This window comes from Manihot esculenta, chromosome 15, assembly GCF_001659605.2.
Source record: "Manihot esculenta cultivar AM560-2 chromosome 15, M.esculenta_v8, whole genome shotgun sequence".
NCBI lineage: Eukaryota > Viridiplantae > Streptophyta > Magnoliopsida > Malpighiales > Euphorbiaceae > Manihot > Manihot esculenta.
The window spans coordinates 22,933,545-23,005,360 of record NC_035175.2 but is presented as its reverse complement, the minus strand read 5'-3'; the positions used below and the strand labels follow the sequence as shown (position 1 = coordinate 23,005,360).

Here is a 71,816-nt window from a genome sequence, read left to right as displayed (position 1 = left end):
CTCATTTAGTTTCATACTTAAAACCATTAAAACATGAAAACATTTTTATAAAACATGGTTCTACCCTTCTAGAGGTCTCCGACATCCGAGATTCCACCGGACGGTAGGAATTTCGATACCGGAGTCTAGCCGGGTATTACATTCTCCCCCCCTTAAGAACATTCGTCCCCGAATGTTCCTCAACTAGCACATGTATAGCAATCAACATAACATACATACATAAACACATAAAGATCTAACCTTAAAAGAGATGGGGATACTGTTGGAGCATGGACTCCCGTGTCTCCCAAGTACATTCTTCCATATTGTGGTGGTTCCACAGGACTTTCACCATCGGGATTTCCTTATTTCTTAACTTTCTGATCTGGGTGTCTAGGATCCGTACCGGTTGCTCAACATAGGTGAGATCCTCTTGGATCTCCACATCAGGTTCACTAAGAACCTTGCCCGGATCTGACACGAATTTTCTCAACATAGAAACATGGAAAACCGGATGGATTCTCTCCATTGAAGCAGGTAAATCCAGCTTGTACGATACATTCCCAATCTTTTGCAAGACTTCAAAGGGTCCGATGTACCGCGGAGCCAGCTTACCCTTCTTCCCGAACCGAACCACTCCTTTCATTGGAGACACCTTAAGCAATACTAGATCCCCCTCCTGAAACTCTACTAGTCTTCTGCGGATGTCTGCATAACTCTTCTGTCTGCTTGTAGCCGTTTTGATTCTCTCTCTGATCATGGGCACCACCCTGCTGGTGATCTCTACTAGTTCAGGCCCTGCCAAGGCCTTTTCTCCAACTTCCTCCCAGCACACAGGTGACCTGCACTTCCTTCCATATAAAGCTTCATATGGAGCCATCCCGATGCTAGCATGATGGCTGTTATTGTAGGCAAACTCCACCAAAGGTAGATGCTGCCGCCAAGAACCGCCAAAGTCCAGCACACACATTCTAAGCATATCCTCGATAGTCTGGATGGTCCTTTCTGACTGTCCATCAGTCTGGGGGTGGAAGGCAGTGCTAAAATCCAATCTAGTACCCATGGCATTCTGCAGACTCCGCCAAAACCTGGAGGTGAACTGGGGCCCTCTATCTGACACTATTGAAACAGGAACCCCATGCAATCTGACAATCTCATCAACGTACACCTGCGCCAACTTGTCCACAGAATAGCCACTCCTGACAGGGATGAAGTGAGCAGATTTGGTGAGTCTGTCCACAATCACCCATATGGAGTCCAATCTGTTAGACGTCGCCGGTAACCCCACTACGAAGTCCATAGCTATATTCTCCCATTTCCACTCTGGAATAGGTAGCGGGTTAAGCATTCCAGCCGGCTTCTGATGTTCCAGCTTCACCCTCTGACATATCTCGCAGGCTGACACAAACTGTGCCACTTCTCTCTTCATAGCTGGCCACCAATAAACCCTTTTTAGATCCTGATACATTTTGGTGGCTCCGGGGTGAATGCTGTATCTTGCATTATGAGCCTCTCTCATAATGTCTCCTTTTAGCCCTATGTCATCTGGTACACACAATCGACTCCCATAGCGGAGGATCCCCTTATTGTCGAATCTGAACTCGCTATCCTTGCCTGACTGAACAGTCCTGGCAATCTTCACTAACTCTGGGTCCTCATGCTGTTTCTGAGCCACTTGCTCCAGAAACACGGGTGTCACTTTCATCTGAGCGACCAAGGCACCTGTACCAGACAACTCCAACTGTAGACCTTCCTCAATGAGCTTGTAAAGCTCCTTCACCACTGGTCTCCTCTCTGCCATGATGTGGGATAGACTGCCTAGTGACTTCCGGCTTAGGGCGTCTGCCACGACATTCGCCTTACCCGGATGATACTGGATCTTGCAATCATAGTCACTTAGCAACTCTACCCATCTCCTCTGTCTCAAATTCAAGTCTCTTTGGCTCATGATGTACTGTAGGCTTTTATGATCTGTGAAGATCTCACATTTTACCCCATAGAGGTAGTGCCTCCACATCTTGAGTGCAAAGATTACTGCTGCCATCTCAAGGTCATGTGTGGGGTAATTCAACTCATGCTTCTTTAGCTACCTAGAAGCATAAGCAATCACCCTCTCATTCTGCATAAGCACACAACCCAGTCCCACACGGGACGCGTCACAAAAGACTGTAAAGTCCTCTCCACTAGATGGCAGAGCTAGAACTGGTGCTGACGTCAATCTCTTCTTAAGCTCTTCAAAACTTTCCTCACACTGGTCGGTCCACAGAAACTTCTGATTCTTCCTAGTCAGTCTGGTCAGAGGAGCTGCAATTTTCGAGAAGTCCTGAACGAACCTCCTGTAGTAACCTGCCAAACCCAAGAAACTCCTGATCTCCGTCACTGAAGTGGGTCTAGGCCAGTTAGCCACAGTTTCTGTCTTCTTGGGGTCTACCTCAATCCCATTCTCTGACACTACATGCCCCAAGAACGAAATGCTCCTTAGCCAGAACTCACACTTGGAGAACTTGGCATACAAGCCATGTTCCCTCAAGGTCTGTAGAACCAACCTCAGATGATGGGCATGCTCCTCTGCATCCCTGGAATACACTAAGATATCATCTATGAAGACAATAACAAAGTGATCCAGGTACTGGCTAAACACTCTGTTCATGAGATCCATGAATGCTGCAGGGGCGTTAGTTAACCCGAACGGCATCACGAGGAACTCAAAATGCCCATATCTGGTCCTGAAAGCTGTCTTTGGTACGTCCTCTTCCCTGATCCTCAACTGATGGTACCCCGATCTCAGATCTATTTTGGAGAAGCAACCCGCTCCTGCTAGCTGGTCGAATAGATCTTCAATCCTTGGCAATGGGTACTTGTTCTTAGTAGTGACTTTGTTCAACTGCCTGTAGTCGATACAAAGTCTAAGGGATCCATCCTTCTTTCTCACAAACAAAACTGGAGCACCCCAGGGTGAGGTACTCGGTCGGATGAAGCCCTTGTCTACCAGCTCCTGTAACTGCTCCTTCAACTCCTTTAATTCTGCTGGCGCCATCCTGTAGGGAGGGATAGAGATCGGTCGGGTTCCAGGCATTAGTTCTATCTCGAACTCTATCTCCCTAGCAGGTGGTAAACCTGGCAGTTCGTCTGGGAACACATCTGCGAACTCTCTCACCACTGGCACTGAGGCGGGATCTCTAACCTGACCACTAAGCTCTCTCACATGAGCCAAATACCCCTGACATCCCTTCCTAAGCAACCTACGAGCCTGAAGAGCTGAGATCATACCTCTAGGTGTACCCCTCCTGTCTCCTCTGAAGACAACCTCTGATCCATCCTGACCTCTGAACCTGACTACCTTGTCCCTGCAGTCCAAGGTAGCACCATGGGTAGATAACCAGTCCATCCCTAGAATGACGTCAAAATCTGTCAAATCTAGAACCACAAGGTCGGCGGACATACATCTCCCCTCAACAAAAACTGGACTACACTGACAGACTGACTCTGCCACTGATGGATCACACTTGGGTCCACTGACCCAGAGAGGACACTCTAACTCAGAGATCATCAATCCCAACCTCTGGACGGCTCTCGGAGCAATAAATGAATGAGATGCACCAGGGTCCATCAATGCATAAACATCCGAACAACCTATGATGAGATTACCTGCCACCACGGTGTTGGATGCGTCTGCCTCCTGCTGTGTCATTGTGAAGATCCGTGCTGGGGCTGACGGACCTTCACCTCTGAAACCCGCTGGAGAAGAGGCTGCTCCTCTCCCTCTGCCTCTGCCACTGGCCTGAGTCATGGCTGGAGCTGCTGGCTGCGCTACACTGCCTGAAGCTGTCTGCTGGGACTGAGCCATCGGGACTGCTCTTGGACAATCTCGAGCCATATGCCCCTCCTGACCACATCTGAAACAGGCGTTCGTCCCCAACCGACATGCTCCCCTGTGTGGCTTACCGCACCTCGCACAAACTGCATTATCCGCACCAGAGCTTGAGCCACTCCCAAATCCCAGACTAGACTTGACCTTGTTCTAGAACTTATTCTTCTTACCCTTGGGCTTACCCCATCTCTTACTGCCTGAAGCTGCTGCACTCAAGGTAGAGGGATCTAACCTTCCCCCACCCGGAGTTTTAGAACCGGAAGACTGTGCCACTGACTGCTTAACTGTCCCCTGAACGATGGCACTAGCCTCCATTCTCCTAGCCATGTCTACTATGGCATGAAAACTCTCTCTATCTGCTGACTGTACCAAGGAGGAATACCTGGGATGGAGCTTCATGATATACCTCCTTGACTTCTTCTGGTCTGTGCTAAGGTCCTGCCCAGCAAATGGCAGCAACTCCATAAACCTGTCAGTATATTCGTCCACACTCATGTCATCAGTTTGCCTCAACTGCTCGAATTCTATCATCTTCAATTCCCTTGAACTATCAGGGAAAGCCCACCCTGCAAATTCATTAGCAAACTCCTCCCAAGTCATGCTGTCCACTCTCGGGTTCACATAATTTTTGAACCACTCCCGTGCCTTCTTGCACTTGAGTGTGAACCCGGCCATTTGAATGGCTCTACTGTCATCAGCCCCAACCTCATCTGTAATTGCCTTGACCCGCTCCAAGTACACGAACGGATCATCACCTGTCTCAAACTGGGGAGCACCCAGCTTCATATAGTCTGTCATCTTGACCTTGCTCCCACTGGCTGAGCTAGATCTAGGAGGTTGAGCAACTGGGGCTGCTGGTTCTGCAGGTGGTGGAGGTGGTGCAATATTTTCTGAGCTAGGGTTTTCTGGATTTGGGTAATAGGGTGGAGGTGGATACATTGGGTACTGAGAGTATGGTGGGTAGTAAGGTGGGTATGGCATGTGTGGAGGATAAGGGCTAAAACTGGGGTAATCCGACGTACCTCCCATCGAATACCCTGGATGGTGAGAATAGGGTGGGTAGTGATGTGGCTGGACATAACTCGAGGCCTGAGCGCCTCCTTCTGATTCTCCCATGCCCTCTTCCGGCATGCTCACACCGAGACTGCCATCCCTCCTCTGATCTACTTCCATATCCTCAGACATTCCTCCCTGCACTGTTCCCCTTACTGATCTGCTTCTACCCAGATCCAAAGACCTTCTAGGGTCTCTTGCCACTCTGTCCCTGTTGGACCTGCTAGACATTGCTGTAATACCCAGCTAGACTCTGGTATCGGAATTCCTACCGTCCGGTGGAATCTCGGATGCCGGAAGTCTCTAGAAGGGGAAAACCATGTTTTATGAAATGTTTTTAATGTATTTTATGTTTTTAAGCAAAAAGGAAATTGAGTTTTGAATGAAATAGACCAAGGAGACTTTGCCAGGTTCGGCCGCCGAAAGTTAAGTTCGGCCGCCGAACATGGTGGGGTTTTGGGAGCGCTTTAGGCCTCCGAAAGCCTTGTTTGAAAGACTCAAGGTTCGGCCGCCGAACCTCATGTTCGGCCGCCGAACATGCATGAGATGTGGGGGCACGTTAGGCCGCCGAAAGGTGGCAGAACCAGCCCTATAAGAGGCCCCGTGACCGAAATGGGCGAGGTTTTCTCTCCCCTTCCGTCCGGCGGTAAGTTCTAGCTCTCCTTTGGTCATTTTAAGTATTTTCCCTCAAATCCTTTAGATCTTAACAAGTTACATCTTGTTTTTGAAGAGTTTTAAAGTTTAAGCAAGTTTTGGAGCTTTGAGGTTCAAGAACTCGAATCTCCCCACCTTCGAGCTAGGATCGTTTCTCTCTCGATCTTCAAGAGGTAAGAGCCGATCTCTAGTTCTATATGTGTTTTAAGTAAGTTTTATGCAAGTTTTTGGGGTAGAAAATGCATGAGTAGGCTTGATGGGTTTTTATGAGAAATCCATGGTTTTAATGTGTGTTTATGTGCAATGTGGCTTGCTTGTGTGTTGTAGTTGGGGTTTAAGCTTGTTGGAGGCCCCTAGGAGCTTGCATGCTTGTGTATGAGTGTTATAGAAGAGTTTTATGCATGATTAGGAAGTTTGGGGAACTTGGAGGCAAGAGGAACCAAGTTTATGCCCTTTGGCAGAAACCAGGTTCGGCAGCCGAAGGGAGTTTCGGCCGCCGAACATGGCTTGTGAGGCAGCTTTAGGCTGCCGAAGCTTGCCCCCGAAAGTTGGAGTTTCGGCTCTGTCCGAGACTTTCGACTGCCGAAGGTGCCGCCGAACATGCATGAGTTTCGTCTCTGTCTGGGAGTTTCGGCCGCCGAAGGTGCCGCCGAACCTGCCTGACTTTCGGCTCTGGAGGGACTTTCGGCCGCCGAAGGTGCCGCCGAAAGTGCCCTTCCCAGCCTTTTCTTGCATGTTTTCTAGGATTGTTTTGAGGTGTTTCTAGGAGGTTTTTGGGGGTATGTTTAGAGTTATGTTCTTGTTGTTTGGTGCCTCATTTGAGTCCACCTGTGTAGGTTCGGACCCGAGGACCCGAGACCCCCGGTTGTGAGATAGTCTTTCAGAGTCCGTCGTTAAAGCCTCGGTCACCAGGTGAGTGGGATTATTCCCTAAGTTTTTAAGTAATGAATAAATGAACAAATGAATGAATCTGATAGCATACTCATGCATCATTAATGCCATGCGATGTTTCAGGATGTTTGCATTAGAAATTCACGAATATGTTGCACTGCATAATTTGATGTTGATGTGGATGGTTATTGGGTGATCCATAGTCCTCTAATGTTATGTTATGATGATATGTTATGGAAGACCAGCGAGGCCCATTCTACGCCCCTGGCACTATGTAAGAGAAAGTCCAGCGAGGCCCATTCTACGCCCCTGGCACTTTGGAATGTTATGTTATGTATGTTATGTAAGAGAAAGACCAGCGAGGCCCATTCTACGCCCCTGGCACTTGGAGATGTGAGGACTAATGGTGACAATACCATCCTTTATGTGATTAAATGTGATGTGTTGCATTTCATGAAAGCATGTAAAGTAAAAGTTATGTTATTTAATGTTATTAATAAAAAGAATAATAATATACCTAAAAAGTGTGGAATTAAAGCAAATGTTAATAATAAAATGAAGAATAAAATACCTAAAAATGGAGGAATTAAAATCATGTTTTTACTTTTTACTCACTGGGCTTTTTTAGCTCACCCCTCTCCCCTAACCCCAGTCTTGCAGGTGCAGAGTAGATAGAGAAGTCAGCAAGAGTAAGAGAAGTCTCTGTAATAGCATAGAAGTGGACATGGATTAGTTGTAATGTAAAAGTATGTTATGTAATGTAATGTAAGTTGTATAGTGTGCTTGACTAGAGTCTGTTGTAATCCCTTAAATACATGAGATAAATGTTTTATGATGTTTATGTAACCCAAGCCTGCTATATGTTATGTACCCCATTGGAGTATTTGTTGAGGACTCCAATGAGGGGTTTATGTTATGTTTATGCATGCACAGGCTAGGCTGGGTAAAGAAATGTTTGAATGAAAGAAAAGTTTTAATTTTTATGTATGTTTTGGTTCATGTATGGGATTGAACAGGTTCACAAGATGTATGTTTGGCTTGCTACGGGCTCTGGCGGCCTTAAGCCGACCTGAATCCTAGCGCCGGTAGCGGTCCGGTTTCCGGGTCGTTACAGAATTGGTATCAGAGCCCTAGGTTCATATGGTCGGACCTAGAGTGTCGGGCTCATAGATGTGATAGAAAGGTCAAGCACAATAGGAACTCATGTCCACTAGGATAGGATGTAGAGTCCTGTCTAGAATGAAAGTATGTATGCCATGAGATATGCTATGAATATGATGTGTATATGATGTGGGTTCATGTGTTTCCACATGAACCGTTTGATGCTAATGTTTTGTTATCTGTGCTGTTTTTCAGTAAACAGAATGCGAGGAACTCGTCGATCAGCTAGATTGACTAGAGTACCACCGGAGGATGAGGGCACGAGCGCCCGTCCTCCAGCATTGCCAAGGGCGATGTCAAGCAGGTCCAACAGGGACAGAGCAGTGAGGGACCCTAGAAGGTCTTTGGATCTGGGTAGAAGCAGATCAGTAAGGGGTACAGTTCAAGAAAGAATGTCAGTTGATGGAGAAGAAGAGATGGATGTGGAGCAGAGGAGGGACGGTAACCTTGGTGTAAACATGCCAGAAGAGGGCATGGGTGAGTCACAGGGAGGCACTCAGGCCTCGGGGTTTGTTCCACCACCCCAGTACCCACCTTTTTCACCATACCCCAGGTATTCGATGGGAAGTACATCGGATTACCCCAGTTTTAATCCTTACCCTTCTCACATGCCATATCCACCTTTCTACCCACAGTATCCACAGTACCCTATGTACCCACCTCCATCCTTCCATCCAGGCACAGCAAACCCTATTCCAGGGGATGCCGCACCTCCACCACCAGCAGAAACCGTAGTGACAGAAACCCAAAGACCTCAACCTACCTCATCTGGAGGGAGCAAGGCCAAGATGACCGACTATATGAAGTTGGGTGCTCCCCAGTTTGATACAGGTGATGATCCGTTTGTGTACCTGGAGAAGGTCAAAACAATTACAGATGAGATAGGTGCTGATGACAGCAGAGCCATTCAGATGGCTGGTTTCACCCTGAAATGCAAAAAGGCCCGTGAGTGGTTCAAGGGCTATGTGAAACCGAGGGTGGACAGTCTTTCATGGGAGGATTTTGCGAATGAGTTCGCAGGATGGGCTTTCCCTGACAGTTCCAGGGAGCTGAAGATGATTGAGTTTGAACAGCTGAAGCAGACAGACGAGATGGGTGTCGATGAGTACACCGATAGATTCTTAGAGTTGTTACCGTTTGCTGGGCAACATCTGGACACAGATCCGAAGAAGTCAAGGAGGTATATCATGAGGCTCCATTCCAGGTATTCCTCCTTGGTTCAGTCAGCTGATAGAGAAAGTTTCCATGCCATTGTAGACATGGCCAGGAGAATGGAGGCTAGTGCAATCATCGAGGGGACTGTTAAACAGTCAGTGACACAGCCTTCAGGTTCTAAGACCCCAGGTGGGGGGAGGATAGACCCTTCATCCTTGAGTTCAGCTAGTAAGAAGTGGGGCAGTACCACTAAGAAACCAAAGAAGAATAAGTTCTGGAGCAAGATCAAGTCAGGTCTGGGACTAGGAAGTGGCTCAAGCTTTGGTGCTGATAATGCAGTGTGTGCAAGGTGTGGTAAGCTACACAGAGGGGTATGCCATTTTGGGACGACAGCCTGCTACAGGTGTGGGCAGGAGGGACACATGTCCATGGAGTGTCCTAGAGTAGTTCCTATGGCACGGCCCCAGCAGACTACTTCAGGTAGTGTGGCACAGCCAGCAGCTTCAGCCGCGACACAGGCCAGTGGCAGAGGCCGAGGGAGAGGGTCAGCCTCTTCTTCATCAGCTTACAGAGGGGAAGGTCCGTCAGCTCCAGCACGGATCTTCACTATGACACAGCAGGAGGCAAACGCATCCAACACCGTGGTGTCAGGTACTATCATCATTGGTTGTTCAGATGCTTATGCCTTAATGGACCCGGGTGCATCCCATTCTTTTGTTTCTCTGAGAGCGGTCGAGAGGTTGGGTTTGATGGTCTCTGGGTTAGAGTGTCCCCTATGGGTCAGTGGACCCAAGTGTGACCCGTCAGTGGCAGAGTCAGTCTGCCAGTACAGTCCAGTTTTCATAGAGGGAAGATGCCTATCCGCCGACCTTGTGGTTCTAGACTTGACAGATTTTGACGTCATTCTAGGGATGGATTGGCTATCTACCCATGGTGCTACCTTGGATTGCAGAGACAAGGTAGTTAAGTTTAGATGTCAGGATGGGTCAGAGGTTGTCTTTAGAGGAGACAGGGGGAGTACACCTAGAGGTTTGATATCAGCCCTACAGGCTCGTAGGCTGCTCAGGAGGGGTTGTCAGGGTTATCTAGCTCATGTGAGAGAGCTAGACAGAGATGTCAGAGGGCCCGCCTCAGTGCCTGTCGTTAGAGAGTTCTTAGATGTTTTCCCAGACGAGCTGCCAGGTTTACCGCCTCCTAGGGAAATAGAGTTCGAGATAGAATTGATGCCAGGAACCAGACCGATCTCTATCCCTCCCTACAGGATGGCGCCAGTAGAGCTGAAGGAGCTTAAAGAACAGTTGCAAGAGCTGGTAGACAAGGGTTTCATCCGACCGAGTACCTCACCTTGGGGTGCTCCAGTGTTGTTTGTGAAAAAGAAGGATGGATCCCTTAGACTTTGTATCGACTACAGACAGTTGAACAAAGTCACTACCAAGAACAAGTACCCGTTGCCTAGGATCGATGATCTATTCGACCAGCTATCAGGAGCAGGTTGTTTTTCCAAAATAGATCTGAGATCTGGGTATCATCAGCTGAGGATCAGAGATGAAGACGTGCCGAAGACAGCTTTCAGAACCAGATATGGGCACTATGAGTTCCTAGTGATGCCGTTCGGGTTAACAAACGCCCCTGCAGCATTCATGGATCTCATGAACAGAGTATTTAGCCAATACCTGGATCACTTCGTTATTGTCTTCATAGATGATATCTTAGTGTATTCCAGGAATGCAGAAGAGCATGCCCATCATCTGCGGCTGGTCTTGCAGACTTTGAGGGAACATGGCTTGTATGCCAAGTTCTCTAAATGTGAGTTCTGGCTGAGGAGCATTTCGTTCTTGGGGCATGTAGTGTCAGAGAATGGTATTGAGGTGGACCCCAAGAAGACAGAAACTGTGGCTAACTGGCCTAGACCCACTTCAGTGACAGAGATTAGAAGTTTCTTGGGTTTGGCTGGTTACTACAGGAGGTTCGTTCAGGACTTCTCAAAGATAGCAGCTCCTCTGACCAGGTTAACTAGGAAGAATCAGAAATTTCTGTGGACCGACCAGTGCGAAGAGAGTTTTGAAGAGCTTAAGAAGAGGTTGACTTCAGCACCAGTTTTAGCTCTGCCATCTAGTGATGAGGACTTTACAGTCTTTTGTGATGCGTCCCGTGTGGGACTGGGTTGTGTACTGATGCAGAATGAGAGGGTGATTGCTTATGCTTCTAGGCAGCTGAAGAAGCATGAGTTGAATTACCCCACACATGACCTTGAGATGGCAGCAGTAATCTTTGCACTCAAGATGTGGAGGCACTACCTCTATGGGGTAAAATGTGAGATCTTCACAGATCATAAGAGCCTGCAGTACATCCTGAGTCAGAGAGATTTAAATTTGAGACAGAGGAGATGGGTAGAACTGCTCAGTGACTACGATTGCAAAATCCAGTATCATCCGGGTAAGGCTAATGTTGTAGCTGATGCCTTAAGCCGGAAATCACTCGGCAGTCTATCCCACATCACAGCAGAACGAAGACCAGTAGTAAAGGAGTTCTACAAGCTTATCGAAGAAGGGCTACAGTTAGAGTTGTCGGGTACAGGTGCCTTGTTGGCTCAGATGAAAGTGACACCCGTGTTTTTTGAGCAAGTTGCTCAGAAACAGCATGAGGACCCCGAGTTAGTGAAGATTGCCAGGATTGTCCAGTCAGGCAATGATAGTGAGTTCAGATTCGACAGTAAGGGGATCCTCCGCTATGGGAGTCGATTATGCGTACCAGATAACATAGGGCTTAAAGGAGACATTATGAGAGAGGCTCATAATGCAAGATACAGCATTCACCCCGGAGCCACCAAGATGTATCAAGATTTGAAGAAAGTTTATTGGTGGCCGGCAATGAAGAAAGAAGTGGCACAGTTCGTGTCAGCCTGCGAAGTGTGTCAGAGGGTGAAGCTGGAACATCAGAAGCCAGCTGGAATGCTTAACCCGCTACCTATTCCAGAATGGAAATGGGAAAATATAGCTATGGACTTTGTAGTAGGGTTACCGGCGGCGTCCAACAGAGTGGACTCCATATGGGTGATTGTGGACAGACTCACCAAATCTGCTCACTTCATTCCTGTCAGGAGTGGCTACTCTGTGGACAAGTTGGCGCAAGTATATGTGGATGAGATTGTCAGGCTGCATGGGGTTCCTGTTTCAATAGTGTCAGATAGAGGGCCCCAGTTCACCTCCAGGTTTTGGCGGAGTCTGCAGAATGCCATGGGTACTAGGTTGGATTTCAGCACTGCCTTCCACCCCCAGACTGATGGACAGTCAGAAAGGACCATCCAGACTATCGAGGATATGCTCAGAATGTGTGTGCTGGACTTTGGCGGTTCTTGGAGGCAGCATCTACCTTTGGTGGAGTTTGCCTACAATAACAGCCATCATGCTAGCATCGGGATGGCTCCATATGAAGCTTTGTACGGAAGGAAGTGCAGATCACCTGTTTACTGGGAGGAAGTTGGAGAGAAGGCCTTGGCAGGGCCTGAGCTAGTGGAGATTACCAGCAGGGTGGTACCCATAATCAGAGAAAGAATCAAGACTACTGCAAGCAGACAGAAGAGTTATGCAGACATCCGCAGAAGGCAGTTAGAGTTTCAGGAGGGGGATCTGGTATTGCTTAAGGTGTCTCCAATGAAGGGAGTGGTTCGCTTCGGGAAGAAAGGTAAACTAGCCCCACGATACATCGGACCCTTTGAAATCTTGCAAAAGATTGGGAATGTGTCGTACAAGCTAGATTTACCTGCTTCAATGGCAAGAATCCATCCGGTTTTCCATGTTTCGATGTTGAGGAAGTTTGTGTCAGATCCGAGCAAGGTTCTTAGTGAGCCTGATGTGGAGGTCCAAGAGGATCTCACCTATGTTGAACAGCCAGTACGGATCATAGACACGCAGATCAGAAAGTTAAGAAACAAGGAAATCCCGATGGTGAAAGTCCTGTGGAACCACCACAACTTGGAAGAGTGCACTTGGGAGACACGGGAGTCTATGCTCCAGCAGTACCCTCAGCTCTTTTAAGGTTAGATCCCTATGTGTTGATGTGCCTTGTATGTATGTTATATGTTTGCTATGTTATGTGTTGTTTGGTGAACATTCGGGGACGAATGTTCTTAAGGGGGGGGAGAATGTAATACCCAGCTAGACTCTGGTATCGGAATTCCTACCGTCCGGTGGAATCTCGGATGCCGGAAGTCTCTAGAAGGGGAAAACCATGTTTTATGAAATGTTTTTAATGTATTTTATGTTTTTAAGCAAAAAGGAAATTGAGTTTTGAATGAAATAGACCAAGGAGACTTTGCCAGGTTCGGCCGCCGAAAGTTAAGTTCGGCCGCCGAACATGGTGGGGTTTTGGGAGCGCTTTAGGCCTCCGAAAGCCTTGTTTGAAAGACTCAAGGTTCGGCCGCCGAACCTCATGTTCGGCCGCCGAACATGCATGAGATGTGGGGGCACGTTAGGCCGCCGAAAGGTGGCAGAACCAGCCCTATAAGAGGCCCCGTGACCGAAATGGGCGAGGTTTTCTCTCCCCTTCCGTCCGGCGGTAAGTTCTAGCTCTCCTTTGGTCATTTTAAGTGTTTTCCCTCAAATCCTTTAGATCTTAACAAGTTACATCTTGTTTTTGAAGAGTTTTAAAGTTTAAGCAAGTTTTGGAGCTTTGAGGTTCAAGAACTCGAATCTCCCCACCTTCGAGCTAGGATCGTTTCTCTCTCGATCTTCAAGAGGTAAGAGCCGATCTCTAGTTCTATATGTGTTTTAAGTAAGTTTTATGCAAGTTTTTGGGGTAGAAAATGCATGAGTAGGCTTGATGGGTTTTTATGAGAAATCCATGGTTTTAATGTGTGTTTATGTGCAATGTGGCTTGCTTGTGTGTTGTAGTTGGGGTTTAAGCTTGTTGGAGGCCCCTAGGAGCTTGCATGCTTGTGTATGAGTGTTATAGAAGAGTTTTATGCATGATTAGGAAGTTTGGGGAACTTGGAGGCAAGAGGAACCAAGTTTCTGCCCTTTGGCAGAAACCAGGTTCGGCAGCCGAAGGGAGTTTCGGCCGCCGAACATGGCTTGTGAGGCAGCTTTAGGCTGCCGAAGCTTGCCCCCGAAAGTTGGAGTTTCGGCTCTGTCCGAGACTTTCGACTGCCGAAGGTGCCGCCGAACATGCATGAGTTTCGTCTCTGTCTGGGAGTTTCGGCCGCCGAAGGTGCCGCCGAACCTGCCTGACTTTCGGCTCTGGAGGGACTTTCGGCCGCCGAAGGTGCCGCCGAAAGTGCCCTTCCCAGCCTTTTCTTGCATGTTTTCTAGGATTGTTTTGAGGTGTTTCTAGGAGGTTTTTGGGGGTATGTTTAGAGTTATGTTCTTGTTGTTTGGTGCCTCATTTGAGTCCACCTGTGTAGGTTCGGACCCGAGGACCCGAGACCCCCGGTTGTGAGATAGTCTTTCAGAGTCCGTCGTTAAAGCCTCGGTCACCAGGTGAGTGGGATTATTCCCTAAGTTTTTAAGTAATGAATAAATGAACAAATGAATGAATCTGATAGCATACTCATGCATCATTAATGCCATGCGATGTTTCAGGATGTTTGCATTAGAAATTCACGAATATGTTGCACTGCATAATTTGATGTTGATGTGGATGGTTATTGGGTGATCCATAGTCCTCTAATGTTATGTTATGATGATATGTTATGGAAGACCAGCGAGGCCCATTCTACGCCCCTGGCACTATGTAAGAGAAAGTCCAGCGAGGCCCATTCTACGCCCCTGGCACTTTGGAATGTTATGTTATGTATGTTATGTAAGAGAAAGACCAGCGAGGCCCATTCTACGCCCCTGGCACTTGGAGATGTGAGGACTAATGGTGACAATACCATCCTTTATGTGATTAAATGTGATGTGTTGCATTTCATGAAAGCATGTAAAGTAAAAGTTATGTTATTTAATGTTATTAATAAAAAGAATAATAATATACCTAAAAAGTGTGGAATTAAAGCAAATGTTAATAATAAAATGAAGAATAAAATACCTAAAAATGGAGGAATTAAAATCATGTTTTTACTTTTTACTCACTGGGCTTTTTTAGCTCACCCCTCTCCCCTAACCCCAGTCTTGCAGGTGCAGAGTAGATAGAGAAGTCAGCAAGAGTAAGAGAAGTCTCTGTAATAGCATAGAAGTGGACATGGATTAGTTGTAATGTAAAAGTATGTTATGTAATGTAATGTAAGTTGTATAGTGTGCTTGACTAGAGTCTGTTGTAATCCCTTAAATACATGAGATAAATGTTTTATGATGTTTATGTAACCCAAGCCTGCTATATGTTATGTACCCCATTGGAGTATTTGTTGAGGACTCCAATGAGGGGTTTATGTTATGTTTATGCATGCACAGGCTAGGCTGGGTAAAGAAATGTTTGAATGAAAGAAAAGTTTTAATTTTTATGTATGTTTTGGTTCATGTATGGGATTGAACAGGTTCACAAGATGTATGTTTGGCTTGCTACGGGCTCTGGCGGCCTTAAGCCGACCTGAATCCTAGCGCCGGTAGCGGTCCGGTTTCCGGGTCGTTACAATTGCCCTAGGCAATGCTGGAGGACGGGCGCTCATGCCCTCATCCTCAGGTGGTACTCCAGTCAATCTTGCTGATCGACGAGTTCCCCTCATCCTGTTTTCTGAAAACAGCACATCACAAGCAACATTAGCATCATATGGTTCATGTGGGCACACATGAACCCACATCACATACATCACATATCATAGCATATCATTAATGCACATGCATATTATCATGGCATTTCACATCATCATGCAAGACAGGACTCCACATCCTATCCTCGTGGACATGATCTTTCCTATTGTGCTTGACCTTCTATAACATCTATGAGCCCGACACTCTAGGTCCGACCATATGAACCTAGGGCTCTGATACCATTCTGTAACGACCCGAAAAATCGGACCGCTACCGGCGCTAGGATCCGGGTCGACTTAAGGCCGCCGGGACCCGTAGCAAGCCTGACATAAAACCTGTGAACCTGTATAATCCCATACATGATCAACAACATACATAAAAATTAAAACTTTTCTTTTCATAAACATCAACCAAACTCAACCTGTGCATACTCTGAACATATACATAACATAGTCCCTCTGTGGGACCTCATCAAGCCTTAAAGGCAAAACAACCTGTGTTGAGCTGGTTTACATAAACATTATAACATAAGATCATGTACATACAAAAGGGATTAACAATATACTATGGTCAAGCACAACTCTAACCTCAATAACCTCATTACATAACCTACTGAATAATTTTACATTTCATCATAATACAATTGTCATGTCCACAATCTAACTACTACATGCATATGACTTTCTTTTTCTCTTCTTGCCTTCTCTATCTATCCCGTACCTGCAAACCTGGGGGTTAGGGGAGAGGGGTGAGCTAGATGCCCAGTGAGTAGAACTATAAAAAAAAATATTTAAAACATGCCATCATGAAATGGATCACTGCACAAACATTTCACATCATGGACGGACTGACCCAAAAATCCCTCAGCTCCATGCCCGGCCCTATTATGGGCACCACAGGACTTCGTAGATCGGAGCTATTGCCCGGCCCTATTATGGGCACCACAGGACTTCGTACAAAGGGCTAGTGAGTCGTGCAATGTCCATCCCCCATCAACATCAAATAATAATGCAATGCAACATAATTCGTGATTCTAATGCAACCAACCTATAATATAATCATGATGCATGAAGCATGATAAAAACATTTAATTCAAAAGGTTAAGTATAGTCCCACTCACCTCTGGCTGACTCTGACAAACTCTGTAGCAGCTGACTCACTGCTGGGATCCTTGGTTCCTCGGGTCCGAACCTACACAGGTGGACTCCAATGAGGGACCAAACATATATAAACATGACTCTAAAATATCCCCCAAAAACCCCCTAAAACATCATGAAAACATCACAGAAAATATGCATGAAATGGCTGAACAGGGCACTTTCGGCGGCACCTTCGGCGGCCGAAAGTCCTGGACAGAGACGAAACTCAGCTAGGTTCGGCGGCACCTTCGGCGGCCGAAAGTGCCAGACAGAGACGAAAGTCTCTCTTCGGGGGCAACTTCGGCAGCCGAAAGGCCTGCCTCCCCAGCCATGTTCGGCGGCCGAAAGTACCTTCGGCTGCCGAACCTGGTTTCTGCCAAAGGGCAGAAACTTGGCTCCCTTTGCACATTTCATCTCCAAACCTTCCAAACATGCATATTTTTCAACCAAAGCATGCATACAAGTTCCTAGGGGCCTCAAACATGCATATACCCCATCTACAACACTTCAAACATACTCAAACAACACACATTGTTCAAAACATCAATATATATATCCATAACTCAACATATACCCTAGCATGCATTTCTACCCTTCAAAACTTCATAAAACTTGTTTAAATCATACATTGAGCTTAAGATCGGCTCTTACCTCTTGAAGATCGAGGGTTGAGGAGATCTAAACTTGGAGATGGGAGAAGTTCCAACTTTTGGTCTCCAAGCTCCAAAACTCGTTCTAAGCTCAAAGATCTTCAAAAACAAAGTTATAAACTTGTAAAGATCATGGAAAAAGGAAGGAAAAACTCAAGATTGGGGAAGGATAGCGGAATACTCACCTTGGCCGAAATAGGGAGAAAAAGCTCGCCCATTTTCGGCTAAGGGACCCTTTTATAGTGGCTGGCCAGGCCACGTTTCGGGGGCCGAATGTGCCTCCGCATCCAAGCAATGATCGGCGGCCGAACTTGACTTTCGGCAGCCGAACCTGAACTTCCCTAACTCATGCTTTCGGGGGCCTAACGTGCCTCCAAAATGCATGCATGTTCGGCGGCCGAACTTGACTTTCGGCGGCCGAACCTGGGTTTTCCTCCAATGCTATTTTCATGCAAAAACTCATTTAGTTTCATACTTAAAACCATTAAAACATGAAAACATTTTTATAAAACATGGTTCTACCCTTCTAGAGGTCTCCGACATCCGAGATTCCACCGGACGGTAGGAATTTCGATACCGGAGTCTAGCCGGGTATTACAGCTTGAGTTTCGTCTCTGGAGAGGACATTCGGCCGTCGAACCTGCCGCCGAAAGTGTCCTGTCCAGTTTTCTTTTGCATGCTTTGCATGGATAGTTGAGTGAGTTTAAGGGGAGTCTTGGGGAGTTTAAGAGAGTTATTTCTACGTTTGTTTGGTCCCTCATTTGAGTCCATTTGTATAGGTACAGACTAGAGGAACCAGAGAGAGCAGCAGTGAGTACTGCTCCAGAGGTTCAGAGCCTGCAGAGTCAGTCAGTCTAGCGAGCCAGAGGTGAGTGGAACTAACTGATGACTTTTAATTGAACCATAAACGGCTTTTAGCATATCTCATGCATCATGTTTATGCCATAGGTTGATTGCATTAGTATTCACGAATATGTTGCATTGCATCGTTATTTGGTGATGTGAGTGAATGCTGAATGATCCCATAGTCTCAGACAGGAAGTCCAGGAGCCTTTGACTACGCCCTGGCAAGTATAGCAAAGTCCAGGAGCCTTTGACTACGCCCTGGCAGGTATAGCAAAGTCCAGGAGCCTTTGACTACGCCCTAGCAATGGTAAGTACAGAGGTGTTATATACACATATACATATATGACAGGAAGACCAGGTGCTCGATTCTACGCCCTGGCACAGAGTTACTGGGACTATGTGGTGACAGGTTTACTCTTGATGTGGCTTGTCTGTGATATGGTGCATTCCATGAGATCATATTTTACTGAGATGTTTTACTGTTCTACTCACTGGGCTATAGAGCTCATCCCACTCCCTTAACCCCAGTTTTGCAGGTTCAGTGTACAGTGTACAGGGACAGTCCAGCAGATTACAGGAAGAGTAAAGAGAGTTGTAATAGTTTAGAGTGGACATGTAATAATAAAGCGATGTAATAGTTGTTGCTTGACCTAGTGAAGTATGTTTTGTACATGATCTGTATATGTATATATGTTTTCTTGTATGTGAAAACCAGGCTTAACAGGTATGAGTTAACCCATCTAGAGCCAGCTCTAGTCAGGGATACAGAGTACAGAGTACATGAGTACAGAGTACAGAGATAGTGCATGCACAGGTTAAGCCTTGGTTCAGAAAAGAGTTTTATTTTCACAGAAAATGTATGATCATGTATGAGGTTTACAGGTACACAGAGAGTATAGCAGGCTTGCTACGGGTTCTGGCGGCCTTAAGCCGACCTGAATCCTAGCGCCGGTGACGGTCCATTTTGGGGTCGTTACAGATTGGTATCAGAGCCCTAGGTTCATATGATCGGACCTATAGAGTCAGTGTTGGGCTCAGACAGGTTAGAAGTGGTCAAGCACAATAGGAAATCATGTCCACTAGGATAGGGTCTTGAGTCCTATCTGTTATGATATGCCATGAGAGGTGTATGTGTATGATTGATATGTGATGTGTATGTGCTAAAGTGGTATGTTATATGTTGTGTTTCCAGAGCAAAGATGCGAGGAACTCGTCGATCAGCTCGATTGACTGGAGTCCCACCAGAGAATGAGCCAGCTGCTCATCCTCCTGCATTGCCAAGGGCAAGGTCTCAGAGATCTAGCAGGGAAGGTACGTCAATAGACCCGAGAAGGTCTGTCGACGAGAGCAGAAGAGGAACAGCTAGGGGAGGAAGATCAGAGGAAAGGAGGGAAGCTATGGAGATAGATGACAGCATGGGTATAGGCAGTTTTGAGGAAGGCATGGGAGAGTCGCAGGGAGGTGCTCAGACCTCAGGTTTTGGCTATCCAGAGTATCCGATGGGAGGTATGTCGGAGTACTCGAGTTTTGTGCCATATCCTCCGTATATGCCTTATATGCCTTATCCTTACTACCCACCATATCCTATGTATCCATCTTCCCCTACCCATCCAAGTGCAGCACACCTAGAGCCAAATGAACCAGTATTACCACCAGAACCAGTAGCCCCTGTTATTGACAGACATGATCCTAGCTCATCTGGAGGTAAAGTCCAAATGACGGAGTACTTGAAATTGGATGCTCCTAAATATAACACAGGAGATGATCCATTTGATTACCTCAGAGCAGTTAGGATGATCACCGGTGAATTGGGAGCAGATGATAGGAGAGCCATTGAGATGGCAGGTTTCACAATAAAATGTAAGAAGGCCAGAGAATGGTTTAAGAATTATGTGGAGCCTAGAATGGACAGCATGTCATGGGGAGAGTTCGCCAATGAGTTTGCAGGGTGGGCTTTTCCTGACAGTTCCAGAGAGATGAAGATAATTGAGTTTGAACAGTTGAGACAAACAGATGAGATGACTGTTGATGAGTTCACAGATAAGTTCCTAGATCTGCTTCAGTACGTGGGTCAGGCCTATGATATTGATCAGAAGAAGGCGAGGAGATATACCATGAGACTTCATCCCAGGTATTCTTCTTTGATCCTTCCAGCAGAAAAGGAGAGTTTTCACTCTATTATAGATGCAGCTAGGAAGATGGAAGCTAGTGCTAATAGTCAGAAACAGTCAAAGGCACAGGCTTCGGGTTCTAAGGCCCCCAGTTCAGGTTCAACAGGCAGTAAAAGATGGGATAGAGCGAGAGGAACAAAGAGTAAGTTCTGGAATAAAGTAAAGACAGGTCTGGGAATAGGTAGTGGCTCAAGCTCTGGCACAACTCCAGTCTGCAGACGATGCGGAAAACCACATGGAGGAGTTTGTCGGTTGGGATCTACAGCTTGTTTTCGATGTGGACAGGAAGGGCATATTGCTCGGGATTGTCCGCAGATGACTTTTGCACCATCCCAGCAGATGAGTTCAGGCAGTGTGGTACAGCCAGTTGTACGGCCAGCAGCTCCAGTCATGCCTCAGACTAGTGGCAGAGGTAGAGGGAGAGGGGTAGCCTCTACTTCAGCAGCAGGTTCCCGAGGTGGAAATCCGGTAGCCCCAGCACGGATTTTCACAGTGACACAGGAGGAGGCTAACACGTCGAACACAGTGGTGTCAGGTAATCTCATCATTGGGTGTTTAGATGTGTATGCTTTGATGGACCCCGGTGCTTCTCATTCCTTTATTGCTTCGAGAGCCATAGAGAGATTGGGTTTGATCAGTTCTGAGTTAGAGTATCCTCTCTGGGTCAGTGGACCTAGATGTGACCCATCAGTGGCAGTGTCAGTCTGTCGTTTCAGTCCAGTGTTTATCGAGGGTAGATACCTTCCAGCTGACCTTGTGGTTCTAGATTTGACGGATTTTGATGTCATTCTAGGGATGGATTGGTTATCTACATATAGTGCTACGTTGGACTGTCGAGAGAAGTTAGTGAGTCTCAGAGACCAGGATGGGTCAGAGTGTGTCTTCAGAGGAGACAGGAGAGGTACACCCAGAGGTATGATTTCAGCCCTTCAGGCTCGTCGTTTGCTTAGGAGGGGTTGTCAGGGGTTTCTAGCTCATGTGAGAGAGCTAGACAGTCAGGTGAGGGAACCAGCCACAGTACCAGTAGTCCGAGAGTTTCTCGATGTCTTCCCAGACGATTTGCCAGGACTACCACCTGATAGGGAGATAGGATTTGAAATTGAATTACTGCCAGGTACTAGACCTATCTCTATTCCTCCCTACAGGATGGCGCCAGCTGAGTTAACAGAGTTGAAAGACCAGTTACAGGACTTGGTAGATAAGGGTTTCATCCGCCCTAGTACCTCACCTTGGGGTGCTCCAGTGCTCTTTGTCAGAAAGAAGGATGGATCCCTCAGACTTTGTATCGACTACAGACAGTTGAACAAGGTCACTATCAAGAATAGGTATCCCTTACCTCGGATTGATGATCTATTTGACCAGCTAGCTGGAGCAGGTTGTTTCTCGAAAATAGATCTGAGATCTGGGTATCATCAGTTGAGAGTCAAAGAGGCAGATGTGCCTAAGACAGCTTTCCGGACCAGATATGGGCATTATGAGTTCTTAGTGATGCCGTTCGGGTTGACTAACGCCCCTGCAGCATTTATGGATCTCATGAACAAGGTATTCAGTGAGTTTCTGGATCACTTTGTCATTGTGTTTATCGATGATATCTTAGTGTATTCCAGAGATGCAGAGGAGCATGCCCAGCATCTGAGGATCGTGTTGCAGACACTGAGAGAGCATGGTTTATATGCCAAGTTCTCGAAGTGTGAGTTTTGGTTACGGAGCATTGCCTTCTTGGGACATGTAGTATCAGCAGAGGGTATTGAGGTAGACCCCAAGAAGATAGAGGCTGTAGCTAACTGGCCCAGACCCACGACAGTGACTGAGATTAAAAGCTTTCTGGGACTGGCAGGTTACTACAGGAGGTTCGTTCAGAACTTCTCAAAGATAGCAGCTCCTATGACCAAATTGACTCAGAAGAACCAGAAGTTTATCTGGTCAGACCAGTGTGAAGAGAGCTTTGAGGAGCTCAAGAGGAGATTGACAACAGCACCAGTGTTAGCTCTGCCTGTCAGTCATGAAAAGTTCACAGTGTTCTGTGATGCATCTCGAGTGGGATTGGGTTGTGTATTGATGCAGAGTGATAGAGTAATAGCTTATGCTTCTAGACAGTTGAAGAAGCACGAGTTGAGTTACCCTACCCATGACCTCGAAATGGCAGCAGTTATCTTTGCACTTAAGATGTGGCGGCATTACCTCTACGGGGTTAAATGCGAGATCTTCACTGATCACAAGAGTTTACAGTACATCTTAAGTCAGAGAGAGCTGAATTTGCGGCAAAGATGGTGGGTCGAATTGCTCAGTGATTATGATTGTAAAATCCAGTATCATCCGGGTAAGGCGAATGTTGTCGCAGACGCCCTAAGCCGGAAGTCATTAGGCAGTTTATCCCATATAGCAGCAGAGCGGAGACCAGTTGTGATGGAGCTTTATAAGCTCTTTGACGAGGGATTACAGCTAGAGTTGTCTGGTACAGGTGCGTTGATAGCACAGATGAGAGTGACACCTGTGTTTCTGGAGCAGATAGCTCAGAGACAGCATGAGGACCCTGAGTTGATGAAAATTGCCAGGACTGTTCAGTCAGGCAATAGTGTAGCGTTCAGATTTGACAGCAAAGGGATCCTTCGCTATGGGAGTCGACTTTGTGTACCAGATCGGGGCAGTGTGAAGGAAGACATTATGAGGGAAGCTCATAATGCGAGGTATAGTGTTCACCCAGGAGCCACCAAGATGTATCAGGATCTGAAAAGGGTCTATTGGTGGCCAGCCATGAAGAAAGAAGTGGCGCAGTTTGTGACAGCCTGTGAGGTGTGTCAGAGGGTGAAATTAGAGCATCAGAAACCAGCCGGAATGCTTAACCCATTACCGATTCCAGAGTGGAAATGGGAGAACATAGCCATGGATTTTGTAGTGGGTTTACCAGTAGCGTCCAACAGGATAGACTCGATATGGGTGATTGTGGACAGACTCACGAAATCTGCTCATTTTCTTCCTGTACGGAGTAACTATTCTGTGGATAAGTTGGCACAGGTCTATCTGGATGGGATAGTGAGATTACATGGAGTTCCAGTGTCTATAGTTTCAGACAGAGGACCTCAGTTTACCTCCCGCTTTTGGCGGAGTCTGCAAAGTGCGATGGGCACGAGATTGGATTTTAGTACTGCTTTCCACCCACAGACTGATGGACAGTCAGAAAGGACCATCCAGACCATAGAGGATATGCTTCGACTATGTGTGTTAGACTTTGGCGGTTCTTGGAGGCAGCATCTACCTTTGGTGGAGTTTGCCTACAATAACAGTCATCATGCTAGCATTGGGATGGCTCCTTATGAAGCATTATATGGGAGGAAGTGCAGATCCCCTGTTTGCTGGGAAGAGGTAGGAGAGAAGGCTCTTGCAGGGCCAAAATTAGTAGACATTACCAGTAGAATGGTGCCCATGATTAGAGAGAGAATCAGAACAGCGCAGAGTAGACAGAAAAGTTATGCAGACGTTCGCAGAAAGCAGTTAGAATTTCAAGAGGGTAATTGGGTATTGCTGAAAGTGTCTCCAATGAAAGGAGTGGTTCGTTTTGGCAAGAAAGGTAAATTGGCTCCACGGTACATTGGACCCTTTGAAGTGTTGCAGAGGATCGGAAATGTGTCGTATAAGCTGGATTTACCTGTTTCTATGGAGAGAATTCACCCGGTATTTCATGTTTCTATGCTACGACAGTTTGTGTCAGATCCAAATCAGGTTCTGAGTGAGCCTGAAGTGGAGATTCATACGGATCTCACCTATATAGAGCAGCCAGTACGGATTCTGGACACGCAGATCAGACAGCTAAGGAACAAGGAGATTCCGATGGTGAAAGTTCTATGGAACCACCATAATCTAGAAGAGTGCACCTGGGAGACGCGGGAGTCTATGCTCCAGCAGTATCCATATTTGTTTTGAGGTTAGTTTTCTCTGTTTCATGTGTTAATTGTGTGTTTTAGGAACATCCGAGGACGAATGTTCTTAAGGAGGGGAGAATGTAATACCCGGCTAGAATCCGGCACCAGAATTCCTATTGTCTGGTGGAATCCGGGGTGCTGGGATTCGAGAAAAGGGTAGGAGTGTTGTTTTCTAAGTGTTATGATGTGTTGTAAGGTGTATAAGTTATATAGTTGTGAGTTTTGAAGAAAAAGTAGTTCATGGAGACTTCAGCCAAGTTCGGCCGCCGAAGGTAAGTTCGGCCGCCGAAAGTGCCCAATGTTCAGCTTTTGAAATTCACGTTCGGCCCCCGAATGTTGCATGGTTTCGCATGCGATTGGGCAGCCGAAGCTGAGTTGGCTAGTGAGCTGAGTCATGTTTGTTTTGACAAGTGTTGGCCTCAGATTCTTGCCATGGAATGACCACGTCTCTTATGACTCATCTGTACATGTTTTTGGTTGGTCTTCCAGCAGTTTGAGGTGCTTGCAAAGGTGTTGAGAGTTGAGAGAAACAAAAGTTACGCTTTTGAGATTTTGAGAGTTGAAGAGAGGTTGATCTGTTTTTCCTTTGTTCAGTGTGTGTATCTTCCTGTTTCCAGAGGTAAGGGCAGTTTTAGACCCTGTTTATATATTTTCTGAAGAGTGAAAGGAAGGAGAAGCATGCTTAGGTTATTCATGGTAGTTTTTGCTGATTTATGTATGTATACATGTTGATGTGTGATGTTTGTTTTGTTGTTTGGGGTTATTAGCTAGTTTTGGACCCCTGTGAACATATACTTGAGTATATGTGTGTTGAATACGTGAAGGATACATGTTAGACCGTGGTGAAGGGAAGGAGGAGATGGTTTGCCGTTGAAGCTGAGTTCTGGAGGAACTCAGGTTCGGCAGCCGAAGGTTCATTCGGCCGCCGAACCTCTTGCATGGTGGCTTTGGCTGCCACAGCTTGTCCCGTGAGTTTTGCATGTTCGGCTCTGTTTGGGGACTTCGGCCGCCGAAGGTGCCGCCGAAGGTGCTTGAGTTTCGTCTCTGGAGAGGACATTCGGCCGCCGAACCTGCCGCCGAAAGTGTCCTGTCCAGTTTTCTTTTGCATGCTTTGCATGGATAGTTGAGTGAGTTTAAGGGGAGTCTTGGGGAGTTTAAGAGAGTTATTTCTACGTTTGTTTGGTCCCTCATTTGAGTCCATTTGTATAGGTACAGACTAGAGGAACCAGAGAGAGCAGCAGTGAGTACTGCTCCAGAGGTTCAGAGCCTGCAGAGTCAGTCAGTCTAGCGAGCCAGAGGTGAGTGGAACTAACTGATGACTTTTAATTGAACCATAAACGGCTTTTAGCATATCTCATGCATCATGTTTATGCCATAGGTTGATTGCATTAGTATTCACGAATATGTTGCATTGCATCGTTATTTGGTGATGTGAGTGAATGCTGAATGATCCCATAGTCTCAGACAGGAAGTCCAAGAGCCTTTGACTACGCCCTGGCAAGTATAGCAAAGTCTAGGAGCCTTTGACTACGCCCTGGCAGGTATAGCAAAGTCCAGGAGCCTTTGACTACGCCCTGGCAATGGTAAGTACAGAGGTGTTATATACACATATACATATATGACAGGAAGACCAGGTGCTCGATTCTACGCCCTGGCACAGAGTTACTGGGACTATGTGGTGACAGGTTTACTCTTGATGTGGCTTGTCTGTGATATGGTGCATTCCATGAGATCATATTTGTAATACCCGGCTCGAGTCCGGCATCGGAATTCCTGTAGTCCGGTGGAATCTTGGGTGTCGGAACCCTCGAGAAGGGTAATGCATATGTTTTCCAAGGTATTTTCACTTGTTTTCATGTTTTGAAGTGTGAAAAGCATTGAGTTTTGAAAGAAAAGCAACAAGGGAGAAATGTAAAGGTTCGGCCGCCGAAGGTCACTTTCGGCCGCCGAACATTGCATGGTTGCGGCTTCACGTTCGGCTGCCGAAGGTGGTCTGGCCAGCCACCTATAAAAGGGCCAAAGGTCGGTGAGAGGAGGGTATTTTCTCCTCCACTTGCAGCCAGAGGTGAGTTTCAGCCTCTCCACGTTGACTTTCATGTTTTTCATGATTTTCATCAAATCTTTCAAGAGTTTTAAGAGTTTTGGTGATTTATGAAGGGTTTGAGAAAAAGAAACAAGTTTTGAAGCTTGGAGCTTTGGAAGAGCTTTTCTTCATATCTCCACGTTAGGACCCTTCATCCTTACGTTGTGTAAGAGGTAAGTGAAGATCCTGAGCTTCTTTGATGATTTTGCAAGGTTTTATAAAGTTTGTATGGGTAGTATGCATGTTTAGGTTTAGGTGAGGTTTTGGTGATTTGTGGTGTTCCAGCATGTGTAAGTGTTATGTGCTATGTTTGTTTGGGGTTTTAGGGTAGTTTGAGACCCCTTTGGGCATATCTATGTGTATATGCTAGTTGGGAGTAGTTGCTATGCATGTTTGTAGGTTTTTGGGCAAAGTTTGCATGAAACAGAGCAGGGTTCTGTCCTTCGGGCAAAACCAGGTTCGGCCGCCGAAGGAAGGTTCGGCCGCCGAACCCTTTGTGGAGGCAGTTCGGCTGCCAAAGGTTGCCCCCGAAAGCAAGGCTTTCGGTTTAGAAAGAGCCTTTCGGCCGCCGAAAGAGGGAGTTCGGCCGCCGAAAGTGTGTGAGTTTCGTCTCTGGACGAGACCTTCGGCCGCCGAAGGTGCCGCCGAAAGTGCATGAGTTTCGTCTCTGGAGTGGGGTTTCGGCCGCCGAACCTGCCGCCGAAAGTGCCCTGTCCAGCTTTCTTTTGCATGTTTTATGTGATGGTTTTAGGATTGTTTAGAGGGGTTTTGGGGCGTTTCTTAGAGATGTTCTTGAGTGAGTTTGGTCCCTCATTTGAGTCCACCTGTGTAGGTACGGACCAGAGGAATCAGGGAAATCAGCAGTGAGTCCAGTGTCAGAACCTGCAGTGTCAGTGCAAAGATAACCAGAGGTGAGTGGAATTTAACGTAATGTTTTAATATGATATGATAACTGATATTTTCTCATGCTTCATGCATCATGACTATGCTATAGGGTGAGTGCATTAGTGTACACAAAGATGATGCATTGCATTTATCCTTGTACTTGGCATTGCTCCTTGTACATTGCTTATGTGAGACGGCACGGACTTCGTGAGGATTCATTAGCCCTCAGAGGAAGACCTGGAACAGCCCTACGGGGACCAGGCACAACAGAAAGACCTAGAACAGCCCTACGGGGACCAGGCACATGGTACTTAGGTACCCCAGATTAGATAGAGGGATTTTTGATCCGTCCGGCCGAGGTGATGTGCTTATATGTTGCATTCCATGAGAGCATGTTTTATCACCTGTTATTTTATTATTCTACTCACTGGGCTATCGTAGCTCATCCCTCTCCCCTAACTCCAGTTGTGCAGGTTCAGAGGTCAGAGAGAACTCAGCAGGGTACAGGAAGAGTTTTGTAATAGCTAGCGTGGACATGTCATTGTATAGAGATAGTGTATATGTATAGAATGGTGTTTGATTTATAAGACTTGTAATCCCTTTGTAGCGTCACATGATCAGTTTATGTATGTTTCTTTATTGTTGTATGTTTATGAGCAAAACCAGGCTTAACATGATGAGTTTGATCCGCCTAGGGCCATGAGGAGCTCTAGTAGGGATTAGTAGAGAATAGAAAGATTGCATGCACAGGTTAAGCCTTGGAATGAAGAAAAGTTTTATGTTTTTACAGCAAATGTATGATCATGTATGGGATTTCACAGGTATACAGACAGAATAGCAGGCTTACTACGGGTCCCGGCGACCTTAAGTCGATCTGGATCCTAGTGCCGGTGGCAGTTCGGTTTCCGGGCTGTTACAGATTGGTATCAGAGCCCTAGGTTCACATGGTCGGACCTATAGAGAGAGAGTTGGGCTCATAGAGAGGTTTAGTAGGTCAAGCACCATAGGAAAAACATGTCCACTAGGATAGGATGTTAGTCCTGTCTATGCTGATGTGCCATGCCCTGAGTTATGCATGTGCATGTTTTTGATGTGTTGCTGATGTGTTATATGATTTGTTGTTTGCCAGAGAGTGAAGATGCGAGGAACTCGTCGATCCGCGAGATTGACTGGAGTCCCACCTGTAAGTGAGGGTACAGCTGCTCGTCCACCTGCCTTGCCCTTGGCAAGATCTCACAGGTCAAGCAGGGAAGGAACGTCACGAGACCCTAGAAGGTCTTCTGACGAGAGCAGGAGAGGATTAAACAGAGGGGGAAGGTCAGTAGAAGAAAGAGGTGTGATGGAAGAGGGTCAGAGTAGAGATGTAAGCATGGGTGTAGGAAGGTCAGAAGAAGGTATGGGGGAATCCCAGGGAGGCATGCAGGCCTCAGGATTTGGCTATCCACCCTTTCCACAGGGCCCAGAGTATCCGATGGGAGGCACGTCGGATTACTCCAGCTTTGCTCCATATCCACCCTACATGCCATATATGCCCTATCCTTCCTTTTATCCACCATATCACATGTATCCACCCCCACCTGTTCATCCAAGTCCAGTACAGCCTGAAGTGAGGGAACCAGTTCCTCCACCACCACCTCCTGAACCAGTAGCCACTGTTGTGGAAGCACAGCAACCCAGTTCTTCAGGGGGAAGTAAGGTGAAGATGACTGAGTACTTAAAGTTGGATGCTCCTAAATTCAATACAGGAGATGATCCCTTTGAGTATCTTAGTGCAGTGAGAATGATAACAAGTGAGTTGGGAGCAGATGATGGTAGAGCCATTGAGATGGCAGGGTTCACGTTAAAGTGTAAGAAAGCAAGAGAATGGTTCAAGAACTATGTGGACCCGAGACTTGAGAGTATGACATGGGAAGAGTTCGCCAACGAATTTGCTGGATGGGCTTTTCCTGACAGTTCTAGGGAACTAAAGGTTGTGGAGTTTGAGCAGTTGCGACAGACGGAGGAGATGAGCGTTGATGCATATACAGATAAGTTCCTGGAATTGTTGCCATATGTCGGTCAGGCATATGAGACAGATCAGAAGAAGGCAAAGAGATATGCCACAAGGCTTCATCCCAGGTATTTCTCTTTGATTCTTCATGCGGAGAAGGAAAGTTTCCACTCTATTGTGGATGCTGCTAGAAAGATGGAGGCTAGTGCCATAAGTCAAGGTGTAGTCACGGCACAGTCTTCTGGTGTTAAACCAGGTTCCTCCTCACAGAGTACAGTAAGTGCAAGTAAGAAGAGATGGGAGAAATTCAGAGGAAAGAGAGGCAAGGTCTGGAACAGGCTTAAGTCGGGTCTGGGAATGAGTAGTAGTTTCAGTTCTGGCGCAGAGTTTCCAGTATGCAAGAGGTGTGGCAAACAGCATAGAGGAGCTTGTCAGTTGGGATCCACAGCCTGCTATAGATGTGGGCAGGAGGGACATTATGCACGAGAATGTCCTCAGGCGACTTTGGTTGCACCATCCCAGCAGATGAGTACGGGCAGTGTAGTCCAGCCCGTAGTTTCAGCCATACCACCAAGCAGTGGTAGAGGAAGAGGAAGAGGGGCAGCCTCTTCATCAGGGATGGGTTCCCGAGGTGCAGGTCCGTCAGCCCCAGCACGGATTTTCACCCTGACTCAGCAGGAGGCAGACACGTCGAACACGGTGGTGTCAGGTAATCTCATCATTGGGTGTTCCGAGGTGTATGCTTTAATGGACCCCGGTGCTTCTCACTCTTTCATTTCTTCTAGAGCTGCAGAGAGGTTGGGTCTGATAGTGTCTGAGTTAGAGTGTCCTCTATGGGTCAGTGGACCCAAATGTGATCCATCTTTGGCAGAGTCAGTCTGTCAGTTCAGTCCAGTGTGCATAGAGGGTAGATACCTTCCAGCTGACCTGGTGGTTCTAGAGTTGACAGATTTTGATGTCATTCTAGGGATGGATTGGTTATCTACGTATGATGCTACCCTGAACTGTAGAGATAAGGTAGTCAGTGTCAGAGACCAGGATGGGTCAGAGTGTGTCTTCAGAGGAGACAGGAGAGGGACACCTAGGGGTTTGATATCAGCCCTCCAGGCTCGTAGAATGTTAAGGAAGGGGTGTCAGGGGTTCCTAGCTTATGTGAGAGAGCTAGACAGTCAGGTTAGGGAACCATCCTCAGTACCAGTTGTTAGAGACTTCCCAGATTTGTTTCCTGAAGAGCTTCCAGGACTACCACCGGATAGGGAAATAGAGTTCGAGATTGAGTTGATGCCCAATGCCAGACCGATCTCTATTCCTCCCTATAGGATGGCACCAGCAGAGTTGCGAGAGTTGAAAGAACAGTTACAGGATTTGGTAGCTAAGGGTTTCATCCGCCCGAGTACCTCACCCTGGGGTGCTCCAGTATTATTTGTCAGAAAGAAGGATGGACCTCTGAGACTTTGTGTCGACTACAGACAGTTGAACAAAGTCACTATCAAAAATAAGTATCCATTACCCAGGATCGATGATCTATTCGACCAGCTGGCAGGAGCAGGTTGTTTTTCAAAAATAGATCTGAGATCTGGATACCACCAGTTGAAGATCAGGGAAGGAGATGTATCCAAGACTGCTTTCAGAACCAGATATGGGCATTATGAGTTCCTTGTGATGCCGTTCGGGTTGACTAACGCCCCTGCAGCATTCATGGATCTCATGAACAGAGTTTTCAGGGAGTACTTGGATCGTTTTGTGATCGTCTTTATTGATGATATCTTGGTGTACTCCAGGAATGCAGAGGACCATGCCCAGCATCTGCGGATAGTGCTGCAAACCTTGAGAGAGCATGGCTTGTATGCCAAGTTCTCCAAGTGCGAGTTCTGGCTAAGGAGCATTTCCTTTTTGGGACATGTTGTATCAGAGGACGGTATATCAGTAGATCCCAAAAAGGTAGAGGCAGTAGCCAACTGGCCTACACCCACTACAGTGACAGAGATCAAGAGTTTTCTGGGTTTGGCAGGCTACTATCGGAGGTTCGTTCAGGACTTCTCGAAGATAGCTGCTCCTATGACCAGACTGACCAGAAAGAATCAGAAATTTGTGTGGTCAGAGGAATGTGATGAGAGTTTTGCGGAGTTGAAGCGACGGTTAACTTCAGCACCGGTGTTAGCTCTGCCGATCAGTGATGAAGATTTCACAGTGTTCTGTGATGCATCCCGAGTGGGATTAGGTTGTGTGTTGATGCAGAATGACCGAGTGATAGCTTATGCTTCTAGACAGCTGAAGAAGCACGAGCTGAATTACCCGACACACGATCTTGAGATGGCAGCTGTGATCTTTGCACTTAAGATGTGGAGGCATTACCTCTATGGGGTAAAATGTGAGATCTATACGGATCATAAGAGCCTGCAGCACATCTTAAGTCAGAGAGAGTTAAACTTGAGGCAGAGACGGTGGGTAGAATTGCTCAGTGATTATGATTGTAAAATCCAGTATCATCCGGGCAAGGCTAATGTTGTAGCTGATGCATTAAGCCGAAAGTCACTTGGCAGTTTATCCCACATTGCAGTAGAGAGAAGACCGGTGGTGAAGGATTTCTACAAGCTCGTGGAAGAAGGGTTACAGTTGCAGTTATCTGGTACAGGTGCGTTGATCGCACAGATGAGAGTAACACCAGTGTTTCTAGAGCAAGTGGCTCTGAAACAGCACGAAGACCCCGAGTTAGTAAAGATTGCCAGGACTGTTCAGTCGGGCAACAGTGCAGAGTTTAGATTTGACGGAGAGGGGATTCTTCGGCACGGTAAGAGGTTATGTGTACCAGATGATAGCAGTTTGAAAGCCGACATTATGAGGGAAGCTCATAATACGCGGTATAGTATTCACCCGGGAGCCACCAAGATGTATCAAGATCTGAGAAGGGTGTATTGGTGGCCAGCAATGAAGAGAGAAGTGGCACAGTTTGTGTCAGCCTGCGAGACATGTCAAAGGGTGAAGCTAGAGCACCAGAAGCCGGCTGGAATGCTTAACCCACTGCCAATTCCAGAATGGAAATGGGAGAACATAGCTATGGATTTTGTAGTGGGGTTACCGGCGACGTCTAACAGACTAGACTCCATATGGGTGATTGTGGATAGACTCACTAAATCTGCTCACTTCATTCCAGTCAGGAGTAACTACTCTGTAAACAAGTTGGCGCAGGTGTATGTAGACGAGATAGTAAGGTTGCATGGAGTTCCAGTGTCGATAGTATTAGATCGAGGACCTCAGTTCACCTCCAGGTTTTGGCGGAGTCTGCAGAACGAAATGGGCACAAGGTTGGATTTCAGCACTGCTTTCCATCCACAGACAGACGGTCAGTCAGAGAGGACCATCCAGACCATTGAAGATATGCTGAGAATGTGTGTGTTAGACTTTGGCGGTTCTTGGAGGCAGCATCTACCTCTGGTGGAGTTTGCCTACAACAACAGCCATCATGCTAGCATAGGGATGGCTCCTTATGAAGCTTTGTATGGGAGGAAGTGCCGAACACCTGTTTGCTGGGAAGAGGTAGGAGAGAAAACTCTTGCAGGGCCAGAGTTAGTTGAGATAACCAGCAAGTTAGTGCCTATCATCAGAGAGAGGATCAGAACAGCTGTAAGCAGACAGAAAAGCTATGCAGACATCCGTAGGAAGCAGATAGAGTTCCAGGAGGGGGATATGGTATTGCTTAAGGTGTCTCCGATGAAGGGAGTGGTTCGCTTTGGAAGGAAGGGTAAGCTAGCCCCACGGTACATTGGTCCCTTTGAGATCTTGCAGAGGATCGGGCCTGTATCGTATAAGCTAGATTTACCGGCTTCTATGGAAAGAATTCACCCGGTATTCCATGTTTCTCTGTTGCGAAAGTTTGTGTCAGATCCAGAGAAAGTTCTTAGTGAACCTGAGGTGGAAATCTTAAGTGATCTCACCTATGTAGAGCAGCCAGTGCGGATCCTTGACACCCAGATCAGAAAGCTGAGAAACAAGGAGATACCAATGGTGAAAGTTCTGTGGAACCACCACAACCTAGAAGAGTGCACTTGGGAGACTCGGGAGTCCATGCTCCAGCAATACCCATATCTGTTTTAAGGTTAGTTTTTCCCCTTTTCTATGTGTTTATGTTGTGTTAGGGACATTCGGGGACGAATGGTCTTAAGGGGGGGAGAATGTAATACCCGGCTCGAGTCCGGCATCGGAATTCCTGTAGTCCGGTGGAATCTTGGGTGTCGGAACCCTCGAGAAGGGTAATGCATATGTTTTCCAAGGTATTTTCACTTGTTTTCATGTTTTGAAGTGTGAAAAGCATTGAGTTTTGAAAGAAAAGCAACAAGGGAGAAATGTAAAGGTTCGGCCGCCGAAGGTCACTTTCGGCCGCCGAACATTGCATGGTTGCGGCTTCACGTTCGGCTGCCGAAGGTGGTCTGGCCAGCCACCTATAAAAGGGCCAAAGGTCGGTGAGAGGAGGGTATTTTCTCCTCCACTTGCAGCCAGAGGTGAGTTTCAGCCTCTCCACGTTGACTTTCATGTTTTTCATGATTTTCATCAAATCTTTCAAGAGTTTTAAGAGTTTTGGTGATTTATGAAGGGTTTGAGAAAAAGAAACAAGTTTTGAAGCTTGGAGCTTTGGAAGAGCTTTTCTTCATATCTCCACGTTAGGACCCTTCATCCTTACGTTGTGTAAGAGGTAAGTGAAGATCCTGAGCTTCTTTGATGATTTTGCAAGGTTTTATAAAGTTTGTATGGGTAGTATGCATGTTTAGGTTTAGGTGAGGTTTTGGTGATTTGTGGTGTTCCAGCATGTGTAAGTGTTATGTGCTATGTTTGTTTGGGGTTTTAGGGTAGTTTGAGACCCCTTTGGGCATATCTATGTGTATATGCTAGTTGGGAGTAGTTGCTATGCATGTTTGTAGGTTTTTGGGCAAAGTTTGCATGAAACAGAGCAGGGTTCTGTCCTTCGGGCAAAACCAGGTTCGGCCGCCGAAGGAAGGTTCGGCCGCCGAACCCTTTGTGGAGGCAGTTCGGCTGCCAAAGGTTGCCCCCGAAAGCAAGGCTTTCGGTTTAGAAAGAGCCTTTCGGCCGCCGAAAGAGGGAGTTCGGCCGCCGAAAGTGTGTGAGTTTCGTCTCTGGACGAGACCTTCGGCCGCCGAAGGTGCCGCCGAAAGTGCATGAGTTTCGTCTCTGGAGTGGGGTTTCGGCCGCCGAACCTGCCGCCGAAAGTGCCCTGTCCAGCTTTCTTTTGCATGTTTTATGTGATGGTTTTAGGATTGTTTAGAGGGGTTTTGGGGCGTTTCTTAGAGATGTTCTTGAGTGAGTTTGGTCCCTCATTTGAGTCCACCTGTGTAGGTACGGACCAGAGGAATCAGGGAAATCAGCAGTGAGTCCAGTGTCAGAACCTGCAGTGTCAGTGCAAAGATAACCAGAGGTGAGTGGAATTTAACGTAATGTTTTAATATGATATGATAACTGATATTTTCTCATGCTTCATGCATCATGACTATGCTATAGGGTGAGTGCATTAGTGTACACAAAGATGATGCATTGCATTTATCCTTGTACTTGGCATTGCTCCTTGTACATTGCTTATGTGAGACGGCACGGACTTCGTGAGGATTCATTAGCCCTCAGAGGAAGACCTGGAACAGCCCTACGGGGACCAGGCACAACAGAAAGACCTAGAACAGCCCTACGGGGACCAGGCACATGGTACTTAGGTACCCCAGATTAGATAGAGGGATTTTTGATCCGTCCGGCCGAGGTGATGTGCTTATATGTTGCATTCCATGAGAGCATGTTTTATCACCTGTTATTTTATTATTCTACTCACTGGGCTATCGTAGCTCATCCCTCTCCCCTAACTCCAGTTGTGCAGGTTCAGAGGTCAGAGAGAACTCAGCAGGGTACAGGAAGAGTTTTGTAATAGCTAGCGTGGACATGTCATTGTATAGAGATAGTGTATATGTATAGAATGGTGTTTGATTTATAAGACTTGTAATCCCTTTGTAGCGTCACATGATCAGTTTATGTATGTTTCTTTATTGTTGTATGTTTATGAGCAAAACCAGGCTTAACATGATGAGTTTGATCCGCCTAGGGCCATGAGGAGCTCTAGTAGGGATTAGTAGAGAATAGAAAGATTGCATGCACAGGTTAAGCCTTGGAATGAAGAAAAGTTTTATGTTTTTACAGCAAATGTATGATCATGTATGGGATTTCACAGGTATACAGACAGAATAGCAGGCTTACTACGGGTCCCGGCGACCTTAAGTCGATCTGGATCCTAGTGCCGGTGGCAGTTCGGTTTTCGGGCTGTTACAATATTTTACTGAGATGTTTTACTGTTCTACTCACTGGGCTATAGAGCTCATCCCACTCCCTTAACCCCAGTTTTGCAGGTTCAGTGTACAGTGTACAGGGACAGTCCAGCAGATTACAGGAAGAGTAAAGAGAGTTGTAATAGTTTAGAGTGGACATGTAATAATAAAGCGATGTAATAGTTGTTGCTTGACCTAGTGAAGTATGTTTTGTACATGATCTGTATATGTATATATGTTTTCTTGTATGTGAAAACCAGGCTTAACAGGTATGAGTTAACCCATCTAGAGCCAGCTCTAGTCAGGGATACAGAGTACAGAGTACATGAGTACAGAGTACAGAGATAGTGCATGCACAGGTTAAGCCTTGGTTCAGAAAAGAGTTTTATTTTCACAGAAAATGTATGATCATGTATGAGGTTTACAGGTACACAGAGAGTATAGCAGGCTTGCTACGGGTTCTGGCGGCCTTAAGCCGACCTGAATCCTAGCGCCGGTGACGGTCCATTTTGGGGTCGTTACAGAATTTATTATAGTGGGTGTGATTTTGAGTAAAGGATTGCTATTGTGAGAAAAAAAGAATTGTAAAGAGTAAGGGTTTTGCTCTAGAATTGTAAGGGGTTTTAATCTTCATTCCAAAGAAGATTTAATAGTGGAGTTGAACTCCCAAAGAGGGTTTTGAGGAGAGGACATAGACTTGAGATAGCTGAACCTTTATAAATAATTGTGTTGATTATTCTCTTCATTCCTTATTCATTTTTAATTTGTGTTTTTACTTTCTAAACATTTTTTATAAACCCAATTCACCCCATCTTGGTTGCTTCAAGGGATAATAAACATGTAATCAAAAATACTGTCACACAACTTGACAACGAAAGAGGTAAAGATATCTTCCAAAGGTTGCTCTACTACACCCCTAACCAACCAATGTAATTAGAAATATATCTAATCAAGTGATTCTAGTTTCGAGAACACCACAAAAGATTCTTGATAAATTAACTAAGTATGAAGAAAATCCATATTAGAACACCACAATGTTGAACCTTAACAAATTTCTAAATAATTGAGAGGAACCAAAATATTGTTTATAACATCATCTCTATTGATTATGTATCAAATTTGTGGCTGCCACCTTAAAGTGTTTTTATAGCCTCCAAATCTTAATTTTAGTGTAAGAAAATGTAGTTACAGTATAGAAAGGTATCTAGTCAAATAGTCAAACCTAGATTACATTAAAAATTATTTTCTTAAATTATTTTGGAGAAATCTCATTCCTAAATGGATTACACGAATTTGACTTCTAATTTAAACCAAATGAATTTAAAAAAAATGAATTTAAAACAAATCTCACAAAATATTAAAAATATCAAAATAACAAAATTAGCTTAAATGCAATTCGATCATACATACATTATGCGATCTGAAATTGTGTTGCATGTCTACATATGCTGAAAAGTGTGTTACTTATTTCTTTATTCTCCTATACTTTCTAAATATAGTTCTTATCTCGTAAGTTTTGAATTAAGTGATAGTAATTTGACTTATATAATTTGGAACTTCTCATATTAAATTTTTGAAAAGTGTAAATACTTCAATCTATAACTTATTATTGAAAAATCATGTCATTCCCGTAATTATATCAGATTTGGAATAAGATAATAATTTAATGAAGTCAAAATTGAGGGTTTTAAACAAAGAAAAACAACACAGTATGATATTATATAGAAACCTTAATTTGATTCAATTTGATTAGTTTAGTTTTTATTCTCTCTTGTTTTTTTCCAACAAAACTAATCTAACTAAACAGATTATCTAAAAATAATTTAAATTAATAACTGAAAATAAACTTAAACTAATAAAAATCTAAATTTATATATTATATTAAAAGGATTTAGTTATCTCTAAAGAGTGAGATGGGATGACGCAGGTCTCTTCTTAACCAGAGATCTCAAATTGGAATCCTGAGCAGTAAGTATAGAACACCTTTAAAAAAAAAATTAATTTAGTTTGATTTTTCAGTGCGTAGATTCTATAGATGACATTGAAACTATTTTAAAATTATTTTGGAAGAATTAATACCAAATCCTTAGATTTTTAAAAAAAATTCACTAACTCATTATATTTCAAAATCACTCAATTAAAACGGTTTTATATTTTATAAAAATCAAACTCTCAGTCCTTCTATTACAAAAGTCATCATTCAACTAATTTTAACTCTGCTCGAAAGGATTAAATAGTACAAATATTTAAAATTACGAAAACATAATAATACATATAATTAAAATTATAAAAATTAAATAATATAAAAAATTCAACGCAATAAATAATTTTTTAATTTTTTTAATTAAAGTACTAAAGAGTTAAATTTTATAAAATATAGAGATTCATAATTGGTGATTTTAAAATAGGGATGTTGTCATAAAAATTCAAAGATTTGATAATAATTTACCCATTCTTTGTCCTTTTACAATGAGGGATGGACTTAATTAAGAATCAACAAAATGTATACTTACACACCTATACTTTAATATTTTTTACTTATCAGACATCACAATTTTAATTATGACCTAATAAACGCTTAAATTTTAAAAATTATTATTTTTAAACACTTAAATTTTAAAAAATATTATTTTAAACACTTAAAGTTAAAAAAAAAAACTACTTTTAAATAAAACTTTAAAATTATGAATTTAAAATATTAATTTTAAACACAAATTTCAAATCATAGATTTAACTATGGATTTAAAAAATTACTTATAAACACAACTTTAAAAAATCATAAATTTGATAAAATTGTATTTAAAAATAAAATTTTTTTAAAATTTAAATAATTATTAAATTATAATTAAAGTTGAAGTGTTTGATAGATAAAAATAATAAAGTACAATTGTGTAAATATACATTTAGCCATTAAGACCCTCAAGCAAGATATTCTCCGGCAGGTATTGCTACTTATTCATCTTCAGCTGATGTCAAGACTTGTGGACAACAACCAAAGTCCAAACTCCTCCTGGCCAGAAAGATCCTCAAGGCCCTGTTGTTCATATCAGAACCAGTTCTGTCGATTCGCTTTGACGCTTCGTAAAGTCCCCATGTTCAGTTTTTGAGATAATTCCTAATCAGAACCTACAAGTAGTTTCAACTTTCAAATCCCTGAACTCAAGAGGCTACGCTTGAAATGCTGTGTTGACACTAACACAGCACAAGCTTTTCCTCAAGGAGAAAACCAGCTTGTGATTGGCAAATCAATTGGCGTAGTTGAACTGTCCGGGGTCAACTTGCTCAAAATTATTGTATAATTCAGTTGGAAACTCTGCTCTAGAAGCTTAGATCAAATTTTTACCTATCAAGATTGCACCAGCTTCAATGGTCTTCTATGAGATAAGATCTGAGGTCACAAGAGTTTTCAAATTTGCTGTAAAGAATTCCTCATTAGCTTCAACTCATATTATTCTCTTTCCTTTGAATAAATATCCATGGCAAAATCCATGGATTCTCTGTCTCATATACAACTATATACATGACATGATAGATATATGTGCGTAATGAAGGAAACCAACAATCATTGATCAATGGATAATATACTCGAATGAACAGAATCAAAGCTAACTATAACAGAACTATAAACTGCAGAAGAAGTATTACTTATTTGGGGATTATTTCAAGAGAATATACCATCAAAGATCATATCGACACAGCCTACAAGAAATGTCAATTAATACTAATAGTATTTATTTCGTTTACTTCCAAGCATACACATCTCTATATGGAATCCTGATAAAATAGAATGTAGAAGGTCTTACAGAGTTTTTGAATTTTTCCAGCTTAAAAAAATTGCACTAACTATACAAGCATATCCTCCTCATCTATAAAACTCAAGTTCAAAGTCTGCAACTTGAAACCTGAACCCTGTATGAGCTCAACCAAACTAGAAGCTACCCCTGTAGCTTGTACAGTTGTTTGTTTTGTTAACTGAAAAGTAGAGAAAAAAGAAAATTGAATAAAACAGATGAGTTCTTTCTGTTGCAGATATAATATTGAGAACTCTAAACTGAGTATAGAGAGGCCAAATTAAAATACATAAAAGCTCATCAATACACTTAACATTTACAAACTAATTCGACGTAAACAAGGAAAATAAACTAATTCCTCATACAATGAAAGCTTAAGCAAAAAACAGTTTGTACACACCTCAACACTTGCAATACCCTCTTCAATTTTAACTTTCAAATCTGTAATACCATCAATCTCCTTCATAAGAAGAAAGAAACATCAATTCAAAGGCGAAATATAAAATAAAGCGATTAATCAATAAGCAAGAGAATAAGTGTGCCTTCAACCTTAAAGCAAGCACATCTCTACTTGGTAACAAGACCAGCAACTGAAGACCAATTTATAACAAAAGAGCAATATGGCCACAACTGAATTTATATTAGATAGCATCAACTTCATTGAGAAAATAAGTGTTCTATAATTATTCACTAGAAAAGTTTGCATAGCACTTCTTGAGAAAATTCAAGCCTCAAAAGGAGCATTGATGTTATCATTTTCCATTACTTGGGCATTGTCCTATCCCAAATTCAACAAATCAAAAAATGCGTAGCTTTAAATTGCTCCCACGGACAATGCCAAGAAAAAGATTATTTATCAACACTTACAAAAAAAGTGAGGCAGGTATTTTAGTCCCATAGTTACCTATCACTAATCTTCCCTCCTTTGGTTCTTTGACATTTGCCTGTTAGATATGTATCCAGCCAAAAAGCTTTTAATCATCCTCATTCAATCAGCTGCCAGGATCCTTTTCCAAATAAATTATAGGTAGTCAACGTCTTCGACATTTTTGTTTATAATATACAAGCTTTAAACTCTAGTTTACCAACTTAATGATTTAATATTTAATTTACGATCTGCTAGGTTCCACTTCACATCCGGGGTAGTTCCAATTCAGCTTGAAATGAAAACCAATTGCATGCCATAATATTGCTGGCCTTCCTAATCAACCCTCAATTATCATCTCACTGTAATAAAAATGAATTGCACATCATAATATTATTTGAGACAAGGATTTTTCTGATTTTCCCCAAATCTCATGTTATGGTGATGTTGTCTTCATCATAGAGACACCCCCCACCACTACCAACCCAACACTCATTTTTGCAGACTCAAATAAAAGGTGGTTGAAAATTTCGTACCTCTAAGGCCTTAGTCACTGTAGGAATAGCAGCTTCATTCATTGTTCCGTCTGCCTTCAGAAAAGGAAAAAAACAAAAAAAAAAAAAAAAAAAAAAAGACAAGAAAACAGAAAAAGTAGCTTAATCAATGCTAGTGACATTTCAGTACCCAATTTGAATACAAGAATGATGCAAGTACTCGTTTCCCTGTAACTTCATAAAGTTCCAAAACAGTTTATTTCTTTAAAACTAGCCCTTAAACCCCGCAAAGGAGGAAAAATGCAAGAAATCTTGAAGCCTCAATAATATGCTTAATACTGGAGCACAACACTATCATGCTCCATGAAAATCTGAGACATCTCATAAATGCATTTACGAGTTTCCAATTTAGAAAGGACAACAATACAATTCACTTAACACACCGGTGTTCAAATAAATTCAAGGAGCCTTTAACACACCAATTATCATATCAACAAGAAGTTCACAACAATAATAACGAAATTCCTGAAATAAGACGCAATTAATTTCAAAAGGACATTAAATGAGAAGGAAAAGAAAATATGATATGGGTCAGGCATCGTTTACAGATGGAAATAAAATAAAGCCAACCAGAAATCCTCGTAAGTCATAAGAGGAGAGAGCAACTGTATACAAGTTAAAAAAACTCATGTACCTGAAAGAACATGGTAAGTTTGTCGGCAGGGGACACAGGGACAGACACTGTTTGCTGCTCAGCTCCTTCTTGTACTTGTCCTTGCTCTTGAGGTTGAGGTTGAGGTTGAGGTTGTTCGTCTGGGATTTGGGTTTCCTCTTCAACTGACTTTAATTTTGTAATATGGGAAAAGAAATTCTCGCTCTTGGAGATGGTCTTCAACGTCAAGTGCTTGAAAGAAAAGGGAAATCCATAGGACTGGAAATGAAGGCTTCGACGGAGAAGAGAATGAGAAGAAAGTCTGAGCAAATGGGGTGTGGTTGAAAGGGAAGAGAGTGTGGCCATTCAGTAGCCTGTGTGCTTAATGGTTTTCAGGCTGCTGAGAGGTTTAATTTGCTGTTTTGCTTCTTTCCTCTCTCGGTCTCTCTCACTATCCGAACAGCAGAGAGAGGTTCTCATAGTTTGAGAATGCTCGGACCCTATTTAAGTTCTTAAACCAAATCCGAGCCCTTGATGCTTTCTATTCATAATTAAATGGTCAAATTATCTGGCAAAGAATTTAAATCTTTAGTGATTTTATCAATTTTAGTATTTAAAGAACGGAGGGAGTTTTATATATATATAATTAAATATCAGCAGTTTTAGTTAATGCTATAAATTCAAAATTTTTTTTCAATTAATTTTTTATATTTTTATTTAAGAGCTAAATAAATTTTTAATTTAATATAATATATTTTTAATAATAAAATATTATTTTTATTAATAAAATTCATTTTTTTCAATTTTAAAATTATTTATTATTTCTATATATTTTTAAAATTTTTACGTTAATTAAAATATTAAATTTTTATGTTACCACCAGCCATGTAATGAGAAATCCAATTTCCCCTTGTTAAGATCCTCAGCCAACCAATCTCCAGCTTTTCTTCCTGAAGTAATTTGTTATTTAATTTCACCGTAACATGCTCCAGATTATGTTTGCAAAACATTATTAGAGAAACAAGTTACAAATGTCTGCAGTTGCTAAACTATAGATCTAACAAGTCATTCTTGTGACAATGAATTGTAGCTTCTGTTTAATTAAACTTGTACTCGGAATTTACCAGAAGCCATGCCTTGCAACAACAGTAATTTTCTGGGATTCAACAGTGCTTCACATGCCAAAATGTGATTAGCAAAAAAATAAAGGTTCATCTAACATCACTGAACCTCCAGCCTACTATATTTCAGCTGCCATGACCTACAAGCACAATCCTACTTATATGTACTACACCCAGCAATCCCCATCATCGACAAATTAACAAATGACTAGCGGCATCAACCATTCGAAAGGCCTGTATGAGTCATGTAACTGACAAGCAAAATTACACATCTTCCAAAGGATTGTATAGCCAGTGAACTGCAAAACTTGGGTCACCGAGAGACTCATCAGGTTTGAATGGTGCAGAGCAAGTTGTGGACCAAAAGTTCTCATTTACAAGAGCTGACAAGTTCATCAGAAACAGTATGGTCAAAGATTGTTCCATGCACTCTGAAACACAGGGCACAGTTTCAAATGAACGTTTGACTGTCCATTTGATCTTAAAGTTGTGGAATGCTCATGCCAATCAAAGATCTCTGTTAACTGGTACAATCTTCACTAACTTAGCAAGGTCATACGACTTGAAGTCCTTGCCATAACACAAGCAAAGATCCAGGGGTGTCATTCCATCCTGAATATGCAGCGTCAACAATATTAGTTTCCCAACTATGATGCCAAAGCAAGTGCACGGTTATAAGTGTTACCTTATTTCGCCTGTTCTTATCTGCTCCATTCACTAACAAAACCTTAACTATATCTCTGTTTCTACTTTGCACTGCAACGTGCAATGCAGTCCAACCTTCCTGTAAGAAATGTTCAAGGAAATGTTTGAAACTAAACATAGCAGCAGAAGGAAGAGGCCAGGACAGTTTTATATCAATACTTACATTATCTGCAACATTGACATCAACATTGTATTTTATCAATAATTTCACAGTTTGCATAGCACCAATTTGAACTGCATAGTGCAGAGGACTAGCACCATCCTGTTAAAATGGACAAGCACTTAGATTAACCAAGAAAGAAAAAGGAGAAGAAAGAAGAAAGGAGTTTGTTATCTGAAATGTTATCCTCACCGGATCCCTGATATGAGGGCTAGCACCTTTTCTTAAAAGATGACTAATTACAGATTCCTTTTTACCGATAATTGCTTTATGCAGGGCGGTGAGACCATCCTATATGATCATTTCAATTAAATATTGACTGCTCAGATGAAAAACAGAGCAAATATAAGATATAAAATGGATTTTACTTGTGATAAATTCACCTTATCAATGCTATCAATGCCAAGTCCATCTTCTAATAGCTTGTCCATAGAGTGTATTTGTCCTGATAGTGCAAGGGTCTGGAGTGGCTTCCATTTTGCCTGGACAAGGAAGTTACGTGAACATAGTAATCAAGAAAATAAGCACTTGATAGGTCCAAAAACTGTGTTATATGCCTTTTGCACAGCCAATGAACTAGCTATGCTGATTTTTAATAAATGTTAAACTCATAGTAAAAATTGCAAAATGCAAAATGAAAGTGCAATCCAGCAAGAAAGACAACATTATAATACACCAATGGATGATCAAATGTGGTTTCATAATAGGGATAAAGGAGCAGCCTATAGTTCTGAAAACTAACTGTTGAAATCTTGTCCAGATTATAAGTTGCATTCTGTTGTAAAATTGCTCTTTCTTCTAGCCCTAGGAGCTGCTCAACCTCTGCACACAAAACCCAAAAAAACATTACTACTCTGGTGGGTGAGCACTGAACAATCATACATATGAGAAGGGCTAACAGTAAAAATAGGTGGAACAGCTTATCCATTTCAATGCAGAAACTGAACACATGCTAACTTATTCCACTTCATTGTGGAATTCCAACCAACACCACACTGCTTTGTTTTTTGGTATTCATTTTCTAATTAACTTTAAGAAATTCTGAATTAGAAGAGCTCAAAACAAAAGGTTTGATTTAGCCCACAAGAAGAATTAGATAATACTTTTGCACAAGATGGGCAAATAGACTTTAGGGACATCATCCTATCCAGCTGCCATGCAACTATCAGGTCAGATAATCAACAACCATGTGTCATCTTTGAGCATCAATGGGCACGCTGACATATCCTCCCTTTTCTCCGATTCATAGTTAAAGATTCAAGTTAGTATCAATTATCAACTTGTAACAAAAGTGATTGTAAAAGAATTTAACGTCAAAAGAACTCCAGCCAACCAAATTAATGTGACTGTATTGACACTAGAGTTGAAGAATGCGATATCATAAACTCAACTTAAATTAATGGTAATTTTTCTTCCATCCTTTACAAGTAGAAAAAGGAGAAAATAAGATAATAGAAGGATCAAAATATAAAGGAACACCTTTCAAAAGATCCTCCTCATAATTATTCTCTGTGGAATTATCAACTGTGCTAGTACGAGATGTATTTGTTTGTTCTTCCCAATCACTCTCATAATGCATGTCATTTTCTTCCCCTTCTTCATCTTCTTCATCATAATCACTGTCACTGCCATCATGAGGATCTTCCCAAACTCCGCGGAATGTTGCTGAGGCTGAGGCCCAATTTGACTCAAGCACATAAGTACAAACCTTCGAGCGTTTCTTAGATGCAGAGAAGTCAAATCTTCCAGTTCTAAGGGTGTTTGATTTTTCAATGAGATTGGTAGCAAAAGATAAACTTGGGGTAGCAGAAGATAAACTTGGGGCAGCAAAATTCACAGCAGCTGAAAATTGAGGAAGCAGATAATTCGAAGGAGAAATGGTAACTCCAGTCACCAACATTTTCTACTTCAATTCAACGGCAATTGAACTGCACTTACAGATGCCAACATCATAATATTGTCAAAGAAGCACATTAATTACAACAAAAATGAAAAAGACCTCATTGGGGAAAAAGGATCTACTTTTCTTTCTTATTGTCATTCAATTAGATATACAAGAGGAACTTACTGTTCTTCTAACAAGTATCAACCTCTAAATCAAAAAATTTCCAATACATTACATCAAATTCAAAGCACAAAGTGCACCAAAAATCATGTGGACTTGTGGGGACATATGATACCTCTTCCACATCTCATAGAAACATATTCTAGGAGACATCAAATGGAAAAATATTAAAATGTGAAAACTAGGAATCATAGCTTACATAGTACTGAAATAAGAAAATTGGATATCAACTAAAAAGAACATATCAAAACAAATAGCAAGAATCTATCAAATGACTGACCACCAAAGCAAGCAACAACACCAAAAGAAAACAGAAAACAGAAAACAGAAAACAGACACGAAAGAAAAGGAAATGAAAATATCAACCAAGTAAATAAATCACATCTATACGTGTTCAAAACTAGCGAGAAAGAGAGTGGTGCCGGGCAGAGCACCCACTAAATGTTGATACGCAAGCGGACCCATTCACATATACCGTTTAAAAATTTGATCAGTCCATATCCATCCATTAATTCGGGTCAGGCCTAACTCACCCAAAAAGCTAGGTCAAGGAAGAGGAGTGCTTATAACCCATATAAGGGCCCGTTATCCCTGTCCACAACCGATGTGAGATTCAACACACCCCTCACACCCAGAATTTTACTGTGCATGTGCGTGACATATTTATGGGAGGTCCAATTTCAGTTGGGACGCTCTGATACCATATTAAATTTGGACCAGACCTAACTCATCCGAAAGATAGCTCAAGGAGGCGAGTGCCTATGACCCATATAAAGGGCACGTTATCTCTTTCCACAACCGACCGACGCGGGATTCAACACATCCAAACCCGTTTATCATTGTCCTAAATCTGTTTATCATTACCCTATACTACCTGAATCCATCCAAACCCGATTAAACTTACCAATATTTATTTTAATGTGAATCACAAAATTAAAACATGAATCAAAGTACCCGAAAACAAACCGAAGGGGTGTTTGTCTCAGCTTATAAGTTGGCCAATCGTATAAGCTCTAGAAATAAGTGACATGTTTGTTTATAACATTTTATTAGCTTACAAATTCAGCTTATAGGCTAAAAAATAAGATGGGTGACTAGTTTTTCATTTTGATGCTTACAAGTACTAAATGTAATAAGCTAGTTTAATCAATCAAATTATTATATTACCCTTATTTAATATCTTTTTAGTAATTTTAATAATAAATATGTACTTATAAGCTACTTATTAACCACTTATAACTATTTTAATCAAATATATAATTACTTAGATTTAAATTTAAAGTTTATAAGCAAGTGCTTATGAGATAATTTTCATAATGTAAGCTAAACACTTGGAAATCAAAGATAATTAAAAAAGGTCAGAATATATAATTTGATCCTTAAATTTTACCTAAAAAGTTAATTGACACCCTCATCCTTCCCTTGTTAACACCTAACTAACTATTTAATCCCCACGCGGGCGTATATGGCTTACAATTATGTATTTTGCCTTAAAAAATAAATTTTAAAATAATTAAAAACAAATATATGAATGAAAAAGTAAAATTATATTAATTCAACAAATATCAACAAACCCATTCACATAAATTATGTAAATTTAAACAAATTTCAAATAACGAACAAATTTCAATAAACAAAATTCAACAAACTCATCTACACAAACTCATCAAATCAAACCTGTGGTGGAGCAATGGAAGAGCTACAGCGAGCAAACTGGAAACGGCTGGACTTGCCGAGGAGAAGCAAACTGGAAACGAACGATGAGGAGCTGCAGCGACTCTGGACAAAAGACGTGCCGAGGAGAGGCTGGACTCTGGAGAAATGGATGCTGCTGCTCCCTGCCTGCCGCCAGCGTGCTGCTGGCCTGCTGCTTCGTTTTCTTTTTTCTTTGATTTGGGGAGAGCGAGTGTCAAAGTGAAAAGCGGATAGCGTTAAGTAATTAATTGTGCTGCTGTTCTGGATTTTATTCAGATTTTTTTTAATTAAATTATTTAGCTAATGGACTGGTATTAGAAAAAAAGTACTATTAAATTTCTAAATTTTTAAAAAAATTATTAATTAATCTTTATAAATTTTAAATTTAATTAAAATACCTCTCATTCTTTTAAATAAAACTATATCATCCTTGAAAACTTTTAATAGTTTTCGTTCACTGTAAGGAAAAGTCTTAAATGCCCTCGACAACCATAAAATAACCACAACCAAACACAACACAAGTAAGACACCCAAATGCAGAAGTTTGATGTCGTTCTCACTCTTCTTTTTCTCTCGGTTCCCTCATTCCCCACTATAGAAAAATCTATCATCACTCTTTCATTCTCTCTTTTTCGTTCTCGCCCAAAGCTCTAATCTTCCATCGCCCATGCTTCAGTAGTTCTCCATTGCAGCCAATATCCACCAGTATTGTTCTCCATCACACCATATCAGCATGGGTTGGTCAAAGATGTTGGCTTCTCAACATTTCCATCAACAAACAAGTTTCCACATGGATTTTGATGAAGCTAGGTTTAACAAATATGGATTTGACAAATCAATTATTTGAGTAGTTTGCTTTGGAAATCTCCATATGGGTGTAATGAATCCGGTTTCAATTGCTTTTTTATTTTTTTAGGAATCTGGATTTGTTTAATCTATGATCTCTCTCCCATGTAGTAATCTCCATGAATATGGGTTTGACTGAGATTTAGATACAATCAATTTTTTATGGATTTGATTGAAATATAAAAATATTTGATATTATATTGGATTTGGGTAGATCCAGTATTCTATTTTTTCTTTTTGTTCTTCCCTCTTAATAACGATGCTTGGTTTGATTGCTAAAAAAATGCTAGAGTGAGAAAAATGTGTGTGAATCTTTGTAGTCTGCAACATTGTTAAAGCTTCAAAATATTAGTTTTTGAAGCAGATAAATTTGTGTATTTATGAGTTTTTTGAAAGTGTTTAGGAAGGCATGAACACTTGTTACTCATTGAAAATTCTATTTTAGCATCACAATCTGTCGAGAAAGAAATAGGTTCCTTCCATTTTCTAGGTTGCTTAATTTGCTTAGACGGGAATGGATTGAGTCCTCAGCAAAACAAGAAGATGGGTTGAATGTTTAATTTTTGCTTAATTACAAAGAAACTAGAAAGCCCAAGAAATAAGTAATAAAGAAATAGAGGTATTTTGAATATTAAAATTTTGTCCATCTCAATTTACTAAGATTTTTATTGAGTTTAAAAATTATAAGTATCAATTAATGAATTTTTTGAAAATTTAAGGACTATTTAATAAATGTATCTTTTAAAATTGCTGTGGAAATATATTATGCCAGATTGACATTGTTCCATTATTTTATGAAATTATTTATATTTTTAGTATTTTAATAAGGTTTTTTTATACGGAAATGTTGGTTTCACTAAAATTAAGGGTCTGAATGTATAAGTATAAATATTTGGCTACAAAAATAATGGATTCTAAAGCCATCAAATACATGCCAGAAAAAGGCCCAATAAGGAGTCCAAACACAAGCTCGAGAAATTGAATCCTAGCAAGTGAGGAGCAAAACTAATCTCGCTGTCTCAAGGCAATCGCCGATGGAAATGGGGCAAGATGGTTGTCAACCCAACTGAAAAGAGACATATTGAAGTTTGGGCAACATAATCCAACAATTTCTACTTTCAACGAAGGAAATAGGGCAAGATGGTTGTCAACCCAACTGAAAAGAGACATATTGAAGTTTGGGCAACATAATCCAACAATTTCTACCTTCAACGAAGGAGCATAGAACCCAAAAAGAGAAGCACTATTGCTAGCAATTTCGCCCTAGCGGGAAGGTATGTCAAGAAGAGTTCACTTGCTCTCAATACCTTAGGATCAATCGTCTAAGAACAGAGCAAGATAGAGCAAAGATCTCTAAAATTATCAGCAACACATAAAGTTTCAACATCATTCATAGTTAAGATAGATAGATCTCGTTCTGAAATATCACAAGTGAAGATAGGTGAAACGTGGAGAGAAAGACAATTAATTTTCATAAAAATAAAACTCTCACTTATTTATTAGGACACATACAGACATTATATGATTTAGTTAACCTACATATAAAGACAGAACACAAAGAAAAAATAAATAACAAACATATCCAAAATAAACTCTCAATTAAAAAGTGTCGATTTATAAATAAACAAAAGAAAATATTATTTATATACAAATCCTCGTTGAAAAGTGAAAAAAGAGTAAAATTTATTTTTTTTGAGCTGAGTAGTAGGGACGATCACAAAATGATAACCGAAGAAAAAGAATAGATCATAGAAAAAAGGTTTTCTCTTCTAATTCTGATTGAATTTTTTTAATAAGTATTATTAATTTTATATGTAGGTTGATGTATTTTAAAATAAAATTTAGATGATAATAATAAGGATGGTTTATTTTTTCTTTTGAGTTATTATTTTTTAAAAGAAATAAAAAAAAAGATTATGGTAACAAATATGAATGGTTATATATATAAAGTGTAATAATATATTAATAATATACATTAATAACAACATTGAGATATAAGGAGGGGAGAGGGAGTGTATTTCATCAATATATTGTGGTGATATGGTATGGAATAATAATATAAAAATAGAGTAAATTATATTTTAGTTCTTAATTTAATAAAATATTGATTTGTATTTTTAAAATTTTATAATTTAATTATTGACATTAAAAAATAAAAAATTAATTTTTATTATCAAAATCTAGTTAACAGGCTGTTTATTTTAATAAAAATGATTTAAAAAAACCCTATAGTATATATTTTCATTCTAAAATAATAAAGTTCTTAAGATTTAATTAAATTTACAATATAGTCTCAATAATTTATCAAATTGATATTTATATTTTATAATTATTTAGAGAAAAAATCTTAAAATTAATCCCTGTATATTTAATTATTTACTCTTATATTTTACAATTGAATCCCTAAGTATTTTTTCTAAGCATTTTAGTTTTAAAATTAATATCCTAATAATTATAATATATAAAAATAACCTTTATATTTTATATGATTGATCCTTTGATATTATAATTATTTATTAGAAACCCTTATATTTTTATAAATTAATCTTTAAATATTATAAACATTTACAAATAAACTTTTATAGTTTAAAAATATTGAAAATCAAACCAAACTGAGATAGAGGTATAATCAAATAGAACCAAATTGACAAATATTAGTTTGGTTCAATTTAGAATAACTTGAATGCAAAATCAAATGGATTATCAGTCTTCAATTAAAACACAAACACATTCAATAGTTTCATTCAAAGAGTGTATTCAACAATCACACTGATTATAGCACTCCCTTCTGATACTCACACCTAGAAAGAATCTAAAGATTATAACACTCCAAAATGATTATCCACTGAACACCATTTGACCTATTACAATGCCGAAAGGGATAAAACATCCAAATAAAGTATAAATGTAGTATTTTTTTTTTGCACTCACGATATTCAATCTCAAATGCCAAAATAGGTTACTTGGGTAGAGCATGTGGAGATAGAAGATAAAACCCCAACTCATAGGCTTTATGGGATAGGCTTTAGAGTTAAACGATAGCTTGCTACTCTGTAAAGATTGTGTGAGATATTTGCATATCTAATGGTGTTAGGCAATTCAACACGAGATCTTAGTGGAGGTATTGTTGTAACCATGTCGTGCGGCATTGACTACATGATCGCATGCAAAGGCGAGATCAAAAGCAGTATCGAAGATGAGATCAAGCGATATCAACGACGGGATCCATAGTAGCACCGATGACAAGATTCAGAATAACATTGCTAACGAGATCGAGAGCAACAACAATAGGTTCAATGGCGTCAAGGTGCAATGCAATCGTGCATGGGACGGATTAGATGCATGGGTGTGTAATGGTGTGATCATGCACATGATCTTTGAAGTATTGGGTCCACTGAAAAAGAAGAAAAAAAATGAGGAGAAGTTGGAGGAGAAAAAGAAGAAGAAGAAGATTGGGAAAGGAGAGCTAGTGGGATGGATTGATATATTTGGTTAGCTTTTTTTACTTAAAAGGGTATTTTGATCCTTTTTATAAAAATTAACGGTAAATTAACTATAATTTTAATGGTAGGGATTAAATTATAATTTTTCAAATATTAAGGATTAAATTGTAGGTTTTTAAAAACATATGAATTAAAGTATACATTTTATTAAATTGGAGGGATTAAACTGCAGTTTATCCTATGAAAATTATCTGTTTGTTTTTCCAATTACTCTCATAATCAAATATATATGAATTAGGTAGAATACTAGTAAAAATTACCCTACTCAAAATTATTATTTTTAATAATTTGATTAAATTTTTTCTTAAACAATATGAAACACTCTCAATTTATGTTATTACTATACAAATGCGTTTAATTTTTATTTTTATAGTTAATTATCTATATAAAAATATTTTTCATAATAATTTTTCTTTTTATATACTAATAGTCCTATTATTATTATACTTTTCAATTAAAATATACAAAAGCTATAAAGATTTAATAAAAATATTTTATATTAAATTAATTATTTATATAAATGGATTCAAATAATGTATCAAATATATAAAATCAAAATCGACCTAAACTTAATACTAATTTTTAAATTTAACCTTCCCCTACTCAATTATATATTATTTAAATTTATTTTATCATAATATTTTTCATATTAGGAACTTGAAAAATACTCGATCTATTGCCATTTTTTATAATGATAAAATGAGAAAAACTGATAATGAATTGACTTTTTTTTAAGGAAGAAAAACATAAGAATCACAGTTGGCCTATCAAAGGCAAGCTATCATTTGCCCCATCATGGCTAAGAAGAGGAAGCACGTCAACAAGGAGGGTGTCCAAAACTTGCAAGCCAACAGGAAAATGTGCAATAGCTCTTACCCATTCATCATCTTCATCAGTGTGCATTTTATAGATGGGGCTTTACCTCAGTTAATTGTAAAAAATTTCCTCCATCTGATATTATCAATCAAAGTATAAATCTCGTCAAGCAAATTTAACGGTGTGAGGACAGCATCATTCATACTTTTTGCAAGGATAAATGTCAGAATGGAGGAAAGCTTGATACTTGACCTTATCATCGTCCTCAAAATTGAAGTTACCATGTAATTCATGTTCCACTGGTAAGTACCTAAACTTGTCGCCAGCTATTTTGGGCATTCTCTTCTTCTGTTTCTTTTTTGAAGGAGAAACAAGTTGCACCTCCTCATTGCTGTTGTCCTCTGCTTCGTATACTGGACCCGTGATTTCTTTTTCACCATGGCTGGAGGCTATGTCCCTGCTACTATTCTCTATGGAAGCTCCCAAGACCAATGTGGTGGTCTTAGGTTGTATTTTTCGATTCTATAGCTGTTACAGAATCTCTGGCTTGACCTCCTATTTATCATCTTCATTAGTGTGCATTTCATGGATGGGACCTTTACCTTTTGTCTGCGAGCGAATGGCTCTCGTCGTTGCGACTGGAGAAGAAACCGCCGTTGTCGAAGAGGTTGCTGTTTGCAATGGTACCATTGGCATTTCTATTGCTTTTCCAGTGGGTTGCTTTTTTGTCGATGGTGTTGTCATGGGGTCCGATAAATCTTGGCAGCGTCGTGTGGACAAGGGCGCGGTGGCCGTCGTCGCGTCAGAGCGGTCTTTGATGTGTGGATGCTTCGCCATTACTATTTCTACAAGAGAGAGGAGAGTTGAGAGAGAGAGAGAATTGATAGCGTGGGAGAGAAAAAAAGAAAAGAAAAGAAAATAAGGTGTTAGGGTTTTTAAATAAAAACAAATAGCAAAAACAAAAATATCAAGTAGCAAAAATCAAATTACCTTTTTTTAAAGCAGTTATAAGACTTAGTCAAATAATTTACCATTCAAATCTTAAATAACTATGGAAGGTTATATATGATCTCTATAAAATTCAAACTTGTCCATAAGATATAATATGCTCCAAGGTTGAAGATAACAGAGAAATAAAATAAAAATTAAAAATTAAAAGAAAAACCTCTTGCTAATCGAACAGACTTGGGCAAGCCTATTACTTTGGGTTTCCTCCCAAGCAAGTGCCCTTCTTTATTGTCCTAGGCTGGACTTTCTTCCTTTCAAGTTTCAATCTGTGGTACCTCTATAACCATGACCTCCTCATCTTTAGGTTTGAACCCTTCATGGAAAGGTTTGAGCCTATGTCTATTTACTTTAAACAATTCCAGTTTCTAGACTTTGAATTTGCACAGCTCCATGGTTAAATATTTTAATCACAACAAATGGACCAATCCATCGTGTCTTCAACTTCCCTGGAAAGAGTGTTAATCAAGAATAGAAAAGTAAAACCTTTTGTCCCACTCTAAAAATTTTATGAAAAATTGATTCATCATGAAATGCTTTGGTCTTTTCTTTGTAAATTCTAGCACTCTCGTAAGCCTCATTCCTTATTTCCTCCAGTTCCTAAAATTTCAACTTTCAATTAGAACTTGCTTCACTTAGGCTATTATTCCATTGTTTTACTACCCATAAAGCTTTATGCTCTAATTCAATTGGTAGATGGCAAGGTTTGCCATAAATTAGCCGAAGTGGTGACATGCCGATTAGGGTTTTGTAGGTTGTCCTATAAACACATAATGCATCATTAAGACAGTTGCTCAAGTCTCTCTTATTAACATTGACAGTTTTCTCTAGAATTGACTTTATTTCCTAATTGGAGACCTCTGCTTGACCGTTTTTCTGCGGATGATATGTTGTAGAGGTACGATGAGTTACTCCATATTTTCTCAACAATGATTCGATCAACCTATTGCAAAAATGTGTTCCTCGATAACTAACAAGTAGTTACATAACTCCAAACCTGAAAAAAAAATATGATTTTTTCAAGAAAACAAAAACGACCTTTGAATCATTAGTTCTAGTGGCCTTGACTTCTACCCACTTTGAAACATAATCAACTGCAAGCAAAATATATTGATTTCCAAATGAAGAATGGAATGGACCCACAAAATCTATGTCTCACACATCAAAAATTTCAATTATCAATATCGGGGCAAGGGGCATTTGATCTCGGTATCCTAGGTTACCTGTCCTTTGACAATTAGAATATGCCTTACAGAACATATAGGAGTCTTTGAATATATTGGGCCAATAGAGTCCACATTCCAGCACCTTCCTTGCTGTCCTCCACAAGCCTCTGAGTGGCAAAAATAAAGAATTGGCTCCACTTCACTTTTTGGGACACATCTTCTTACTATTTGGTTGGCACAAAATTTTCATAAGTACGACTCATCCCAAACATGTCGTTGTGCATCATGTTTCAACTTTTCTTTTCTAATGGAAAACTTTTGGTCACCATATAATTCACTAGATCTGCATACCAAGACTCACAACTTGCATAGAAAATAAATATTTGTCAGGAAATTCATTTTTTAAAGGAATCAAATCTTAGAGTTGAAATGAATGACTTAGGTGATCGGCCATCAAGTTTTTTTTATCCCTTTTTATCTTTTATCTCAAGATCGAATTCTTGCAATAATAAAATCCATCGAATTAGTCATGGTTTCGCTTCTTTCTTTCTCAATAGGTACTTCAAAGCTGCATAGTCAGATAACACAATTACTTTAGTGCCTAATAAATATGATCTAAATCTTTCAAGGTAAAGACAATGGCTAAAATTTCTTTATCAGTGGTAGTATAATTACTCTGGACCTTATCTAAAGTTCTAGATGCATACATATAATATGAGATTTTTTTTATCAATTTGTTGACTAAGAATGACTCCTAAGACATAATTGCTTGTATCACACATTATTTCAAATGGATATTTCTAATTCGGTACTTGCATAATGAGAGCATCAACTAGCTTTTATTTTAGAGTGTCAAAGGCTTCTTGACACTTTTCATCAAAATTAAACAGTGCATCCTTTTGCAAAAGCTTGCAAAATGGCTGAGTGACTTTTGAGAAGTCCTTGATAAACCTCCTGTAAAATCCTGCATGACCAAGAAAAGATCTAATGTCCTGCACACAAGTGGGATATGGTAAAGCTTTAATCACATCAACTGTAGCCTTATCAACATCAATTCCTCTTTTAGACACTACATGACCTAAAATTAGACCTTGATCTACCATGAAATGACATTTTTTATAATTCAAGACCAAATTAGACTCTAAATATCTTTTCAAAATGTGAGTGAAATTCATTAAACATTCATCAAATTAATTACTATAAATTGTAAAGTCGTCCATGAATACCTTTATTGTTTTCTCAATAAATTCAAAAAATATACTGACCATACACCTTTGAAAAGTTGCTGCTGCATTGCAAAGCCCAAAAGGCATTCTTCTATAGGCGAAAGTGCCAAACAGACATGTGAAATTCATTTTTTCCTGATCTTCTACGGCCACTGGTATTTGGTAAAAACCTGAAAAACTATCTAAACAACAAAAGTGAAATTTTCTTGTCAATCTTTCTAACATTTGATCAATAAAAGGTAAAGGAAAATGATCCTTTCTAGTTATTGAATTTAGCTTGTGATAGTCTACACAAACCTTCAACCCGTTTTGAATACAAGTGAAAACCGACTCCCCTTCTGAATTGGTTATCACTGTTATTCCTGTCTTTCGGGTACGACTTAGACTAGACTTACCCAATTGCTTTTTAAACTTGGATATATTATTTTTGTATCAAGTAATTTTAACATGTCCTTTTTTACAACCTCCATCATAGGTGGATTCAACCTTCTTTGTGCTTCCCTTTTCATTTTACTATCCTTTTCAAGGAGGATCTTGTGCATGTATATAGAGGGACTTAATCCTTTGAGATCTGCGATTTTCCACCCGACCGCTTCTTTATACTCTTTCAATACCTGAACAAGTTTATTCTTTACTTCCTCACTTATATTAGAAATTATGACCGGAAGTGTGTTCTTACTTCTTAAGAATACATATTTTAAGTGCGTAGAAAGTGTTTTAAACTCAATTTTTGGTGCCTGAAGAATAGAAGGAAGAAGTTTTTGGTAAGTTTTGGGTATTTAAAGCGAGTTAAAAATACTTACGTTATGGCTTGATGTGTCCAATGAGCGAACTGTTTCTACGATTTCCTCATCGAGTTGAGATGTGCTATTGTCAAGGCTGTCCAATGTTAAGTTTTTGGTTACAACTACCTCCAACTTGTCTTTCTTCCTTAGTTTGAATGCTTCTTGAGCGAAAGGATCAACAATGTCTATGCTGCAAAGGGAAAAATTGCCATCAGAGTACTTCATTGCATCGTAGACATCAAATTTTACCTCTTCTCTGTCAAACTCCATTGTGAGCGTGCCTTCACGCATGTCGATCTTCATTCTAGCTGTGCTGAGAAATTGTCTCCCTAGCAACAAATCGATAGAGTTGAATGAACTATCATCTTCCATGTCTAAGACAAAAAAAGTCTCCTGAAAAGATTAATTTCGCTACTTGAACTAAGACATCCTCTAACACGCCCTTAGGGTAGACTATTCATCTATCGGCGAGTTGGAGTGTGACTCTTGTTTGTTTCAGAGGACCTGCATCCAAAGACAAGTAAATAGATAGAGGCATAACATTTATTGAAACTCCTAAATCACACATTGTCTTCTTAACTCCAAAGTTTCAATTTTACACAATATTGCAAACATGCCTTTATCTTTACATTTTTGTAGAATTTTTATTTGAAGAACAGTTGACACATTCTCACCTACTTTTGTCTTTTCATGCCTATATAATTTTCTTTTATTAGTACATAGATCTTTTAGAAATTTTGCATACCTAGGTGTTTGTTTTATAGTTTTAAGAAGAGTATATTTACCTGGACTTTTCAAAAAATCTCCAAAATCTCTTTTTCTTCCCTTTCCCTTTTGGATTGAGCAAGTCTTTTAGGTAAAGGAGGACATGTTACTTGAATTAGAGGTTGTTCTACCTCTGATTTTTTGGGCTAGTTCTCTGCTGAAATCTCCAATTTTGCTTTTAGCATTAGGTCTGTCGCACTGCCTTGGGCAAGCCTCTTTGAGCATGTAGTTTCCAATTCTTTTCTACTTTGCTGTGTAATTACACTTGCGTTCTGTTTTGGGTTCGGCACGGTTTGGTAGGGCAGTTTCCCTTAAGATTTCAGCTTGTTCACTGATATAGCAAGTTGGCTTACTTAGTTCTCCAAATTCTGTATGCTCGACTTTATTTTCTGTTGAAAGGTAAGGGTGCTATTAGCAAGAGATTGCACAATATTTTCTAGAGACATACTTGATTTTGTAGCTTGATAATTTGCTCTTGGTTGAAAATTTTGCTGTCTATTCCCATAGCTAAGGTTCGGATGATCTCTCTACCCAAGATTGTACGTATTTGAAAATGGATCATACTTCCTTTGCTGTCCATTGAACCCTCCAATTGCATTTACCTATTACTCACCTTCTTAAAGGGTAGGACACATATATATAGGATGTTCAACTTTTTTGTAAATGCCACAAGTTCTTACATTATTTCCTACAGCCAATTCTTGAATTGCAGTGGTAAGTTGTGAAATTTTAAAATCTAAAGATGCAATACTTACCTTATTTGCATTTCTAGGAATGTCCTCATCTCGGTCATACTGTCTAGAGTTGGCAGCCACTTTTGAGATTAAATTTTTGCCTTCTTCAGGTTCCATTTTAGAAATGGCTCGTCCACTTACAACATCTATTATTCTTCTTTCTAATGGTAACAGTCCTTCAGAGAAGTGAAGGTTGAGTTATTTTGGGGTGATTTCATGTTTTGGACAGCTTGCAATCACTTTTTTATAACATATATTCATGGAGCGTTTCATTTTTTCTTTGTTTGATTCCACTAATTTCTTTCCTTAAAGATGAAGCTTTAGTGGCTGAAAAAAATCTTTCTAAAAATAAATCTCTAATTTATGCCCAAGTGATAATTGAGCTTGGGGGCAAATAGTAAAGCTAATCTTTAGCAGATTCAATCAAAGTAAAAGGAAAGGCTACTAATATGATTTGTTCATCAATTATCCCCTGTGGTCTGATACTTGAACAAACCACGTAAAATTATTTCAGATAGTAATGTGGGTTTTCATTCTCCATCCCATAGAATTTCGGTAACATGTGAATCATACCTGTTCGTAATTCTAGGGGTGCGTTAAACATTGGATATATGATACAAAGAGGTTGCTCTTCAGCAGCAGCTGCAGCTATCATTTATCTTCTGTTGGGATCAACTGGGTGTTAGGGCAGGCTTGAAGACATAGGGACTTTGGCGTTCTCATGCAAAGGGGTTCAAGCAAGTAGTTGAAAGGCTGCCAAATTGGCCTATTTTGGTAACTTGCTTGCTTTCTTCAACCTAGTCTTCTCTATTTCTGGATCAAACTAGATTCTACTATTCTCAGACCTGGTCATAAAAATAAATAAAAAATAAAAAATAAAAAATAAAAATAAATTGTTAGAGTTTGCAATAGTGTCAAAATTTGATAGGCATTGAATCCGTCAATTAAATTGATTCCCCTTGATTTAATAGATTTTGTACATAAGGTGAATGAGTGTTGATCCCACATAGACCTTAAAATTATTTAATTTAAATGGCAAGTAGAAAAAGAAGAATTGTTTAAAAGTGAAAAAGAGAGAAGAAAGTTTCTATTAGAGAAGTTGATTTTAAGAAAAATTAAAGAAGAAATAAAATAATGCGATTAGGATGATGAAACAAATAATCAAATTTAAAAAAAACTCAGCTGAAGGTAATCAATGTCGAGAGGTTGCAGTTAATCATTGATTAAAAAGATAATTCATTTAAATGTCTATTGTTTAGTTATAGTGTTTAAACAAGCGAATCCCACCAATTCTTTCTTAAGATTAAATTAATCCACGTAGCGCTTAAATTAATTTCTAATTAATTAATAATCATATCAAGTATGTAGATTTAATTAATTAATTGATTTAAAAAGAGAAAAATTCAAACTTGATCAATAATTGTAAGCGAATTATTTAAACCAAATCAATTAATTTTCTAACATAAATAAATATGCTAATTGGTACTTGTATTAACTCAATTAAACAATTACGTATTTGCTTGGGTTAATTAGCAATATGTCGTTTATCTAGAAAATTTAATAGACCTCTTGAATTTTTAAAAAGACAATAATGAAGGTGGTATTCCTCGTAAATAGAAAAAGATTGAAAATATAAATTAAGATGAACAAAAATTAAGAACAAATCTCACAACTTTAAATAAACTTCAACTTAATTAATCTTCAACTGAAAAAGTGTGTTAAGCCACTAAGAGACATAATAAATGTAATACCCGGCTAGACTCCGGTATCGAAATTCCTACCGTCCGGTGGAATCTCGGATGTCAGAAGCCTCTAGTAGGGTAGAATCATGTTTTCATAAAATGTTTTAAGGTATTTCATGGTTTTAAGTAAAAATGGAAATGAGTTTTTGCATTAAAACAACCTTGGAGGAAAACTCAGGTTCGGCCGTCGAACCTCAAGTTCGGCCGCCGAACATGCATGCCTTTGGGAGCGCCTTTAGGCCCCCGAAAGCACAAGTGAGGGAAGTCCAGGTTCGGCCGCCGAACCTCCAGTTCGGCCGCCGAACATGGCATGCATGCGGAGGCACATTCGGCCCCCGAACGTGGCCTGGCCAGCCACTATAAAAGGGTCCCTTAGCCGAAAACGGGCGAGTTTTTCCCCATTTTCGGCCAAGGTGAGCTTTCCGCCGCCCCTCACAGATCTTTGATGTTTTTCCTCTAGATCTTTCAAGTTTTTCACTTGTTTTAACTTCGTTTTGAAGATTTGAGCTTTTGAGCAAAGTTTTGGAGCTTTGAGGTTCAAGAACCCGAATCTCTTCCAACTCCAAGTTTGGTCGCCTCTACTCTCGATCTTCAAGAGGTAAGAGTCGATCTCTAGCTTATGTTATGTTTTAAGTAAGTTTTATGAAGTTCATGGGGTAGAATGCATGTTTAGCTCATAGTTAGGTTTATAGGTTTTATATGTGTTTTTGAGCAATGTGAGTTGCTTGTGTGTTGTAGTTGGGGTTTTTGTTGGTTTGATGCCCCTAGGAGCTTGTATGTTTGCTTGTGAATGCTTGGGAATGTTGTAGAATAGGTTTATGCATGATTGGATGAGTTTGGAGGCATAAATGCATAAGGGAGCCAAGTTTCTGCCCTTTGGCAGAAACCAGGTTCGGCAGCCGAAGGAACTTTCGGCCGCCGAACATGGCTGGGGAGGCAGGCCTTTCGGCTGCCGAAGTTGCCCCCGAAAAGAGACTTTCGTCTCTGTCTGGGACTTTCGGCCGCCGAAGGTGCCGCCGAACATGCATGAGTTTCGCCTCTGTCTGGGAGTTTCGGCCGCCGAAGGTGCCGCCGAACCTGCCTGACTTTCAGCTCTGGAGGGACTTTCGGCCGCCGAACCTGCCGCCGAAAGTGCCCTGTCCAGCCCTTTCTTGCATGTTTTTCTATGATTATTCTATGATGTTTTAGGGGGTTTTTGGGGAATAGTTTAGAGTTATGTTCATGTATGTTTGGTCCCTCATTTGAGTCCACCTGTGTAGGTTTGGACCCGAGGAACCGAGGACCCCAGCAGTGAGTCTGTTGCCCCAGTGTCTGGTCAGAGCTATCCAGAGGTGAGTGGAATAACCTATCATGTTTTAAAGCAAATAATGTACTTTTTAGCATGATTCACGCATCATGAATGCCATGTGATGAATTAGGTTGCTTGCATTAGAATTCACGAATATGTTGCATTGCATATTTTTATGTTGATATGGATGAATGTTGGATGATCCATAGCCCTCGATCTATGATATGACGATGTGATATGTACGGTACGGAAAGTAAGACCAGTGGGACCCATTCTACGTTCGCTGGCACTATGTAAGAGAAAGACCAGGACCCATTCTACGTTCTGGCACAGTTGGACTATGTAGAGGGCTATTGGTGACAAATTCATCCTTGATGTGATTAGCTGTGATGTGATGCATTCCATGATCCATATGATTTAAATGTTTTTATTATTCTGCTCACTGGGCTCTAGTAGCTCACCCCTCTCCCATTTCCCCAGGATTGCAGGTACAGGGTAGACCAGGAGGTTTACAAGAGTAATGAAGTCTGATTTATGTAATAGATAGTGTGGACATGATAAATGTATTAATGTTATGTAAAAGTACAGTTTGAGTCATGTAATGATATTGAGGATTAGATATTGTGCTTGACATGATGTATGAGGTATCCCTTTTATTACATGATCAAAAATGTTTTATAATGTTCATGAAAGCCAACTCATCTCATGATGTATTGCCCATTGGGGCATTGATGAGATCCCACAGAGGGATCATGATTATGATTATGACTATGTACATGTATGTTCAGGTTGAGTTTGTAATACCCGGCTAGAGTCCGGCACCGGAAGTCTTATCGTCCGGTGGACTCCGGAATGTCGGAATCCTCTAGAAGGGTAGGAGATATGATTTTCTAAAGAAATGTTGTATGGTTTAATGTGTTCAAGGTAACTGGAACCAAGGTTTGAGTTGAAATGAACCAAGGCAGAGGAGCCAAGTTCGGCCGCCGAAGGTAAGTTCGGCCGCCGAAAGTGCCCAATGTTCGGCTTCCGACGTTCAGGTTCGGCCCCCGAATGTTGCATGGTTTTGCATGCGATTCGGCAGCCGAAGCTGAGTTGGCTAGCCAACTATTGAGCAATCCTTAGTCAGCATTTTGGACAGGTGTTGGCTCCAAACCCTGTCCAGAAGCTTGGCCACGTCTCCTATGTTTTACAGCTCCTGCCAAAGTGTGTTGTTTTGTTGGTTTTCACAAGGTGTTGAAGGGTTGAAGCAAAAAGCTTAGGTTTGAGAGTTTAGTGAGTTTGAAGAGAAGTTGATCTATTTTCTTTGTTCAGATCGTTCATCTTCGTGTTTACAGGAGGTACGTGAAGATCTTGAACATGTTTTACTGTTTTACAGAAGTTTTAGGAAGGTTTGGGTAGAGAGGCATGCTTAGGTGACAAAGGGTGTGTTTGATGGTTTAGCTTGTAAGCATGATTATGTGTTATGTTTGTTGTGTTTGTTGCGGTGTTTAGGGAGTTTTAGACCCCTTTCTACATATACATGCGTATATGTGTGTTGAGGAGTTGTTGAAGTGTGCATGGTTTGAGAGAGTGAAGGGATGGAGGAGCTTGTTTGCCGTCGGGGCTGAGTTCTGGATGAACTCAGGTTCGGCAGCCGAAGGTTCATTCGGCCGCCGAACCTCTTGCATGGTGGCTTAGGCTGCCACAGCTTGCCCCCGCGAGTGTTGCATGTTCGGCTCTGTTTGGGGGATTCGGCCGCCGAAGGTGCCGCCGAAGGTTAGAGACTTTCGTCTCTGGAGTGCCTTTTGGCCCCCGAAACTACCCCCGAAAGGGTTCGGCCGCCGAAGCTTGAGATTCGGCCGCCGAAGGTGCTTAAGTTTCGTCTCTGGAGAGGACTTTCGGCCGCCGAACCTGCCGCCGAAAGTGTCCTGTCCAGCTTTCTTTTGCATGCTTTGCATGGATAGTTGAGTGAATTTAAGGGGATTCTTGGGGAGTTTCAGAGAGTTATTCATCAGCTTGTTTGGTCCCTCATTTGAGTCCATCTGTATAGGTACAGACCAGAGGAACCAGAGAGAGCAGCAGTGAGTACTGCTCCAGAGTTTTAGAGCCTGCAAAGTCAGTCAGTCCAGATAGCCAGAGGTGAGTGGAACGAAACTTAACTCTTTTCATTTGCATAATGAAATGGTTTAGCATATCTCATGCATCATAATTCTACCATAGGTTGATTGCATTAGCGTACACGAATATGTTGCATTGCATAGTTATTTGATGATGTGAGTGAATGCTGAATGATCCAATAGTCTCAGACAGGAAGTCCAGGAGCCTTTGACTACGCCCTGGCAAGTATAGCAAAGTCCAAGAGCCTTTGACTACGCCCTGGCAGGTATAGCAAAGTCCAGGAGCCTTTGACTACGCCCTGGCAATGGTAAGTACAGAGGTGTTATATACACATATACATATATGACAGGAAGACCAGGTGCTCGATTCTACGCCCTGGCACAGAGTTACTGGGACTATGTGGTGACAGGTTTACTCTTGATGTGGCTTGTCTGTGCTATGGTGCATTCCATGAGATCATATTTTACTGAGATGTTTTACTGTTCTACTCACTGGGCTATAGAGCTCATCCCACTCCCTTAACCCCAGTGTTGCAGGTTCAGTGTACAGTGTACAGGGACAGTTCAGCAGAGTACAGGAAGAGTAAAGAGATTTGTAATAGCTTAGAGTGGACATGTAATATTAAAGAGATGTACTAGTTGTACAGTTAGAAATGTGCTTGACCTAGTGATGTATGTTTTGTACATGATCTGTATATGTATATGTTTTCCTGTATGTGAAAACCAGGCTTAACAGGTATGAGTTAACCCAGCTAGAGTAAGCTCTAGTCAGGGGTACTGAGTACAGAGTACAGAGTACAGAGATAGTGCATGCACAGGTTAAGCCTTGGTACCGAATTGAGTTTTTATTTTCACAGAAAATGTATGATCATGTATGAGTTTTACAGGTACACAGAGAGTATAGCAGGCTTGCTACGGGTTCTGGCGGCCTTAAGTCGACCTGAATCCTAGCGCCGGTGACAGTCCATTTTGGGGTCGTTACAGATTGGTATCAGAGCCCTAGGTTCACATGATCGGACCTATAGAGACAGTGTTGGGCTCATACAGGGTAGAAGTGGTCAAGCGCAATAGGAAATCATGTCCACTAGGATAGGGTATTGCGTCCTATCTGCTATGATATGCCATGAGTTTTGCATGTGTCTTATTGAGATGCGATGTTTATGTGCTAACGTGTTATGTTATATGTTGTGTTTCCAGAGAGTAAAGATGAGAGGAACTCGTCGATCAGCTCGATTGACTGGAGTCCCACCAGAAAGTGAGAGACCAGCTGCTCGTCCTCCTGCATTGCCCAGGGCAAGGTCTCAGCGATCTAGCAGGGAAGGTACGTCAATAGACCCTCGAAGGTCTGTAGACGAGAGCAGAAGAGGGACAGCTAAGGGAGGAAGATCAGAGGAAAGGAGGGAAGCTATGGAGATTGATCAGTCTAGAGATGATAGCATGGGTATAGGTAGCTTTGAGGAAGGTATGGGAGAGTCGCAGGGAGGCGCTCAGACCTCAGGTTTTGGCTATCCAGAGTATCCGATGGGAGGTATGTCAGAGTACTCGAGTTTTGTGCCATATCCTCCTTACATGCCTTATATGCCTTATCCTTACTATCCACCATATCCTATGTATCCATCTTCCCCTACCCATCCAAGTGTAGCACACCTAGAGCCAAATGAACCAGTACCACCACCAGAACCAGTAGCCCCTGTTGTTGACAGACATGAACCTAGCTCATCTGGAGGTAAAGTCCAAATGACGGAGTACCTGAAATTGGATGCTCCTAAGTATAACACGGGAGATGATCCATTTGACTACCTCAGAGCAGTTAGGATGATAACCAGTGAATTGGGAGCTGATGATAGGAGAGCCATTGAGATGGCAGGGTTTACACTTAAATGCAAGAAAGCCAGAGAATGGTTTAAGACTTATGTGGAGCCTAGAATGGACAGCATGTCATGGGGAGAGTTCGCCAATGAGTTTGCAGGGTGGGCTTTTCCTGATAGTTCCAGGGAGATGAAAGTAATAGAGTTTGAACAGTTGAGACAGACAGATGAGATGAGTGTTGATGAATTCACAGATAAGTTCCTGGATCTGCTTCAGTACGTGGGTCAAGCCTATGATACTGATCAGAAGAAAGCAAGGAGATATACTATGAGACTGCATCCCAGGTATGCTTCCTTGATTCTTCCAGCAGAAAAGGAGAGTTTTCATACCATAGTGGACGCAACCAGGAAAATGGAAGCTAGTGCCAATATTCAGAAACAGTCAAAGGCACAGGCTTCGGGTTCAAAAGCCCCCACTTCAGGTGGTAAGAGATGGGATCGAGCAAAAGGAACAAAGAGTAAGTTCTGGAGTAAAGTCAAGTCAGGTCTGGGACTAGGTAGTGGCTCAAGCTCTGGCACAGCTTCAGTCTGCAAAAGATGCGGAAAACCACATGGAGGAGTTTGTCAGTTGGGATCTACAGCTTGTTTTCGCTGTGGACAGGAAGGGCATATCGCTCGGAATTGTCCGCAGGTGACATTTGCACCATCCCAGCAGATGAGTTTAGGCAGTGTAGTACAGCCAGTTGTACGGCTAGCAGCGCCAGTCATGCCTCAGAATAGTGGCAGAGGTAGAGGGAGAGGGGCAGCCTCTACTTCAGCAGCAGGTTCCCGAGGTGGAAATCCGGTAGCCCCAGCACGGATTTTCACTGTGACACAGGAGGAGGCTAACACGTCGAACACGGTGGTGTCAGGTAATCTCATCATTGGATGTTCAGATGTGTATGCTTTGATGGACCCCGGTGCTTCTCATTCCTTTATTGCTTCGAGAGCCATAGAGAGATTGGGTTTGATCAGTTCTGAGTTAGAGTATCCTCTCTGGGTCAGTGGACCTAAGTGTAACCCATCAGTGGCAGTGTCAGTCTGTCGTTTCAGTCCAGTGTTTATAGAGGGTAGATACCTTCCAGCTGACCTTGTGGTTCTAGATTTGACGGATTTTGATGTCATTCTAGGGATGGATTGGTTATCTACATATAGTGCTACTTTGGACTGTAGAGAGAAGCTAGTGAGTCTCAGAGACCAGGATGGGTCAGAGTGTGTCTTCAGAGGAGACAGGAGAGGTACACCCAGAGGTATGATTTCAGCCCTTCAGGCTCGTCGTTTGCTTAGGAGGGGTTGTCAGGGGTTCCTAGCTCATGTGAGAGAGCTAGACAGTCAGGTGAGGGAACCAGCTACAGTACCAGTAGTCCGAGAGTTTCTCGATGTTTTTCCAGACGAACTTCCAGGACTACCACCTGGTAGGGAGATAGAGTTTGAAATTGAATTGATGCCTGATACCAGACCTATCTCTATTCCTCCCTACAGGATGGCACCAGCAGAGTTAAAAGAGTTGAAAGAACAGTTGCAGGACTTGGTAGATAAGGGTTTCATCCGCCCCAGTACCTCACCTTGGGGTGCTCCAGTGCTTTTTGTCAGAAAGAAGGATGGATCCCTCCGACTTTGTATCGACTACAGACAGTTGAACAAGGTCACTACCAAGAATAGATATCCCTTACCTCGGATTGATGATCTGTTTGACCAGCTAGCTGGAGCAGGTTGTTTCTCGAAAATATATCTGAGATCCGGGTATCATCAGTTGAGAGTCCGAGAGACAGATGTGCCTAAGACAGCTTTCAGAACTAGATATGGGCATTATGAGTTCTTAGTGATGCCGTTCGGGTTGACTAATGCCCCTGCAGCATTTATGGATCTCATGAACAGAGTATTCAGTGAGTTTCTGGATCACTTTGTCATTGTGTTTATCGATGATATCTTAGTGTATTCCAGAGATGCAGAGGAGCATGCCCAGCATCTGAGGATAGTTCTGCAGACACTGAGAGAGCATGGTTTGTATGCCAAGTTCTCAAAGTGTGAGTTTTGGTTGAGGAGCATTGCTTTCTTGGGACATGTGGTATCAGTAGAGGGTATTGAGGTAGACCCCAAAAAGATAGAGGCTGTAGCTAACTGGCCCAGACCCACTACAGTGACTGAGATTAAAAGCTTTCTGGGACTGGCAGGTTACTACAGGAGGTTCGTTCAGAACTTCTCAAAGATAGCAGCTCCGATGACCAAATTAACTCAGAAGAACTAGAAGTTTATCTGGTCAGACCAGTGTGAAGAGAGCTTTGAAGAGCTCAAGAGAAGATTAACCACAGCACCAGTGTTAGCTCTGCCTGTGAGTAATGAGGATTTCACAGTGTTCTGTGATGCATCTCGAGTGGGATTGGGTTGTGTGTTGATGCAGAGTGATAGGGTGATAGCTTATGCTTCTAGACAGTTGAAGAAGCACGAGTTGAATTACCCTACCCATGACCTAGAGATGGCAGCAGTTATCTTTGCACTTAAGATGTGGCGACATTACCTCTACGGAGTTAAATGTGAGATCTTCACTGATCACAAGAGTTTACAGTACATCTTGAGTCAAAGAGAGCTGAATTTGAGGCAGCGAAGATGGGTCGAATTGCTCAGTGATTATGATTGTAAGATCCAGTATCATCCGGGTAAGGTGAATGTTGTAGCAGACGCCCTAAGCCGGAAGTCACTAGGCAGTTTATCCTATATAGCAGCAGAGCGGAGACCAGTCGTGTCAGAGCTGTACAAGCTCTTGGAAGAAGGATTACAGCTAGAGTTGTCTGGTACAGGTGCGTTGATAGCACAGATGAGAGTGACACCTGTGTTTCTGGAGCAGATAGCTCAGAGACAGCATGAGGACCCTGAGTTGATGAACATTGCCAGGACTGTTCAGTCAGGCAACAATGCAGAGTTCAGATTTGATAATAAAGGGATCCTTCGCTATGGGAGTCGACTTTGTGTACCAGATAGGAGCAGTGTGAAGGAAGACATTATGAGGGAAGCTCATAATGCGAGGTATAGTGTTCACCCAGGAGCCACCAAGATGTATCAGGATCTGAAAAAGGTTTATTGGTGGCCAGCCATGAAGAAAGAAGTGGCACAGTTCGTGACAGCCTGTGAGGTTTGCCAGAGGGTGAAACTAGAGCATCAGAAACCAGCCGGAATGCTTAACCCATTACCGATTCCAGAGTGGAAATGGGAGAACATAGCCATGGATTTTGTAGTGGGTTTACCAGCAGCGTCCAACAGGATAGACTCAATATGGGTGATTGTGGACAGACTCACGAAATCTGCTCATTTTCTTCCAGTACGAAGTAACTATTCTGTGGATAAGTTGGCACAGGTCTATCTGGATGAGATCGTGAGATTACATGGAGTTCCAGTGTCTATAGTTTCAGACAGAAGACCTCAGTTTACCTCCCGCTTTTGGCGGAGTCTGCAGAGTGCGATGGGCACGCGATTGGATTTTAGCACTGCTTTCCACCCATAGACTGATGGACAGTCAGAAAGGACCATCCAGACCATAGAGGATATGCTTCGACTATGTGTGTTAGATTTTGGCGGTTCTTGGAGGCAGCATCTACCTTTGGTGGAGTTTGCTTACAATAACAGCCATCATGCTAGCATTGGGATGGCTCCTTATGAAGCGTTGTATGGGAGGAAGTGCAGATCCCCTGTTTGCTGGGAAGAGGTAGGAGAGAAGGCTCTTGCAGCGCCAGAGTTAGTAGACCTTACCAGTAGAATGGTGCCCATGATCCGAGAGAGAATCAGAACAGTGCAGAGCAGACAGAAAAGTTATGCAGACGTTCGCAGAAAGCAGTTAGAGTTTCAAGAGGGTAATTGGGTATTGCTGAAAGTGTCTCCAATGAAAGGAGTGGTTCGTTTTGGGAAGAAGGGTAAATTAGCTCCACGGTACATTGGACCCTTTGAGGTGTTGCAGAGGATCGGAAATGTGTCATATAAGCTGGATTTACCTGCTTCTATGGAGAGAATTCACCCGGTATTTCATGTTTCTATGCTACGGCAGTTTGTGTCAGATCCGAATCAAGTTCTGAGTGAGCCTGAGGTGGAGATTCATACGGATCTCACCTATATAGAGCAGCCAGTGCGGATTCTGGACACGCAGATCAGACAGCTAAGGAACAAGGAGATTCCGATGGTGAAAGTTCTATGGAACCACCATAATCTAGAAGAGTGCACCTGGGAGACGCGGGAGTCTATGCTCCAGCAGTATCCATATTTGTTTTGAGGTTAGTTTCCTCCTTTTTATGTGTTCTTTGTTTGTCATTCGAGGACGAATGGTTTTTAAGGGGGGGAGAATGTAATACCCGGCTAGAGTCCGGCACCGGAAGTCTTATCGTCCGGTGGACTCCGGAATGTCGGAATCCTTTAGAAGGGTAGGAGATATGATTTTCTAAAGAAATGTTGTATGGTTTAATGTGTTCAAGGTAACTGGAACCAAGGTTTGAGTTGAAATGAACCAAGGCAGAGGAGCCAAGTTCGGCCGCCGAAGGTAAGTTCGGCCGCCGAAAGTGCCCAATGTTCGGCTTCCGACGTTCAGGTTCGGCCCCCGAATGTTGCATGGTTTTGCATGCGATTCGGCAGCCAAAGCTGAGTTGGCTAGCCAACTATTGAGCAGTCCTTAGTCAGCATTTTGGACAGGTGTTGGCTCCAAACCCTGTCTAGAAGCTTGGCCACGTCTCCTATGTTTTACAGCTCCTGCCAAAGTGTGTTGTTTTGTTGGTTTTCACAAGGTGTTGAAGGGTTGAAGCAAAAAGCTTAGGTTTGAGAGTTTAGTGAGTTTGAAGAGAAGTTGATCTATTTTCTTTGTTCAGATCGTTCATCTTCGTGTTTACAGGAGGTACGTGAAGATCTTGAACATGTTTTACTGTTTTACAGAAGTTTTAGGAAGGTTTGGGTAGAGAGGCATGCTTAGGTGACAAAGGGTGTGTTTGATGGTTTAGCTTGTAAGCATGATTATGTGTTATGTTTGTTGTGTTTGTTGGGGTGTTTAGGGAGTTTTAGACCCCTTTTTACATATACATGCGTATATGTGTGTTGAGGAGTTGTTGAAGTGTGCATGGTTTGAGAGAGTGAAGGGATGGAGGAGCTTGTTTGCCGTCGGGGCTGAGTTCTGGATGAACTCAGGTTCGGCAGCCGAAGGTTCATTCGGCCGCCGAACCTCTTGTATGGTGGCTTAGGCTGCCACAGCTTGCCCCAGCGAGTGTTGCATGTTCGGCTCTATTTGGGGGATTCGGCCGCCGAAGGTGCCGCCGAAGGTTAGAGACTTTCGTCTCTGGAGTGCCTTTTGGCCCCCGAAACTACCCCCGAAAGGGTTCGGCCGCCGAAGCTTGAGATTCGGCCGCCGAAGGTGCTTGAGTTTCGTCTCTGGAGAGGACTTTCGGCCACCGAACCTGCCGCCGAAAGTGTCCTGTCCAGCTTTCTTTTGCATGCTTTGCATGGATAGTTGAGTGAATTTAAGGGGATTCTTGGGGAGTTTCAGAGAGTTATTCATCAGCTTGTTTGGTCCCTCATTTGAGTCCATCTGTATAGGTACAGACCAGAGGAACCAGAGAGAGCAGCAGTGAGTACTGCTCCAGAGTTTTAGAGCCTGCAAAGTCAGTCAGTCCAGATAGCCAGAGGTGAGTGGAACGAAACTTAACTCTTTTCATTTGCATAATGAAATGGTTTAGCATATCTCATGCATCATAATTCAACCATAGGTTGATTGCATTAGCGTACACGAATATGTTGCATTGCATAGTTATTTGATGATGTGAGTGAATGCTGAATGATCCAATAGTCTCAGACAGGAAGTCCAGGAGCCTTTGACTACGCCCTGGCAAGTATAGCAAAGTCCAAGAGCCTTTGACTACGCCCTGGCAGGTATAGCAAAGTCCAGGAGCCTTTGACTACGCCCTGGCAATGGTAAGTACAGAGGTGTTATATACACATATACATATATGACAGGAAGACCAGGTGCTCGATTCTACGCCCTGGCACAGAGTTACTGGGACTATGTGGTGACAGGTTTACTCTTGATGTGGCTTGTCTGTGCTATGGTGCATTCCATGAGATCATATTTTACTGAGATGTTTTACTGTTCTACTCACTGGGCTATAGAGCTCATCCCACTCCCTTAACCCCAGTGTTGCAGGTTCAGTGTACAGTGTACAGGGACAGTTCAGCAGAGTACAGGAAGAGTAAAGAGATTTGTAATAGCTTAGAGTGGACATGTAATATTAAAGAGATGTACTAGTTGTACAGTTAGAAATGTGCTTGACCTAGTGATGTATGTTTTGTACATGATCTGTATATGTATATGTTTTCCTGTATATGAAAACCAGGCTTAACAGGTATGAGTTAACCCAGCTAGAGTAAGCTCTAGTCAGGGGTACTGAGTACAGAGTACAGAGTACAGAGATAGTGCATGCACAGGTTAAGCCTTGGTACAGAATTGAGTTTTTATTTTCACAGAAAATGTATGATCATGTATGAGTTTTACAGGTACACAGAGAGTATAGCAGGCTTGCTACGGGTTCTGGCGGCCTTAAGCCGACCTGAATCCTAGCGCCGGTGACGGTCCATTTTGGGGTCGTTACAGAGTTGGATGTTTGAAGGAAAAGTTCTAAATTTTTATGCATGTTGTTGATCATGTATGGGATTATACAGGTTTTCAGGTTATATGTCAGGCTTGCTACGGGTCCCGGCGGCCTTAAGCCGATCTGGATCCTAGCGCCGGTAGCGGTCCGATTTTCGGATCGTTACAATAAAATTGCAGAAAATAAATAAAAGAAAAAAGAGAAAAGGATTCGGCTAAAAGAGGAGCCAAAAAAAAAAAGAGAATGGGGAGATGAGATATCTCTTTCATACTTCTAAAGCAATTTTTATATAGGATTTTCCAAATAAAAAGATAATTATTCAAAATTTAAAAAGAAAAAAGGTAAAATAAATCTACTACTCCTATGATTGTTATCCTAATCTTCATC

The 71,816-nt window shown here is 41.7% G+C and overlaps 3 protein-coding genes across 3 annotated transcripts; all 3 read right to left on the bottom strand.

Moving 5' to 3' along the window:
• Window positions 1-38,292: 38,292 nt before the first annotated feature.
• LOC110607912 lies at window positions 38,293-41,763 on the bottom strand. Its single transcript, XM_021747075.2, has 4 exons — window positions 41,296-41,763; window positions 40,644-40,697; window positions 39,643-39,702; window positions 38,293-39,423 (listed from the first exon to the last, which is right to left on the bottom strand). Exons 1-4 carry the CDS (start codon window positions 41,617-41,619, stop codon window positions 39,295-39,297), a joined length of 567 nt encoding a protein of 188 aa, XP_021602767.1. The 5' UTR covers window positions 41,620-41,763; the 3' UTR covers window positions 38,293-39,294.
• A 623-nt stretch (window positions 41,764-42,386) lies between these two features.
• Window positions 42,387-47,249, bottom strand: LOC110607914 (ankyrin repeat domain-containing protein EMB506, chloroplastic). Its single transcript, XM_021747077.2, has 8 exons — window positions 46,982-47,249; window positions 44,719-45,167; window positions 43,982-44,061; window positions 43,623-43,721; window positions 43,432-43,530; window positions 43,243-43,341; window positions 43,060-43,158; window positions 42,387-42,986 (listed from the first exon to the last, which is right to left on the bottom strand). Exons 2-8 carry the CDS (start codon window positions 45,137-45,139, stop codon window positions 42,882-42,884), a joined length of 1,002 nt encoding a protein of 333 aa, XP_021602769.1. The 5' UTR covers window positions 45,140-45,167; window positions 46,982-47,249; the 3' UTR covers window positions 42,387-42,881.
• A 7,925-nt stretch (window positions 47,250-55,174) lies between these two features.
• On the bottom strand, window positions 55,175-56,718 carry LOC110607913. Its single transcript, XM_021747076.1, has 2 exons — window positions 56,365-56,718; window positions 55,175-55,327 (listed from the first exon to the last, which is right to left on the bottom strand). Exons 1-2 carry the CDS (start codon window positions 56,716-56,718, stop codon window positions 55,175-55,177), a joined length of 507 nt encoding a protein of 168 aa, XP_021602768.1.
• Window positions 56,719-71,816: the final 15,098 nt, after the last annotated feature.

Coding starts and splice junctions, on each gene's coding strand:
- LOC110607913 (XM_021747076.1), bottom strand. CDS start 56,718: ATGGAAGATGATAGTTCATTCAACTCTATCGATTTGTTGCTAGGGAGA. Junction 55,328..56,364: donor TGGACACATCAAGCCATAAC/GTAAGTATTTTT, acceptor ACTTGTGTGCAG/GACATTAGATCTTTTCTTGG.
- LOC110607914 (XM_021747077.2), bottom strand. CDS start 45,139: ATGTTGGTGACTGGAGTTACCATTTCTCCTTCGAATTATCTGCTTCCT. Junction 43,722..43,981: donor ATCTGGACAAGATTTCAACA/GTTAGTTTTCAG, acceptor TTCCTTGTCCAG/GCAAAATGGAAGCCACTCCA. Junction 43,531..43,622: donor GCATTGATAGCATTGATAAG/GTGAATTTATCA, acceptor ATGATCATATAG/GATGGTCTCACCGCCCTGCA.
- LOC110607912 (XM_021747075.2), bottom strand. CDS start 41,619: ATGGCCACACTCTCTTCCCTTTCAACCACACCCCATTTGCTCAGACTT. Junction 39,703..40,643: donor CAGTGACTAAGGCCTTAGAG/GTACGAAATTTT, acceptor CTTCTTATGAAG/GAGATTGATGGTATTACAGA. Junction 39,424..39,642: donor AGGGTATTGCAAGTGTTGAG/GTGTGTACAAAC, acceptor TCTACTTTTCAG/TTAACAAAACAAACAACTGT.